Source organism: Balaenoptera musculus, chromosome 6, assembly GCF_009873245.2.
Source record: "Balaenoptera musculus isolate JJ_BM4_2016_0621 chromosome 6, mBalMus1.pri.v3, whole genome shotgun sequence".
NCBI classification, from domain to species: Eukaryota; Metazoa; Chordata; class Mammalia; order Artiodactyla; family Balaenopteridae; genus Balaenoptera; species Balaenoptera musculus.
Window position 1 is genome coordinate 70,251,754 of NC_045790.1, and position 72,089 is coordinate 70,323,842.

General features: G+C 35.4%; 1 pseudogene; it reads left to right on the forward strand.

Annotated features, from left to right (window-relative positions):
• The first annotated feature begins 25,994 nt into the window (after nt 1-25,994).
• On the forward strand, nt 25,995-26,833 carry LOC118896376 (annotated as a pseudogene).
• Nucleotides 26,834-72,089: the final 45,256 nt, after the last annotated feature.

The following is a 72,089-nucleotide window of genomic DNA, read 5'->3' on the forward strand; positions in this document are numbered from 1 at the left end:
TTCATTTGATTTTCAAAAGCTGGGTAGTGAGTTCTAAATGTAGGCCTCTGCCACTTTCTTACCAGAAAAGGGAAGCCCTCTGTAGGTACACTGTAAGACTTTTTAATAAATAAATGAACACTTGAGTGTGTTTAATATGCAAAGCACTGTAAGTATACAACTTGCCTCATACCGGGCAAATGTTCTGTGTAAAAGAATCCATATTCAGATTAGTGAGCTGACTTTCAACGATGATACCTCCCAGAAACATCTCTCTATAAACAAGAATGGTGTGTACTTAATTTTCTCTGGCACTTTTGCTCCCCAAATATTTTTATGTAAATATTTATATATACAAAAGTCTAAAAAAAAGTCTAAACTTATTAGGATCCACCATGATTTTTGAACATAATCTTGTTTATAGTATCCGTACACTTATTCCTCACTGTTAGTAGAAAGGTATTTGGGAAAATCAGAAAAAAGGTGTCATCTTTAAAATATATTTTCTCTGAAAAATAAAAGACAACATAGAGAAAAATTTAGGGAAGAAAGTTCCAAGAAAGGGCCATGTTCTAGTGAAGTTCTAAGAGATAGCAACAGAACATGCTCATGCATTGCCAGTGATAGTGCAATGTATAAACAACATTTTAAGAGGTCACATTGATATGATGTACTAAAAATTTGAAAGTACTTAAGTTTGAATTACCATTTCCACTTTTCCACATCTGCTTTAGAGGAATACAAACATGGACACAGAGACATGAACAAGGCTATTTATTGCCATAATGTTTGCATTAGCAAACAGTAGAATTAAATGTCCATTAGGTGAGGAAGAGATATACAAACTAATGTAGATCCTTGTTATGGAATACTATGGAGCAGTTTACAAAAATGAGGTGATCATTTGAATGTTATTATGGGTAAAACTGAACTATGCTCAAATATCCACCCCAGATGGAACAGACACCTAACAGTGAAAGTTTAAACAATGACGTTTCTAGAAGATAACATGAAAATATATCTTCATGACCTTGAAGTAGGCAAATATTTCTTTAACAAAAATATTATTACTAAAATAGTAAAAAGAAAAATTTTAATCCTTAAAGAAGAACTGAGAGAGTATAAAGAAAATAAAAAAGAATATATATATATATTCATATATATCTAAGAATGACTCATATAGAATATGTGACAACCTCCCAGAAATCACTAAGGAAATGACAGACAGCTGTTTAAAAAAGAGAGAGAGAGAGAGAGAAAAGATTGGAAAAAAGTACTTTACAAAGAGGATTTCCAACAGGCAATATAAAAAGGAAAATGTGATTAATATCATAAGACTCCAGAGAAATTAAAATCAAAGCCATGTAAAATATTACTGCATTCTCACTAGAATGACCACACTTTTTTTTTTTAATGAAAAAATATTTAGTTTAATGAGCCCCTGGAGCTCAAGTCTACTATGACAGAGTATAAATTAGTACAATTGCCTTGGAAACATTTTGGCAGTACCTCCCAAGCTAAAAATATGCTTACCCAATGACCTACCAATTTTACTCCCACGTAAATATTCAAATGAAATGAGTACTTTTATCTACTGAAAACATGTACAGAAATATTCATATTAATTTCATCTATAATAGCCAAAACTGTAAATAGCATAAATACCCATTTAAATGTTCATATAAAGAAATATTACAGCGGAATGAAAAAGCTGTTTCTCACAACAATATGGATAATCTCACAAAATAATGCTGAACAAAACAATTCGGAAACAAAAGTGTACATGTGTTATGAATCCATTTTTAAAAGCAGGAAAAATAAACTATGATGATTAAAGTCAGAATGATAGTTACCTTTGGGGTATATTGACTGAGAGAGACATGATAGGGTTATCTGGGGTGTTAGTAATATTTTAATATTGATCCATCTGATGGGTTGACTTCACATGTATTTTCATTTTATTTTATTTTTTATTTTTATTTTTTCTCAAGTCCATTCTCTACGTCTGCATCTTTATTCCTGTCCTGCCCCTAGGTTCTTCAGAACCTTTTTTTTTTTTTTTTTTTTATAGATTCCATATATATGTGTTAGCATACGGTATTTGTTTTTCTCTTTCTGACTTACTTCACTCTGTATGACAGGCTCTAGGTCCATCCACCTCACTACAAATAACTCAATTTCATTTTAGAAATGAAATTACATTGTCATACTTTTAAAATTATTAACTTTTACATTTGAACTCTATAATTAGAAAAGGAGAATGAGGATGTATCTCTATATATTTACATAGAAATATTTCTAAGACATATTATAAAGTCAAAAAGTAAATTGTAAAACAATATCTATAGTATGAACCCATTTTTATGACCATCTCACCTCAACAAAATAGAAACAAAACTGCATATTTGTATGTGTATGTATAATTTTCAATTGTGTGGTTAAAAACAAATGTATCTCACTCACAGAGTAATTCCAGGAATTCTGAACCATGTCTAGGTCAGAGAATTCTTATTAGGCCAGTTTTTCCTTATATTAGTTTAAATTAAATCGAGATATTTTCTGTGTCAAATTTATTCCAACAGAAATGACCTGGCCAAAGGATTTTGCTTCTTCGAATTAAATTTAGTTTCATAAAGCATTAATTATAACTATATATTTTTTTCATAGTGAAAACTTTGCTTCTCTTTACCTTTGACTTGAAAGACCAGAGAACTGTCATGTCTACTAAATTCTATCTCCATGTCTAATCAGTGCTAATATTACAATCAATTCAAGGACCAACGATCAGTCTTTTCTAGAGTTATAAAGTCTGAGTTTCAGTGAAGAAAAGAGTGAAAATTACCAGTCTTACATCCTTGTTACAATAAATCACCAAGTATTTATTCATCACTAATCTTGTACTTAATCCTTTCTTAGGCAGCCTGAAGAGTAATGAGAAAATATCAGACATGGTTCCTGCTGTAAAGGAGACAATAATTCAATTGAAAAGAGAGAGTTTTGTTAAAGATCTTTTGTAATTTAAACTACCTACAGAAGGGCCATCTGTCAAAATGATAGATTAAATTCTAATCCAGACTAGGAAGCGAGTGACAAATATATACTTATCATTTAAGATACTTATAGAATGATTACACTGATAAATCTATATTGGGACTAACTAAAACACAAAAATGACACAAAATGGATTATGTTACATACTGATGACTCTGAAGAAGTTATTGTGAATAATTAAGAGTAATGAATATGACAACTTGATTTTGTTCAAAATTAAAAATGAGGTTCTCAATCTTTGCCCATAATAAATTCACAATATTTATTTTTGAAAATCTCCAAATATTTATTCATAATAATAAGTTTAACTGAGTAGAAAATACAAGTTACGGTACTGATAATAAAAATAGTAATTTCCAAATGTTGAGATGTCACTTGATGAAGTTCAGACAAGCAGAAAGTAAGACAGCCAAAATTTGAACAGTTTTATCTGAAGCCAAATTCATATCATTTCTCTCACCTCAGAGTTCCTTCTATCCAGTTCTATAAAAGTATAAAAAATTGCTTCTGCATTTAATATAAACTGATGTGAATATATTGCCTATTATGTCACTCAAAGTCCCATGTAATTGACAACATTGAACATGTTACACCAAATAAAAGTATATCTGCACTGTCAAAAGTACATCTCTTTTATAAGATGAGAGTTATGCTTTCTCTTAAATTTCCCTTTTTCCTACCCTCTGTGGACATACATAGCCAAATTTTATGCTAGTAATAGAATATGTTAATATTATCAATGTCATTCTATTTCCCTTTTCCTCCTTTGTGTTTACGTCAATTTACTTGAAGTTGCCTGAAATTCCTATTCAGAAGATTTGAGTTGAGGTTAAATTAAAGTTAGATGTGACAGGCATTGAATAACTTCTATTAGTAAATACAGATGAAGTTTCAACAAATATGAGGCAGAAAGAAGTCTATTTTTTATTAACCTATGTGAATAGAATGTATTTTTGGTTTCTACTAGTGGTGATAAAGGAAAAAATTATACTTGGTTCACAGTCCAAAGAAAAATAGAGCTGAGAGGGCTCTCCAAAGAGGAAGGGTATCCTTCCACATCTAGGCAGTCTTCATTCAGTGTACTCCGCACAGATAGGCATCAAACTTTCTCTCAGTATCTCCATGGAAAAATAGACCCTGCCATCATCTGCTTTCAACTTTTCTGTGTTTCCTCAGTGGTTTTCCCACTGAGATACTCTCCATGAAGCTGTATGATTTCTTCATTTTTACCAATTTTCTCTCCTAGACTTCTGTCTAAGCAGACTGTGTTTTCCAAGATCGGTACTGATTCAGCCTGTTATTTCTGCTTTATGCTTCTGAACACCAAGGGCTATGATATTAGCACATGGTGCATTATTGTCCTAAACACCATTGAGAAGAAAGCAAGACCCCAAAGGGTGAAGGCATTAATGAAAACAATGAGCACTTTAGTAAGAATCCCAGGGTGTTTGAATCCAGTGTCCCAGAATGATATATAACTTTGCCAATTGTAGCAAGCATTTCAGGGATTGATTATCTCTTATAAGTTGTAAATACAGGTACTATTTCCATTCATGCAAAATTATTTAGAAAGCAAAATACGGAACTGTTTTCTACTAATTTAAATGGTAAAAGAAGAAGGCAAAGGACTGAAATTCTTGCCATGCTCAGCCCTAAAACAGAAGATCCTCTGTTTGGGCAACAGTGCTGTGGATATAGCCAAGAGACTGCTTTGGCAGAAAAAAGAATATATCAGCATTACCACTGCCAGTTACATTCCATTGCCTTTAGTTTCCTGGCTGAGTTTAATCTGTGTGTCTGGGGGAGGGGAAAAGGCAAGAGGGAGGCAAATCTGGCAGCCATTTCTCTTCAACTCTACAATGTCCTTTTTAGTATCTAAATAAGAATATGCTCCTATTTCATCATCATTTTGCAGGTCTAACTATTGGGAATATCAACACTGTGATAGTTACCGCAATATTGCTGAACACAGCTGTTACTCTGCTTATAGAAAATCAAGGAAAGAAAAAAATTGATTTAATCAACCTTTGATTACTCTGATGTTTAATTTTTAGTTTAAGTTCTAGCCGTCTATTGCTGTGTAAAGCTAATTTTAAAAAGAACAGAACATAGTTGTATAACAATAATGTATTATCCCACACAATTCTGTGAGTTGAATCAGCGCAACTGAGAAGTTCTTTCTTGGGGTCTACCATGCAGTTGAAGGAAGATGTAGGCTGATCTTGTGGTCATTTTAAGGCCTGACTGAATTGGAAGTCCAAAACATCTCCCTTACATGACTGACAGTTGATGCTGGCTTTTGGCTAGGCTCCTATTTGGGGCTGATCACTGGAGCACCAATATGTGGTCTTTCCATGTGGCCAGGGCTTCTTCCAGCATGGCAGCTGTGTTCTGACAGGGAGTATCCTAAACATGAGCATTCCTAAACCCAGGAACTGGCACAACACCATTTCTGCTGAATCTAATTGTTCAGAGCAGTCACAGAGATCTCCCAGAATCAAGACAAGGGAGAGGGACACAGACCACACCTCTGGATGGGTGGAGCATCAAAGAACCTGTGGCCATCTTTAATCTGCCACATTTTAATTATTACCATATGTGGGGAGTCGCATCTTAATTAAATGGCTAAAATTGTTTGTGAATATCATGAAGGTGTTAAAAAAAATCCACAGTTTAAAATTTGCAGAGTAGTAATCAGCAAAGCACAGTATATTTGTATCTTGCTGGTAGGTGAAGAACATTAACAAAATTAGTATAATTTGATTTGTATTCCAACCCTCTTTACTCGTGAGCTAATTTTTGGAGGACTGACAGGTATTTCAGCATAAGACATTCTCTTACTGGCCCAGCATGAGTGAAGATGTTAGTGTTGTTTGTAGAGGAGGTGAGGGGCCATTAAAGATATAAGGTGTTAGGTCTCTGAATACCCTTCTCCTTTCATGGCATTGAGGGCCGAAGTAAAGCGAGCTTCCAATTAACTCTGATTTCAACAAACCCATGGTTCTTTCATTCGATATTCCCAGTGGCTTATACATTGAAGTCTTCTGTGTTACTATTACCCCTGTTTCCCCCTCTCTTAAAATGACACTTATACCCCATAGGAACCCTCTTTCCAATGTGTCTCCTGTGAAATTCAGATGACTTCTCATCTGTGTCTTAGTCTTTTGCATTCAAAGTGAAATTTTCTTGACCCATCACTCAATGTCCATGGGTTAGGGAAGTCCAAAACATTTCTCATGATCAGGTCAAGCTCTCAAAAGCATTCTCGTGGTCAATTATTCTATAAGCATCGTATCTGTTTCACCCTGCTTTATTTAACACCATCTGGATTAAAGTAGCTCATATCTACTAAAGTAGCTCAATGTCTCTATTAGAGGAACAAGAAAAACACATGTGTACATCTACTAGGCCGAGGAATTAAAACACGCTAATAATTGGGCAGAGTACACTGAAGGTCTTAGTGTATTGGAGCATTAGAGCAAATAATGGAATATCCACAACCAAGTGATGAAGAGACAAGTATAAAATTTTTTCATGTTATCTAGTTCTGGATACACACTTTGGAGGATGAGTGTTCATGAGACCATATATCCTGAGTATAACCTGTGTTTCCTTAAACCTCTCTATATGCAGGAAACAGCACTGGCCATGTTTGTCCTACTTTTATAACCAGTTAAAAGTATATCTTGATCATATGGTTTTCCCTTACGTATTTAAATTTATTTTAAGTCTTCTGAAAGCTTGATCTCTAATTCCTGAAATGTGAACAAGAATAACAACAAAACAAAAAGCAAACAAACAAAAATACCCCAAACAAATCACCACAACAGAATCATTTAAAACCACAGCAACAACAAGCCTGAGTTAAGCATAGTGGGATATAACTATATTTAAGCCAGTTAAGTATTTTACAGAGCAGTTAACAAGATTCTTAGAAAACTGATCAATCTTTTGAAAGGTAAAAATCAAGTAAAACTTACATCTCAAGGTTTGTATTATATTCCTTTCAGTGTCATATTAGTTTAATATTGCTTTTGGGATGAGCTATTGCCGCATTCTGCCTATTTTCTTCTTTCCAACAGGATAATACTGTTCGTATGCCCAATAATGACAAATAGATTTCATCTCATGTGACAACTCTAATCAATTGATACTGGATGCTTGGGGCATTGTTTTGCGAACAGTTCTCAGGCTATGTCTGGACTCAACAGGACTAAAAGTTCTTTATACCATCCAAGGGCATGATGCAGGAAGTTGAGTTACTAAGTGAAAGATATCAGTCATCCCCACATTGCCTGCTAAGAACTATGGACAGGGATTTATCCTTGGTGTTTCAAAAGCCCATCTGTGGGTCTAGTCATTGCTATACTCCTCTTACCTAGCATAAAACGAGCATTCAACAAGATTAACAAATGAATGAATCAATAAAAAGTACTGGATTTTGGTTTTTTAAAAAATATATGTCTGTAATGGACATACAATGGGATACAAATGGGATGGACAAGTAAGGAAAGAGAGAACTAGTAGCCTACATCAACAAATGTGTCTTTCATATACTTCAGTAAACATTAAGAATGTGGCATAAGATTTAATACATACTCCGGATAGCTTGTAAAATTTACCTCCCCTTTACCAAAATATCTGTTTTATTAAGTATCAAATAGTCTGCAGTAGACATTTTCTAGTTAGAAAACCATGAAATTATAATTTTAGAACTGGATGAGATTCTAAAATTTAAACTTAAATTAGATTGAATTGTTAATATTTGAGTACATGACTATCCCCTGGATCCAAACCTTCACCCTCTGCTAGGCTAAGACTGTAGTGTAGGGCAGAACATGTGTTATATACAATTTCCCTTCCCACATATAGCCATAAATCTTTCTCTATAAACACTTGGGGATCATCACCTGATATTATGATATGCTTATGAAATCCTATATTTTACAAATAATTCTAGTTGAATCTTCTTGGTCACCTCAGAAATTACATGAAAAATACTTCTCTAAAGTGTTTTTGAAATTATTTGAATGTTCAGAATATTTTATGCATACATCAAATATCATATTGTTGCTAACAATAACATAAATAAAAGCAACAATAATTTCTCTATTTTTTAACATAGTATAGCATACTATACTTAGATAAACTACAGTTAAATATACAGACATTCCTCAGTATGCGTAGGGGATTGATTTCAGGAACTCCCTACCCCATACCAAAATCTGCAGATGCTCAAGTCCCTTATATAAAAAGGCATAGTACAGTTGGCCCTCCGTATCCACAGGTTCTGCATCCATGGACATGGAAGGCCAACTGTACTGGGGTTTCTGTTTTGGCTTCATCCTTTATATGTGATTTTGGATATGTAGCTTAATGCTTCTAGGTTTTCTTATTGGCAAAGGGACACAATAATTGTAAGTACATCAAGAGAGTATATTATAAATGATTTTTGTTTTTTGTTATTTATTTAATCATGTATGTAAAATGAAACAATTTGTTACAGCATTTCATCATTACTACTTCAAGCATGAGATTAAAAAAAATTGGTTTTCTTGAGATAGATAATTTGCAACAAATAAAAGCAATTTGTGATCAACAACCCCAAATCTTCCACAGTGCATTTAGAGGTCCAGGATACATCTTCACAAGGATGGGAAATTTCTCTCTGATATCTTTCTCCATAGCCATGAGAAAACACAATTTCTGGCTCTGAGGTGACATACTCCTGACTCTTAGAAATGCAGTTCTAAATCTTTATCTTACTTGATTCTTTTGATATTTCTATCCATCTCCTTCTTTTGGAAAGTCTTGAAGCCTTCCCTTGCTGTATCTCTAATAATCTCTCTCTTATTCTTCTAATAATTCCTTCCCAGTTTTACACCTTACCTCTTAAATGTAAGTATTCACCAAAGTTCCAGCATAGTTTAACTTTACTGTCGTCCCTCACTAGAGCTCCGCATATGTGAAGACAATCAACTACCCAACATTTCACCATATCTCTCAGGCACCTCAAGCTCTACTGATATGACAATAATCAAACTTTAAATTAAATGTCCCTTCTGTAGTCGCCTTCCTGTTAAAACCACCAGTCACTGTTGTGCATAACACAAATCTGAGGTCCTGAATTTCTTTCTCTTCTCTCCAATTACTATGATTGTACTTATCAACTCTGCCCTGAACTTTCTACTTCCTTTATCTTTCTTCAGTCACCTTGAATCTCTTCTTGGCACATTTGTCCAAGGGATCTCTCTAGAATGTAGGACTCATTATGTCTCTGCCTCCCTTAAAGTCTTCCCACAACATCCTGCAGACTTCAGAATGAAAGTCATGATTCTTAGCATGACGCAAAACTTTTCATTGTCTATTTCCCCCCTGCCTCTCCAGCAACTTCTTACCTTGTGTCCCTGCACTTGACCATAGTGTGTACCCCTACAAAACGATTTGCTGTTCCTGGAATAGCTGTCTCCCCACCATGCCTTCTGGCTTGTCTTCCTTTTTTGAATTTCTCTTCAATCTTTAGACTGCTTATCAGTTTGCTTGCCAATTCATGGCTTTAAGACTCTACTTCCCTGTTCTCTCTTGCCATATTTTGCCACCTTCATTATTATCAGTATCATATAACAGGTAAAAGTACTAGTACTAGTAGTAACAGTAATCATATACTGTACACTTAATATTCCCATTTTAAAGATGAAAAAACTGAAGCATCGAGTGGTCAAGTACTTTAACCCCAAATCTTATAGCTTCCACTTGGGTCAGGAGTTAAAAACCAAGCAATCTGACTCCAGGGTTCTACTTTTTAACAAAACTATTCTTCTTCCCTATCCTAGAAGCCTAGTCACTGAGTTGCAAGGGTCTATCCACTTGTTTGTCTCCTTCAATGGTCTCTGAATTTCTTGAAGTCAGTGTCACAGTCTTTATCTTCAAACTCTCAATGCATGGCTTTGATCTCTTCATTCTCAGGTTTTTCAAGTAGGGATATGAGGAAAAGAACTTGCCAAATATAAGAAGCCTGATTAAAATTTAACACTAGCATTCAAAAATATTGAGGACTAGGGAAGAAAGGAAGGATAGGTATTGTAAGTTTAAAATGTAATGAAGAATGAACTCATTCAGCTATTATGGAGTAGTTACTAAGGCTACACAATGTGTTAGTTGATCTAGGGGGCAAGATGGAATAAGAAGTATCTTAGTGGAATACTTTTTTCACAGTCACTTCTTATCCATTCTGAACAGTTATTTATGTGGCCTCTGCTACAATATGTATTCTAGGTAAATATCATATCTATGTATTTGCCATTAAGGTTGTAAAATTTCTGTGAATTGGGTGTGATTATTCCTGTTTACAGCTGTTGAATCTAGAGACAGAGGATTTCAGTGACTTATCCAAGTTCACATTCTTACTACACCAAAGCTCACTTCCACAAATATATAATTAAAGAGGAGAGAGAGAGAGAGAAAGACAGGAAGGAAGGAAGGAAGGAAGGAAGGAAGGAAGGAAGGGAGCGAGGGAGGGAGAGAGGCAGGGATTGTATACATTTGTATGTTTGTGTGTGTGACTGAGTATGTGTTAGTATGTGTGTATGTCCACCAGGTACCAACTGAGTCCTCCTATACTCGCTCTTCAGGTTGGGCCAAGGTTGGGGGTAGGGGCTGTGGCTGGTTGGCAGAAGTATGGAGTACTGGAGGAGAGTAGAGAGGGCAGAGTATTCTCTGCCTTCCTTCCAAAGAGATTGGGTCAGATTGGCTCACTCCCTCAAGCAATGTTCACTGTTTTCCTCAAAGCTGCTGACTCTGTTCAGGTCTATCTTCTCCACAGGCCTGGGGGTGGAAGGCTCAGGTCACTGAACACTGACCAGACCTTGTAGTTTCCCAATGCCTGCCCTTTGCAATTAATCTCTTTGTAAATAAAATTTTCTATATTAAGAGTGCCATGTGCTTACTGTGGGACCCAGACTGATGTATTGGGTGTTTGTGTGTTTATCAGTACACAATCATTACAGTTCTTCTACTAATTATTTCTCTACATTCTATAGCATCATGTCATTATAAATTTTATAGTGCAATTACTTGACTACAGTAGAACTCACAAAATAATGACAAAAAGTACAGATCTTCTATTAAGGTCCATAAGGTAATCTGTAATATTTTTGCTGGATACAGCCAATTGCTCACATATAAACAGAATCCTGTCCCTTAACATTAAGCAGATTTCTAGAGGAAAATGTCTTATAGTATTTGCAGCTAGGTTTCCTTTGGCTTTGAAAAGACCAAAGCTATTACTCTAAAGGGAGGCTAAGGGAGCAACAAGTGTTGCACTTTCAATTCCCAGATCAGCAGTGATGATAGCACAGCATTATTTACATCCACTTTCCAATAGATTCTGCTTAGCACTGTCAAGATCAAAGCTGAGCAAAACTCTCCCTTCTCACCACTTTGTCATCCTTACCCTTACAGGCATGAAAATGAAAATTCTTCCCTGTTATGGGGAGATAATGTTGCTATGGTTATAAAGGTAAAGTAGATTTATCACAATAATTGGGAGTATGATTCTCCATTATGGTTAGTGATTGCAGAGACGGTTGACATGAAAACATTAAATTTTATTTATTTTTTCCTCCTTTCCTCACCATTTCTTCAATTTCTTCTTCAACTTCATTGTGTACATACTAACGAAAGTTTATTTCCAGGATGATTAGGCATATCATAATTTGGAAATTTATATATTATATATTGCATATATTATATATACATATACCCTGATAGTGACAACATGATTTTTTACCTCTGTAAGGCTTTGGATGGAGTGCTTGAAGTGTGGAAGAATTTGGAATTAATGTTGAATAGGTCCATGACCTGCTCTTTCTTCAATGATGACGTATTTTAAGGCTTAAGTGATCCTATCACACCAAATTTATGATATACTATTCAAGAAACTTGATCAGAATATAATTTTGTCTCATTATAGTGTAATAATAAGCTTTATAGTACAGTTTCACTGCACTGCTTGTGTTAAAGTGATAAAGAAGGTGAACTATATCTTTTTCTTTCTTTTTTTCTTTTTGCCAAAGTTAGATTTAACGACCTCTCATTTTCCCAGGACAGCCTCATTTATTAGATAACCAAATTCCTTTGGCTCTCTCTTATTTTCCCAATATAATTTAAAATCCATTTTCCCCCTTGATTTGCTAGCTATACATATTATTTTCCTGCCCACAATTCACATTCCATTAAAGAGTTGTGATTCTACAAGACACATTATACTGATACTCTGAACTAAAAACAGTGTTTCCTTGGCATATTTTCACTTGAAAATCTAAGGATATATTGCACACAGTTCAAATAGCTTCTGATTAAAGATAATAACCTCACCTAAGAGTTGAAAAAATTCGTAAGTACATAATAAGAACATAATAGATTTATAAGTAATTTACTAAATTTAAAACACGCATGTCCGGAGTAACCTGTGTTTTTTCTAAATGATGTAGCTTTTCTCCAAATTGATGCTTGTGTGTATTGCAGTTGTGAAGAGAGACTCTGGTACACCCCAATCCTGCTCTCCCTCTGCCCCCTAACATTTCATGCTCTATTTTCAGGGTGTGTAATAGGATTGCACTTATTCTCTACTCCCTAGCCTCAGTGCTAAACAAGGAGTTGGGAGTGGAAAGGAGGTGTGCTTCTTTTGGTTGAGTATTTATTTGTCTCTGTGAGACATTCCAGAGATCTCTGTTTCCATTTGTTACCATGACTAGCTGCATTCAAGACAGTCCCTGATATCCTTGATCCTTGAATGATTATAGTGAGCATATCCTTCTGTTCACCTACAATGGATATATAACTTAATGGGGAAAGTATACATTTGTAGTTTTAAGTCACTAAAATGTAGGATTGTTTGCTACAGCAGAATAATTTACCAATCCTAATTAATACAGAGGCAAAACACAGAAAAAAAAAGTGAAAAACATTCTTGGCAAAGACAGATCCTGATAAGCTAGGGAAGGAGGAAGATATGCCTTTAAGAGGAGTGCTAAAAGCAGGATTTATGAAAGATGCTTCCAGGACACACTTACAAAATAAAGAAGTTGTAACTACACAGCTTTTATATGAAATGATTAGATAAAGGTTTAATTGATGGCTAAGACTCATCCATTGTCCAGATGGATTTTGACAGAGATTGCAGAAGAACATTTATGATGTCTGTGAGTCCTCTTAAAGGCATAGCTAAGAGACTGTAAACCTCAGTATGAAAGGGCCATTTCCTTTAAGAAGAACAGATGCCTGATCTGATTAAGTCCAACAAGTGCAGATTATCAAACCATTAGACAGATTTTAAAAAAGATTAACTGAAATGAATTTATACTTTACATAATTTAAATGCTTTATCTGCCTGATTCTGGATCCATTCAACAAACTAAATTTATATTTTATAATATACTCTATTAATTTCTGAAACTTTTTATCTTACCATTTTGTGACATCTATATCTATGGAATTTTATAAGTATATACTACCATTTCTAGGTTTTCTTTTCTCATCTTATATACTTAATAGTGTATGCAAATTTTTTCTAATAATAACTAAATTATTTTTATGGGGACTTGGTATTATAAGAAGTCATTAATTTTACATCATTAAGCTTGGTAAGCCAAACATTTTAGAGGTGAATATTTTTAAATTTTGTATTAGACAAGTGTGAGTCAGTATATACTATGAGATATTTAGCACTTGATCATGACTATTTAGTTTTAAGTATTTTACACAAATGAACTAATCAGCAGAATGACTTACTACTACCACATAAAAGGAAGAAAAACATAATATCAAAGTATAAACCTTTATTAATAAGCATATTTCAAACTTGTTTCATAAAGATATATTAATAATAAGCTAATACACTATTGGTTTATATTGTTTCCATAAAAATTGAAGATGGGCTCTACAGTTCAAATCCAACCCCTTTCTTCTTAATCAAATGCTAATCTGCATATATGAGACCATTAGATAAGTACCACTCAAGGCCCAGTGAGGAATGGAGTGTTCTCCAACCTCTTATGTCATTTTTCCTTGGCTGAAATAAAAATTATAATTTGAGCAATTTGACCTGCATGTGACTGCTGTGACAAGGAAAGCCCCTTTAGGGCTACCAAACATCCTATTTCCAAAAGACCAGTCCTACTTAGCATGAAATATTCCATATTATACAGGAACCCTAGATAAAACACCAGCACATCTATTCAGCATGAAATTTTTTTTTTCCTTCTCCTACACATGTCATTTGTAATTTGTTTAGTGTAACAAGGTAGATATGGGCATAATATTTGAACATATGAGAATCTTTTTTCTTTCACATTATATTATAGTGATCATTAATATTATACTCAAGATTAGAAAAAATACATATGTATGTACTCCAACAACTTAAATACATTTATGATTCTATTATTCTTTAGTCTAGATGTCATTTTTCCTGATTTCACATGTCAGGGTATGAGATGAGAGGGAAGGTACACAAGGTCTTTTTCAGTACCACCTACATACTGTCAGTGCCAGAAGTAAGACAAAATCTACACAAGGTGGAGAGTTTTACACATATATACAGCAAGGTAAAATAATAATGTGAAAGTTTCTAAGAAAATGAGAACAGACGTTTAAAAACAATTCATGGGGGATCAACTTTGGGAATGGTGAAGTGAGGACCTCAGTCATAGTCCTCCCACAAAAAACAATGAAAATACTAGCAAAAGCCCTAAAATTATTTCAGAACTCTGGAAGTTACCCAAAACTACAGAACAAACTGGAAATCTTCTATCAAACAGCAACTGCCAACCTTAGTAGCACAGCAGGATCTGTGATGCTTTAACTTCCTCTTTCCCTAGCATAGTGACACAGTAATCATAAAATAAACAAACAACCTACCTCCCAAAAAAACAGTTTTCTTTCAGCCAACAGAAAGGACTGACCCACTGAACCATTCTGTAATTCTATTAAATGTAACATCCCCAGAAGCACAGTCAATATTGTGCCCAAATTTGAAGCTCCCTGGAAAATATCCCTTCTGGGGTGTTATGGCTATTTGATTTAATTCAGAGTTCAACAAAGTTCTATGTCAAGGATATTACCAAAGCAATACAGTTTTGCTGGCAATATCACTGGTGTCTAAGACTGTGATTTCAGGCAATCAAACAAGATCTCTGCCAGGAATTTCTGAATGAAATGATCACAGGGAACTTTGAAAAACTCCCACAGGAATCTTAAAGGCAGCATATGTGCACAAGGCTATGTAAATGCCCAGGACAGACTTGGGAAAAATAGAAAGCCCCACACATCTCTAGCAGACGTTGAGGTGTTGAGGCCCTATGTAAGCAGGAAGTGAAAGTTAAAGCTGTATTGTAAACTGCCTGAAGTTTAAATCATACCTTCTCACACAAATTCTTTTGACAGAGAGTGAAAGAAATAAAGGTAAGGTATTTTAGAAAATCTTCTGATCAATCACTGTTTCTGAGAATCTGATTTGGAAAATCTTCTGACCAATCACTGACTAAATTATACTGACCCTGGGCTGAATTTAGGAAGTTAGGCTTAAAATTAAAACAAGAACTTAAAAAAAAATTCTAGTAGATTTCAGTGACTGCACAACACAGGGAATATAAAAATCTACAGATCTAGTCTGAGAAAGTTATTTAAAAAGCAGCAACAACAAAACAATGAAAAACCAACAACATAAATAGCATCAAAAAAAAAAAAAAAAACCTCTGGGGGAATGAGGAAGAATCTGAAACCAAAGTTACATTATATGATCTAAAATAACCAGTTTTCAATGTCAAATACAAGTCATACAAAATAATTGGAAAGTATGCCATATAGAAAAAAGAAAAAGTAAAAGTAGACAATGGAAAATTTTTATGAGAAGGGCTGGATTTTGAAGGTAGTAGTTAAAGGCTTTAAATGAACCACCATAAATATGCTCAAAGAACTAAAAAATATCATATTTTAAAAAGTAAAGAAAGTATAATAACAACCTGTCATCAAATAGAGAATATCAATAAAGTGATAGAAATTATAAAATGAAACCAAAAAGAAATTTGGAGTTAAAAAGTACAATAGCTGAAATCTGAAATACGGATTCTCAACAACATATTTGATCCACCAAAAGAAAGAATCAGTGAACTTTAAAAGATGTCAGTAGAGATTATGCAGTCTGAGGAGCAGAAAGGAAAGAAGTGAGGTGACCTGAACAGGGCCTCAGTGATGTGTGACACTGTCAAACATACTAACACATATAACAACAGACAGAGAAAAAGGAACTGAGGGAATATTTGAAGAAATAATGGCCAAAAACTTCCCAAATTTGATGAAAGGTGTGAATCTACATTTAAGAAGCTCCATGAACTCCAAGTAGCATAAACTCAAAGAGCTTCATACCTAGACTTATCATAGTCAAACTGACAAAATTCAAAGAAAAGCAGAAACTTAGGAAAGCAGCAAGAGAAGAATATACCTTATTATATACAAGAAACTCTCAGTAAGGTTAACACCTGACTTCCCAACCACAGAGGCCAGAAGATAATAGGATAACACATTGAAGTGTAGAAATTAAAAGACTGTCAACCAAGAATTCTATATCCAGCAAAACTATCCTTAATAAATGAAAAAGGAATAAAGAAACTTCTAGATTAGCAAAAACTTAAGAGAATTTGTTGCTAACAGACTTCCATGAAATACCAGGTTGAAATGTAAGGAAACTACATAGTAACTAAAATTCACACAAAGAAATAACAAACACTCATAAAAGGTAACTATATAGGTAAATATAAAAGGAGAGTACAAACATACTTTTGTTTGTAACTTTTGTATTCTCCTATCTGATTAAAAAATGACTACATAAAACAATAATTATAACACTGTATTCATGGGCTTATAATATATTAGGATATAATTTGCATGACAATAATAATACAAAGATGGGGAGAGGGAAGAAAAGTATATTGGGTCAAAGTCTTGTATACTATTGAAATTAAGTTAGTATTGATCTGAACTAGACTATTATAAATTCAGATGCTAATTATAATCTACAGATCAGCCACCGAGAAAATAAATAATTAAAAAACCACACACGTGGAACTTTAAATGATACATAGAAATTTAAATGATATATGAAAAAGTGTCTATTTAATACTAAATTTATAATAATCAAGGAATAGATGAACAAAAGCCATATAGAACATACAGAATACAAATAGCATGATGCCTGACATAAATACTATCATCTCAGTAATTACATTAAATGTAAATGAATTAAACACTCCAATCAAAAGACAGAGATTGATGAAATGAGGGGGAAAAAGGCCAAGATACACTATATTAAAAGACACATTGCTTGAAAGTGAAAAAATGAAAGAAATATACTATCCAAGTAGTAACTGCCATGGTCTAAATGTTTGCGTCCCCCTCAGATTCATAAGGTAAAGTCCTAACTTCCAAAGGTGATGGTATTAGTAGGTGAAGCATTTGGGAGGTGTCTTATTCATGAGAGTGCAACCCTCATGAATGGGATTAGTGCCTTATGAAAGAGGCTCCAGAGAGATCCTTAGCCCCTTTCTCCATGTGAGAATGCAATGAGAAGTCTGCAACCTGGAAGACAGCCCTCACCTGACCATGCTGAAACCCTGAACTCAGACTTCTAGTCTCCAAACTGTGAGAAATAAATTTTCTGTTGTTTATAAGCAACTCAGTCTATGATATTTTGTTACAGCAGCCTGAATAGACTAAGATGGTAAACAAAAGAGAGCTGGAGTGGTTATATTAATTCAGACAAAATACACTTTAAAACAAAACAGTGTTTCTGCAGGTAGAGACTTTTCATAAGGACAAAAGGATTATGACAATTATGTGTCTACCTAGAAACAGCTCTCCAAATTACATTAAGCAAAAACAGACAGAACTGAGGAAGAAATAGACAATAATAATTGGAGATTTGAATACAACACTTTCTATAAAGGATAAAACTAGCAAAAGCTCAACAAGATATAAAAGACTTGAAAAGCACAATAACTAGACCTAATAGACATTTACAGAACACCTTATCCAACAATAGTAGAATGCACATTCTTTTCAAGTGTACATGAAATATTATCCAGCATATAGATCATACGTTATGCCATTAAACAAACGTCAATACATTTAATTGTTTGAAATGATAAAAAGTTGTTTTATTTTTACGTTTTAAAGTATGTTTTATGACTACAAGGAAATTGAATGGAAATCAGCAATTATAAAATTTTTATGAAATAGTGAAAATTCACAAATACGTGGATATTACGCCATACACTATCAAATAAGCAATCAGTCAAGAAGGAAACCACAAGGAAAATAGAAAATACTTTGAGAAGAATGAAAACAAAAACACAATTTTACCAAAGCTGATGAGATGCAGCTAAAGGAGTGTTTTAGATGGAAATTCACAGCTTTTACCACTTATATTTAAAAAAAGAAGAGAAAGGTCTCATATCAATAACCTTCCAATTTAAGAAACTAGAATAATAAGAGCAAACTGAATGGAAAACAAAGAGAAAAAAGTGAATAATAAAGATTAGAACAGAAATCAATAAAATGGAGAATAGAAAACAATAGAGAAAATCAACAAATCTAAAAATTGCCTATTTAAAAAGATAGGCAAAGTTGACAAACCTTCAACTAGACTGCTTAAGAACAGAAGGGAGAAGATACAAATTATTCAAATCACAAATGAGACTGGGGGCATCATGACCAGCCTTACAGAGATTAAAAAACAATTGTAAGACGTACTATGAACAACTATATGCCAACAAATTAGATAACTCAGATGAAAAAAAATTCTAGAAAGACATCTGGTAGATCTGTAATAAGTAAAGAGATTGAATTAGTATTTAAAATATTTCCTAAAAGAAAAACTCAGTACCAGATGGCGTTACCAATGAATTCTACCAAACATTTAAAGGAGAACTAATATTAATTGTTCACAAACTCTTTTAAACTTCTCAAATTATTGTATGAGGTCAGTATGACCCTGACATCCAAACCAGACAAAGACATCACAGAAAAAACAGAAAGACGATAGATGAAAGAAAGAAAGAAAGAAAGAAAGAAAGAAAGAAAGAAAGAAAGAAAGAAAGAAAGAAAGAAAGAAAGAAAGAAAGAAAACTACACATCAATAAAAAGGTGAGCAGTTTTGCAGGATACTAGATCAACATAAAAAAATCAATATATTTCTATACACTAAAAGTAGGCAATCCAAAAACAAAATTAAGAACAGAATTCCATGTAAAATAGCATCAGAAACGATGTAGGAATCAATTTAATCAAAGAAGCGCAAGACTTACACACTGAAAACTACAAGACACTGTTGAAAAATATTTTTAACAATTAAACTAAATGAAAGCCATCCTATGCTCATGGATCAGAAAACTTAATATTATTAAGATGATAATACTCCAGTTGATCTACAGATTCAATAAAAAGCCTTTTAAAATCCCAACTGGTTTATTTTTTATGGAAATAGACATGTTGATCTTAAAATTCATATAGGAATTCAAGGGGCCAAGATAGTCAAAACAATCTTGAAAAAGAACAAAATTGGAAAATTCAGACTTCTTGATTTCAAAACTTAGTTTAAAAACTACAGTAATCAAGACAGCATGGTACTGGCACAAGGACAGACATAGACCAATGGAATAAAATTGAAAGTCCAGGGCTTCCCTGGTGGTGCAGTGGTTGAGAATCTGCCTGCCAATGCAGGGGACACGGGTTCAAGCCCTGGTCTGGGAAGATCCCACGTGCCACGGAGCAACTAGGCCCATGAGCCACAACTACTGAGCCTGTGCGTCTGGAGTCTGTGCTCCGCAACAAGAGAGACCGCGATAGTGAGAGGCCTGCACACCGCAATGAAGAGTGGCCCCCACTTGCCGCAACTAGAGAAAGCCCTCGCACAGAAACGAAGACCCAACACAGCCAAAAATTAATTAATTAATTAATTTTTTAAAAAAAATTGAAAGTCCAGAAATAATCCTTACATTTATCATCAACTGATTTTCAACAATGTCAAGACTATCAAATAGGGAAAGAAAAGTCTTTTCAAAAAATGGTGCAGGGTCAGCTAGATATCTTCATGAAAATGAATGAATTTGATTGACATTTATCTCACACAGTATAAAAAAATTAACTCAAACTGGATTATATACTAAATTTACCACTAAAACTATATTCTTGGAAGAAAACATATGCATAAATCATTATGACCTTGGGATAAGTAATGGTATCTTAAGACACAAAAGCACAAATGACAAGAGGAAAAATAAGTAAACTGGGCTCATCAAAATTAAACACTTTTGGGGGCTTCCCTGGTGGCGCAGTGGTTGAGAATCTGCCTGCCAATGCAGGGGACACGGGTTCAAGCCTGGTCTGGGAAGATCCCACATGCCACGGAGCAACTAGGCCCGTGAGCCACAATTACTGAGCCTGCGCGTCTGGAGCCTGTGCTCCGCAACAAGAGAGGCCGCGATAATGAGAGGCCTGCGCACCGCGATGAAGAGTGGCCCCCACTTGCCACAACTAGAGAAAGCCCTCAGACAGAAACGAAGACCCAACACAGCCATAAATAAATAAATAAATAAAATTAAACACTTTCATGTTTTAAAGGACACCATAAAGAAAGTGAAAATACAAACCATAGAATGGGAGAAAATATCTAACAAGGGACTTGCATCCAAAATGTATAAAGAACTCTTACAAATCAATAATAAAAAGAAAACTACCCCAATTTTAAAATGGGCTAAAGCTTCAAATAGATATTTTTCCAAAGAATATTTTCAGATGGCCTATAAGCACGTGAAAAGTTATTTAACACCATTAGTTAGTAGGGAAATGGAAATTGAAATTACAGTGCAATACTAATTCACATTGACTAGGATGGTTATAATAAAAAACAGACAGTAACAAATGTTAGAGAGGATGTGGAGAAGTTAACACATACACTGTTGGTGTATCATACACTGCTGGTAGGAATGTAAAATGAGGTGATGACTTGGAAAACCTTTCTTCAAAATGTTAAATACAGAAATAACATGTGACCCCAACTGTATTCTCAAGTATGTGACCAAGCAAAATAAAAAATTATTCCACACAATACTTGAGCATGATAGTTCACAGAATTACTTATAATATCTAAGAAATAGAAACAAGACAAATGTCCATCAACTGATAAATGTCTAAACGTTAAGTGGTACATCCACACAATGGAATATATCAATAAAAAATGACAAAGTACTGATACATACTACAACATGGGTGAATCTTGAAAGTATTGTGATAAGTGAAACTAGTAACAAAACATTGTGTATTTTATAATTCCATTTAAATGAAATATCTAGAATAGGCAAATCTATAAAGACAGAAAGTAAACTCATAGTTCACTAGGGTTGGGGTGGTATTGGGAGGAAATGGGTGGTGACTGCTAAGAGATACAGGGTTTTTTTCTGGAATAATGAATATGTTCAAAACTTAGATGTAGTGATGGTTGCCTAAATCTATGACTGTACTAAACCCATGGAACAGTACCCTTTGAATGGCGCATTTTGTGGTATATGAATTGTATTTCAATAAAGATGTTAACAATTCATGGATAAATCTTAAATCTTTAATCTTCCATATTATGGTTGAAATCAATGCACTTAAGCTTGAGTAAATATAATATTAATATAATAACAATAATAATAATAATAAAATAGCCACCCTTTATTGACTGCTTGGTACAACAACCACGTGAGTATCAGGCAGTGATTTTAGTACATTAAGTCTGATTTTTAAGATGCTTAGCAGAATGGATAACATTAGTCAACATATTACAGATGAGCAAATGGAATGTCATATAGATTAAGTCAGGAGGTCACAGCTAATTATCTGATAAATGGTAGAGCCAGGATATAAAATCAGTATAAGGCCCGTGTACTTTCCTTGTTCCATCTGGCCTTGACAAATGCCTACAGCAATATTTCATAAAATGTATTTGCAGGATACTAGTGCCAATAATAGCTCTAGATTTTGTATTTTAAAAGGATTGCATGGTTAAGACTGAGAAACACGGATCCAAAAAAAATTTATAACATATTGTATTGAGAGTCTATAATAAAGACACTAATCTAATTCATTCTGTATAGATGAGCAAACGAGCCCATATTAAGACAAATGATTTTCCTAGCATTTCCTCATCTATGGCAGCACAAAAATTGCCTTTCGAATAGGTGGTTTATTCCACTATATCAGCCTTATATCAAGGGCAATGGCTTAGTTAGATTCGTGGAGTACAATATTATGTTTTTGGACAATTAGCAACATGATAACCACTCTCTTCAAAATGAGTTACTTCACCTCTTACTACATATTTACACGTTATTATGGTGCTGGCTTCACCCTATTCAAACAAAAATGATAAATTTTTTCTTGAATACCTTGTCAGGCATGCATGAATATAGGCAATCTCTAGCATTCTGATTCCATCAGGTAATGAGGAACTTTCATAACAAAGGCTAGAAAAGCCCTGGACTTGAGATCCTCTCTTGCCTACATAGAAAAATGAGGCTGGATATTTAACATGCACTCGTATGCCCAGTGAAATGTGCTAAGTATATGTCACTTATTTTTCCAAAATAAATGAATAAAATGTTTAAAACTTTAACTGTAAATCCAATGAAACACCTACCATTTCTTATTCCAATATTTCCTACTCATCACAGCTATATTAATCGTTGAAGCCCAGTCTGACCAGTAATCAGTCACCTACTCAATAACCATGCATGGTTTTTCTATTGTCTGCAATACAAAATCCAAATCCCTTAGCCTGTCATTTATGATTTTTCCCAACAGATGGCCCCAGGCTTATTCACTATTCACACCTAATTTCCAGAAAACATCACAACTTGCTATTCTTCCAAATGAGACCCATACTTTATAATTGCTGGATCTTTGCTCATATTTTTTCCTATGCTCAAAATTCTTTGTTTTCCCCACTGCTTAGCAAAATTCGAATCACTTTTCATCCCAAAGGCAACTTCCTTGATAAATTTGTTCTTAATTCCCAAATCAGAAATAAGTTGTACTTTTTCTGAATTCTTTGGAAAATTTTTTATAAAACTCATCTAATACATTTACACTCATAATCTTATTTTACTTTGCTAAAATCCAAGAGGAAAGAACTTACACTCAAGCCTCCACTATTATGCTACTGAAGAAACTGATGGTTAGAAAATAGCCCCAGGTGAAGCATATACCAAAGACCAGAAATTGGATTAAAAATAATTTAGCTAAATCCAAAGTGTGAGCTTTGCGATAATGATAGTAGGTGACTTTTTTTTTTTTTCTTTGTCATGCCAATTGTATTTTAGGCCTGTTCTCTTTACTTGTAAAAACAATTCTTTCTTGAAGCTCTTTATTTTCTGGCTCTGGGACCTGATTTTCCTCCCATATCATGTATATTCTTTCTCAGTTTCTTTTTCAAATTTTTTTTACCTCGTCTCAATCCCTAATTCTTGTAATGTCCCAACCTTGGACTCTTGCTCTTCTTTATTTATACTCACTGTGATAGTTTTAAATACTATCTATGTACTTGTGACTCGAAGATTTACATATCCAACTCCAATCTCTCTGTTGAGCTATGGACTAAAATATTCAACCACCTGCTCAGAACCTCCATTTGGATGTCTAATTTAAAGTTAAACTATTCAAAGGAGATCCTCTCTTAGTCTCCCCTATCAAAGTACATTCCTATACCTTCTCTCTTACCATATCACCAAACAGCATACAATCTGTCCAGTAGTTCAAACTGAAAACCAGCAATGAACCTTGATTCCTCTTTCGTTCACATTTACCATCAGTAAGTTCTGCTTGTATCATCACAGTGTCTCACCACTTCTTACCACCTAGATTCTTACTGGGTTTATCGAAGCCACAACAAAATCTTGCCTAGAACTGATCAAGTTTCTGTAAACAGGTCCTCTTCTTTCAATCCTGCTCCAGTACTGAAAAGCTTCCATCTTCCACTCACCACCATTCTCAACCTCTCTAAGCTGACCTGAACAGACTGAATCATCAGGCTCCCTTGTATTCTAGATTGCATTTGGTTTTGGCCAATGGTGAGTGTGTGGGTGGGGCAACAGCAGGAGTTAGGAACAAGACCTTTCCATGCAGAGTGACTTGAGGTTGACCAGTCCCTGAATTTAAGGTCTTAATTTTTATCAGACACTCCTCTTCACACAGCTCTTTCTTTCCCCATTTCACTAACTGCTCCACTCCTCTGTGCTTCTGGGTCCAGTAGTGGTAAAAGCTCCCAAGTATTGGCCCTATTTTATTGCTCTATAGTTTACTAATTTGTTGTCTTTATAAACAGTCCTTTTATTAAGCTTTCCACAAAGTAGCTAAATTAAGTGTGGCATTTGTGTCCAGCAAGAACTCCAGGTGATACACCATCTATGGCTTGTGCTATACATATCAACAATAATTATCTTTAAAAACACAAAAAGTGAAATCATGAAATTATTTCCTCTTGAAGCTCTTCTGAGACTTTCTAGTAAGGTCCAAATCTCTAACCATTGCCCTTAAGGCTTCTATGAGCTGGCTCTGGCCATGACTCCAGGTTCATCTCCCACTCTCCCCACTTTGATTCATTTCATTCCTGCTGTCTTGACTTTCCATTTTATTCCTCAAGCAAAAATATACCATACTGAGCTTATTTCTATCTCAGAGGCATTGCATCTTGCTAGTTCTTCCTGAAATGTTCCTCACACACAGGTGATCATTGCTTGCTTCTTCATTTTATTTAGGTATTACTTAGACAGGCCTTCTTAACTACCCTTTCAAAAACAGTCCCCCATTCATATTTAATATCTAGTTGTTTGCCTGACTTTATTTTTCTCCTAGAATTTATCTCTACCCAAAACTGTATTTTATAGTTATTTGTTTATTTGAATATTGTCTGTTTCATTCACTAGAAGTTTCACAATGTCAAGAATTTTATGTTTCTTAGTTACTGTTATATTCAGAGTAAGAAAACAGTGACCGGAATATACTAGTGCTATGAAAAAAAAGAATGATTTGAGTGAGTGCATGAATGAATGAATAAATGAGGTAGTCAGGTAGGTACTATTACAGTCACCACTTTACAGACAAGGAACTGAGAGTTAGCTAGAAAATTGCAAACCTGAGAATACTGAACTATTTTAATAAAGGTAAGAACTATGTATTAATACACGTTTTATTTCCCTTAAGCCCTGACACAGTGCTTGAACATGGCAATCTCTCAACTGATTTATGTTCACTAATGATGGAGGCTTTTTAAAGAAGAGCAATGTGGCAGCAACATGCAGACTGGCTTCTGGAAGGGAAGCTGGTTAGAAATTTATCTTAGTACTATGCATGTATTTCCATATAGTCTCAGACAACATAAATTGATCATTAAAAAGGTACTTTAATAAAGGCATCTATGATTATTACAGTCAAGTATGAAGGCTTTACGTATGTTTATTTACAATTGTTTACCTAGTTTGTAGATTATCCAGGCTTTGCTTGCTACTTGTCTTTTGGAAGATCTGCTTTTTGGACATTTCATGGTTCATTAATAAATTTATCAAAGAGTTTATGTAGGGAAAAAAAACTATCAGAAATTCACTGCAGTCACTTTAAAATTTTTATTAGTAGCTCTGATACAAGCAAGTAACAGCATTTTAGAAATAAATGTGATATTATGTTATTTATGTAATATTATATTACCCTTGAATTCAGCTTTACAGCTATTTTGCAAACCTATACTGAATATATAATAGTTTATAATGTGATGTGTGGGAATTAAAAAATGTAGATATCAAACCCACTCTGTCTTATTGGTTAAGTAGTTAAGGAACACACATGAAGCAAGTAGATATCCAGTTCAAGACAAGATGCTATGCAAGCCCACAGGATATACTGGATTAAGTGCAAAAAGTCGTGCAGAAGCTGCTTTAGAGGAAGAAAGTTGACAGAGACAGTCTCGCATGGAGAAAGGAAAACCTTACATGAGCATTCAGCCTGCTGAAGATCCGATGATTATGATGATGGCTTTTCAATGAAGCAAACAGCCATAGCCCGTTTCCAGAGAAACCACCGCCTCATCCGTGAAATCCTAAGTGAGAGTGTGGTGCCAGATGTTCGGTCAGTTGTCATAACAGCTAGAATGCAGGTCCTCAAACGACAGGACCAGTCCTTAATGGTTCATCAGTGAAAACTAGAAGCTGAACTTCTTCAGATAGAGGAGTGACATCAAGAAAAGAAGAGGAAATGCCTGGAAAGCACAGATTCATTTAACAATGAACTTAAAAGCTTGTGTGGTTTGAAAGTAGAAGTGGATACGGAAAAAACTGCAGCTGAAATTGCACAGGCTGAGGAACAGGCTCACAAAAAGCAGGAAGAAAGGGAGAAAGAGGCAGCAGCGCAAGCTGAGCGCAGCCAGAGCAGTACTGTTCCTGAGGAGGAGCCAGCAGCTAATAAGACCGAAGAAAAGAAAGAAGACGAGAGCGTCCTGAAGGACACAGAGGAGACACTCCTTGAAGAAACGACAGAAAGCCAACAGAACGGTGAAGAAGGCATGTCTACTCCTGAGGACAAGGAGAGCGGGCAGGAGGGGGTGGACAGTCTGGCAGAGGAAGGGACCAGTGATAGTAACACGGGCTTGGAGAGCAACAGCGCAACCGTGGAGGAGCCACCAACGGATCCCGTACCAGAAGATGGGAGAACAGGATGAATATTGCCTTGTTTTATGTGTTCTAAATACTTTTTTTTAAATGAAAAAATGTTTTTTGAGTTTAAAAAAAAAATTTGCTTAGGTTCTCCAAGATCATCCTAATATGTTTTTCATGAATAATTTTGATTTGTTTTAACCAAATATTTACAACCATAGCATGTGACATTTATGTCTAGAGCAATGGAATTTTGTTGTGCTTTGCATGATTGTGAATTTGGTGATTCTGATACTCGTCTAGTTTCTACATTTTTTTTCCCTGAAAAATGAAGAAATAGCTACTAGTCCTTTTGTTACAATATTGTAAAACTACTTAGACCATGGTAATTCCATGAAATGAAGATACTTTCTAACCATAAAAACTTTAGGATAAAAAATATCATTAGAAAATTAAGGATTTTAGGAACTATGCTCTCAGGTTAAGAATAGACTGGGATTCCCAAATCTAAGTCTAGTGCGCAACATCAGAAAAATAATGAAGAATAGAAAAGCCTTCTTTCTTAAGGGTACATAATGCCTTCATATATTTCTTTTATGTAATTCTATATTCTTATGTTTGTCTCAATGTAAAAGAGCCTCTAAAACAATTTTAAGCATTACTGTTCTTGGTCGGTAAATTGCTACTAATCATTCTACCAAAGGACAGAGTTTCTATTTTGTATAATGTCTATTACATTAAGATGTTAAAAAATACCATTATTGTGAGATATTTAGTGAACACTAAACTTAAAGGAATTCTCTAAGACTAAGTCAAATGAAGAAAGATTAAAGATAAAGACAAATTTGAATTCAATGTCATAATACCAATAAACACAAATTAGGAAATTTAAGTTGATACAGGTTAGAATCTACAATGAAAATATTAATACAGCAAATAGAACAGTGTTTAAAAAAAACTACAGAAAAGAAAATCAGATAGAAACAACTTTTAAATATATTTTTTTATTTTAGGAAAGTTTAGGAGTTGCAGAAATATTAGACTCCTTATATACCTCACACTCAGGTTCTCCATTGTTGAAATTACCATTACATTTCTCACAACTAATGAAGCATTATTATTAACTAAGGTTGATATTTTATTCAAATTTCCTTAGTTTTTGCCTCATGTCCTTTCTCTGCTCCATGACTGCATCCAGGATATCACATTATATTTAGTTTCCTCAGGCTTCTCTAGATTATGAGAGTTTCTTAGACTTTCCTTTTTTATTTGATTACTTTGAGAGTTTTGAGGAGTAGTCATCAAGTATATCATAAAATGTCCTTCAGTTTGGGCTTGTTTTATGTTTTTCTCATGGTTCCACAGTGTTTATGGATTTGGTAAGGAAGACCAAAGATGTAAATTGCCATTCTCATCACATCATATCAAGGGTACATGCTATTAACATGACTTTATTCCTGATATTAATCTTTTTTTCCTGGCAGAGGTAGTGTTTGTTAGGTTTTTTTCCCACTTGAAACTTTTCTTCTTTCTTTCCATGATATACTCATTAGTAGGAAGTTACTACAGTTAACTCTTGAATAATGTGGGGATAAGAGCCGCTGGTCCTTAGCACAGTCGAAAATCTGCCTATAACTTACAGTTGGCCCTCTGTATTTGTGGTTCCTCCATATCAGCAGTTCCTCCTTATCTATGGTTCTGCATCCAAGAATTCAACCAACTTTGGATCATGTAGAACCATAGTATTTACTATTGAAAAAAATCCATGTATAATTGGAATTGTGCAGTTCAAACCCATGTTGATCAGGGTCACACATGAGGGGTGAGACTTTATCCTTCACCTCCTTGGGAAGACAGTAGCTACATAATTTATTTGTAAATCTTCTGCATTGGAGATTTGTCTCTCTTTCTCATGTATCTTTTTGTTTAATCATTTATTTACATCAGTCCAGCAAAAGGATGTTTATTTTATACTTTGGGCTAGAATCCAAATCTACCATATTTATTTTATTGCTCAAATTGGTCCAGTTTAGAACCATTGAGAGTTTTTTCAGTTGGTTCCTGTGACCTTTGACATATCCCCACTGTTTTGTTTTTTTTTTTGAGTACTGTCTTACATTTTGGCATGACAAAACACTCAATGATTCATCTTGTATATTCCGTGCCTCTACATTCCCTTCCTTCAACTGGGAAAAGTTTTCAGAATTGTCTCCTTATGAATCCTTTTTCCCTAGATATTAAGCATTTGTTAAGATTCTGGATGGGTTTCAAGATGGCTATTCTCCCAATTTCCCAGCTAGCACCATCAAGGAATCCTTCTCATGTTCTCACCAGGAGAATTTGGTGGGTTCCTGGAGTAAAGGTATGAATAAGTGTGGGGCCCTCTTATGATTGCAGTCCCCAAGAGTTTCTCACTTTCAAGCTAGCCTGCACTCTGCCTCCAGCAGTTCCTCCAGATTACCATTTAAATGTTCCTACTAGTTTAAGGATTCTCATATTTTGTTCTCCAGGTAAGCAAATCTCTGGAGCTAAGTCTTTCTGGATGTGAATGTTTCTCTAAATTTGGGGGTTTCAGCTTGCCCTGTGATCTTTGTTCAATGATGGGTCAAAATATTATTGATTTTTAATATTTCTGGGTTTTTTATTATAAGGATGAGAGTTAGGAATTGATGCTGAAACCCAATCTCTGGAAATACTTATAACTCATACCATGACTGATCATTGACAAAATGTAGAATTCCTTAAATAATGAAATTAGTAATGTTATACTAATAGTCATGCTTTGAAATATATCTTCTAAAAATTTAGAAGGGCTTCCTTGGTGGTGCAGTGGTTGAGAATCTGCCTGCCAATGCAGGGGACACGGGTTCGAGCCCTGGTCTGGGAAGATCCCACATGCTGCGGAGCAACTGGGCCCGTGAACCACAATTACTGAGCCTGCGCGTCTGGAGCCTGTGCTCCGCAACAAGAGAGGCCGCGATAGTGAGAGGCCCGCGCACCGCGATGAAGAGTGGTCCCCACTTGCCACAACTAGAGAAAGCCCTCGCACAGAAACGAAGACCCAACACAGCCAAAAATAAATAAATAAATTTATAAAAAAGAATTACTATTTAAAAAAATAAAAAAAATTTAGAAAAACATTATTTTCAAATATTTACAAAAGCTGATCATTTACAAATATGAGACCACAAGTAAAACTTTAAACAACTTCAAGGCTAAAAAGATATATATTATATTTATAGTAATATTATTAAACTAGATCTTAATAGTAAAAGGAGAAAATAATAAATTTGTGCAGTACTTTTATAAACATTTTCTTAAATCTTAAATGGAACTATTTGTAAACCTCATCATACCTAGCACTAGTTCTATTTATTTTCATAACTTAATAATTTTCCACAAAATGTCAATATTTGTAGTTATATATGGTTAGAAAAATTATTCTAACAAAAATAGAATATATCTATTTTAATTTTTAAAATAAACATCATTTTAAGCTTTCCAATTAAAAATAACTCATATGTTTTCGACACAATCAAAGCTTCTCATTTACAAATTTAGAATCCAATCCAAGTAGTTACCAATCACTGGATCCTGAAATATTTGCACCCAACATTAAAGACAGAGCATAGTAACAGATGCACATTTAATACAACTATAAGTTTGCCTAATTAGCTAGCCAAGTTTTAAAATGGAAACAGCGTGCAATTCCTTTAAGATCATTGTCATTCCTTGCAACCCTGAAGTGAGAAAATTCAAATTCCTTGTAGGAAGATTGCAGCCGCTATAGAAACCATCAGGATCTGTAGCAAGGTTTCCATCCATTTTTGTCTTTCATCAGTTTCCTCCCTTTCTGTTTTATGGGAGATATATGCTTTAAAAGAGTTAACTAATTGAACTTCATTCTGAAAAGTTAATTCTTTAAAATAGAATTTTTTTTTTTACTTCTATGTTTTTTCATTTTCCATGCTTTTCTGGGGAAAATGGATTTGTATAAATATTTTCAACTAGACTGCTTGGTTTTACTCAGCTTGGGGATTTTATAATTGTTATTTTAATTCTGAGCTTACACCCCGAGGCAGTTTCATGAAGAGCACAATTTTTGAAAATCAACTGAATCAATAGGTTGTATGTTATGGTTTTAAATTTTTTATGATAAATGTTCCTTGCAGCTTCAGGCCTCCCACCTTGAAAGATTTCACATTAGAATATGAGGCAACAGAGTAAAGGTGAAATGACAGTTGGAATGATTCAAAACTTATCAGCTTATAAACAACTGAAATATAAGTTAGGAATAATACATCACTTGTGTCGAATGCGTGTCTAAACATCAGCATTTTGTAGCCTCAAAAATAAATCAATTATTTTAAATAAAGCCTTTCTTTTCAAGAGGAGCTGAAGGGAATAAAAAGAATTTTTCACTCATTTGAGAAGGAAATGAGTCCATGGGGGAACTTTGCATGGGGGCCTGATGGAGTATAAAGAGACAACCAGAGCCCAAAGCAGGCTTCTTAAACTTATTTAAAATATTTCTTTTTGCATTTTTTTTATTTTAAAGCTTTCAAGTTTTAATCATTACCATATGGGATTTAGAAAGAAATTGTTAAGAAATAATTGCTCACAATAATCATAAGTAGTCTGAATTAAATTAGAGCAGAGAGTGAGAGACGATGCGGTGAGTATGAATTTGCTTTTAAAGACAAATGCTTAATGGAAGGGCATGTTTAATATTGTATGTGAAATCATTTGTTACTGGCAAGACATCCTAAGCATTTCAGGTTCAAATGGACAATGTTAGTATTTGGATTCAGTTATCACCCATGGATTTATCATTTTTTTAAATGCTATTAGTCAATTATTAACATATTAGGGAAGATACTTCCTTAAGTATACCATCTTTGTAAAGGAACTTCTAAAAAGTTTTGTGTAAATAATGTTATATTGTTCTCACAGAATATTTGATGCATTTTTTAAAGGAAAGGTAAAAAAACCTTAAGAAACAAACACCACACATACGTTTTCTTGCCCTGTACATTGAAACTACACAGAAATAGTGACATTTCAAAAGCAAAGAGCACATTTAACTCCCATTACAAAAGACATTTCCCTCTAAAAAGAAGTCAGATCTCATGGAGAAAAATAGTGGATTTACAGGACAAGGAAAGTTCAAAGAGAATGTAGAACACCTTCCTGGCCAGAAAGAAAAAAACAAAAAAAGAAAGCTCTCCTTTAAGGAAGAATGCCAGGTAATAAAAACAAGGGGAATAATGAAAACTGACTACCACTCTAGCAAAACAATAGATGCAGACTTGATCAACAATGAGTGTTTTGAAAGCTACTGAGTGAAGGGAAGGATTGAATCAGAAAGTATGCTTTTAAAATGGAGAGGTCTGGCTGTCACTATCTTAGTCAAGTGGTTAAAATTGGCATTGTCAATGGTGAGATGGCCTCACTTGATATGCCTCCCAAGGGCACATCATAATCTTGGTGGTTTGAAGTTGCTTTCACAACTGTCACCTGAGTTTTATTCTGAGGAAGCAGTCAGAAGAATCTGGGTATAGGATGATCTGCAGGGCTATTTGACCACACCATTCTAATAAATAAATACAATGAAGAAATGAGGGAGGTGACTTAAGACACATAGCAGCCAAATGTACTATGTAAACCTTGCTTGGTCCCTGAATTGAAAAAACAACCATCCCCTATAAAGGACATTTTGGGAACAACTGAGGACATTTGAGGATGATCTGTATTTGGTCAATGCTATTAAATTAGTGTTGGTTTTCTTAGGTAGTATTGATATGGTTTTGTAGGAGAATGCCCTTGCTTTAAGAAGAAGCATGCTAAAGTATTTAGATGTGAAGGGTTATACTGCCTCAGCCTACTAGTGTCTTTTGGTGGGGGAGTGTGGGAGAGGGGAGAGAGAGAGAAGAAAGAAAAGGAGGAGGTGGGGTGGGGATGGGAGGAGGAGGAGAAGAAAAGAAAGCAAGAGAGAAAGAAAGAACAAAAGAGGAAAGAAAGAAAAGGAAAGAAGGAAGGAAGAAAAAGGGAAAAGAGAAAAAGAAAGAAAGGAGAAAGAAAGATGGAAAAATAGGAGCAACTGTGACAAGGTTTTTACAAGTGATGAATCTGTATAAGGAGTATGTTTTATTGTGTTATTTATCAACTATTCTGTAGACCTGAACTATCTCAAAATAAAATGAAATAAATGTATAGAAAAGAAAAAAATTGATGTGTATAAATAACTTCTTAGTTTCTTTAATCTTAGAACATACCATAGTAAAAAGCATAATGTGGGCACTACGTTGCTATTATCATTTATAAGTATGATTTCAGATTGTTTGGGCTCATTGAGACCACCACTAGAGTGAAAGATAAAATATGAGAAAATATAAATATAAAAACAATAAAAAATATATTTTATGTCAGGAAGGTAGAGGAGCAGGGGAGACAACTGAAGAGAGGGATATTAATAAATATTTTAACTGAATCAAATAACATATGTGCTTTTTATTTTTTATTTATTTATTTATTTTTGTGCTTTTTAAAAATTTTTATTTATTTATTTTTGGCTGCATTGGATCTTGATTGCTATGTGCGGGCTTTCTCTAGTTGCGGTGAGCGGGGACTACTCTTCGTTGTGGTGCACGAGCTTCTCATTGCGGTGGCTTCTCTTGTTGCGGAGCACGGGCTCTAGGCTCACGGGCTCAGTAGTCGTGGCTTGTGGGCTCTAGAGCACAGGCTCAGTAGTTGTGGTGCACGGGCTTATTTGCTCCACAGTATGTGAGATCTTCCCAGACCAGGGCTCGAACCTGTGTGCCCTGCATTGGCAGGCAGATTCTTAACCACTGTGCCACCAGGGAAGCCCTATGTGTGCTTATTAAGGTACCAAAGAATGTAGATTGTTGAAATTATTGTTACAATAATGAGATTTTAATAATCATTGGCAACTTTATTCAGAAATTTAAGACCAGCAGAAAAAAAAGTTGGGTTTTATTTTAAGAAACATTTCTTGAAAATCTACTATGGGTAAAAAGAGAAATGCATGTTATGAAAGGAACGATGCGCAGCTAATGTTCCTTATATAATATTATTTTCAATATGTGCTTTGGAAATAGAAAACAAATGAATACTCAATATCTTGTGTGCTACTTACTAAAAACAGAAAAGAGTCTGAATAAATAATTTACATTTAGTTAACCTAAAAATGATCAATTGTATTTTAAAGTAGAACTATTAAAAATTGGACATATTTGGTTGGGATATTTTCCAAAGTACAATTTCTTACAAATAATAGTAACTTTTACCAAGATAGACAAGCAATGAACCAAAACAACCAAATCTGGTACTTTGTTAGAAAAGTGTGTATGACACAGAATGACAGCTTAGAGTCAGTCTTTTTTATATTCAGAACCTAGCTCTCTCACTTATTATCTGAATGATCACATGCAATTTACATAAATCTCTAAGTCTTAGCTCCCTCTTCTGTGTAAAGGAATAATACTTGTAAATTTCTTATCATAGTGTTTGTCATATAAGAAGCTCTCCATAAATGTTATATTACTGTTGCTACTACCCTTATTAAAAAGCAATTTTTAATTGTTAGATCCAAAATATAAATAAGAAGAGTTTTAAAGGAGGTGATATAAAGCTAGTCAGCATATGAATCGCTTTACATAATAACCATTAGTAATTGCTTATAAATGTCGCATTGTTTACTTATAAAAATAAACATTTTCTAACATACAGAGGTCTAAAGGCATGAGCAAAACTTTCTCTAGGTTTTTCTGTTTTGACTGCCAAGGAAGAGAAGGGACAAAAGTCAAGAAGTAGAAGTGTGGAATAGGCATGGTCATTTTAACTACAGACAGAAAGCTTACACTGGGCTCCAGCAGAGAGGGGCCTGACCTACTAATGACCACCTTTTAAAGTGACAGAAGAAGAAAACTTCCCAAGGCTCCTTATGTTGAATCAAGACATTTCAGAGTCTTTCACTAGATTGTTATTATTTTTTTATTTTACAATAGTGACCATGCAAAAAGAAAAACAAGCTTTTGTTGGAATGTCTTAAATTTGTGGTTTATAACTCTTAATTTAGTTCAATATTGTATTTTCCTTATATTTAATAATCTTAGAGAACTATATGTCCTCGTATATTTAGATTCTTTCTACTTGTGTAGAAAAACAAGTAGGGATAAATGTAAGTTAAGTTGGACTGATGGATGTTCTTCCATGTCCTCTACAATCAGCAATAATTTGTTTTCTATGACCATACACCCTTTTATTAAGTTTTCAGAATTATGACATAGAAGGGGACAATCTGCTATTACAGTATTGTTTTACATTTGTTGTAAAAATGTTAATTGACTTATACTTTACAATATCCATGACCACATTTTGCTCATTTCCCCTCACTGGATCCAGTGGAACCAATGATGTGATCTGTGGAGCTGTGGTGGGAAGAACAGTGAGCCAGTTTTCCATGGGGTCTCCTCTTTTGGTTCAGATTGATATAGAACCAAATCTAGTACAGAATAATCATATTTATTCAATCCTAAGGCCTTTATTTTTTAACATGTTTATATTTCTGAAATCAGCTAATATATTATGTCAAATAAACTTGCTAGCCATTTTCTTTTCTTTTTTTCCAAAAGCCTCTTTTTAAATAAATGAGACATCATGCAATTGATGTTTTCTGAGTATCAAGAACTATGGCTTGTTTGTTTCTATGATTACTAGTTAAATAATCTTGTCATAGAAGATGCTTTAGAGATGTGGTTGCTTTCTATCTTAGAGAATTTATTGGCTTTCAACTTTTAGTCAGCCATATCCAAAGTACCCTTCTGAATAAGCCCTAGATTGCTTCATACCCTAAGCTGCTGTGGTTGTTGCCTCATGGACCTACTTCCCTGGACGGATAAGTTGATGAGGCTTGATGACTGACTGAAAGCAACTAACTCCATGCCAATCATCAGCCACTGTGGTGATAGGGCATGATCTGCTCCCAAATTCTTTACCAACTGAACCAATCTTAACTTCTCTTTTTTTCCAGTTGAAGGGAGAGCTCTGTGGAAACAATCAGCATATAGCAAAAAAAAAGAAGGCAGTAAGCAAAAGTGATGATGTAAAGAGGAGAGTAGAAAGAGAAATGAGGTAGATAAGGGAAAAGACAGCCAGAAAGAACCAGAGCCTGCCAGGTAGAACAACAGAAGCCTGCTTCTGAGGAGAGAACTACTCCTCTGAATGCTGGGCCGTTAGCCTGCTGTCGGACTACCAGAGTGACACGTGCCCTGAATGACATTCAAATATTCTATGCTTCCTAACTAGGTGATTGTGCAGATATTCTGCATGATGCTCTTGTTTCTCATGAAGCCCTCTGAAAAAAATGCTTCCTTCACTTTATTTATCCCTAAGCTACGCTCCTATTACCTAAGCTGTCTAGTTATGACTACAGAGGAAGAAAAGTTGAGTAAATAGTATTATTAACATACATAACTCAACTGAGTTAAGGTGGGAAATACCAATGGGTGCCCAAGGGTTTTTATTCAATCTTCATTCCCCTAAACAAAGGGTTCTATTATAGTGATATATTCCGGCCAGAGCCCACAACAGGACACTGGTCTGATTCTATTGATGCTTTTTATCCATATCTTTGTTGTCTGTAACTGATATCAGGATTATAAAGTCTTGATTTTCCCTCAGGCTATGTAACCAGATGCCACTGTCTGAGAATTTCAAGTTGAGTTCCTAAACAGAGAAAAATAGGAGATAGGTGCCACTACATTTTAAAGAGAGTTGCTGCATCAATTAGTATAGTGCAGGAAAGAAAAAGTCACTCTAGGAATTTGGAGTAGAAAGAAATTTAAGAGTTTTCACAGACTTCACAACTATCAGAATGGCTGGGAGAACAATATTCAAGAAGGTCTCTGTTTGTTTTCACCAAATTTGGGAGGGCAAGGATTGCAGGGAAAATGCCATCAAAGACTCCATCTGCCTAAAGCACCAAAAGGAGGAGTAGGATGCCTGCAGCTGTCTGAAAACCTCTCATCTGCCACCTGCCAAGACCCACATACCATACCTACCTAGAAGCTCTCATCAGAGAACAATGGTTTTCTCTCTCTTCAGTTTTCCTAAACTCCTGTGAATATCTCTTATTGGCAGAGTCAGACTCACACTGTGCTGACAAAGGATTCTGGGAAATATGCTTCCCAGATTTGTTCCTTCAAACCTAAGGGTGAATGTAACAGAAGGTGGGAGGATACTGACTTGATAGCAAACAATGCTACATAGCAGCTAAGGAGCTTCCAGACTGCAGAGCTTAGTAAGACTTACAGGGCTTCTCAAATGTAGAAAAGATGTTCCTGAGATCACCAATTCATCAGTGGTCTTGAGCCTTTAGGAAAGCTAATTACAGGCTTAGAGAGAAAATGCTTTTTCTCTTCCCTTTCTAGTAGAGGAGAAAGGCAAGTGTTTGACCCCTCCCCACCCTACTACATTCACTCGAAGAGGTGCTTGCAGAGGTGGAGGTAACTGCATAAACATCTCATACCCTGGTTCAATGCTCGCCAAGCAGCTGAATTAGTCAGGCTGTACTGGGTCTGTCATTTGAGCTGAAGAAAGTGAAGTTAGAGAATTCATTAATAAAAAATGGTATGTTTGGCCCTCCTCTTTAACCCTGGACTTTGGGGGCATGTGCCTGCTTCCTACCAGAATTTTGAAGGCAGAATGTTGGTTGGAACAGTGAGCAACAGCAGAGAGATTTGGGAAACCAGTGAGAAGCAACATACGTACACCCACCATTCGTGGGACAAAGATGAGTGAATTTCCCATGGGTTTGAATGAAGGTCATGGAGGTTAGCCAGGCTGTAAGCCATTGTGAAAGAATTCTGCATTGGAGGGTAGCCTGTAGGTAAGGGGATACCAGTAGTACAAAGTAATGAATAGACCCCTGGAAATAGAAGCTAAGGGTGTACCAATACATCAGGCAGAAAGTGCACTGCACATCAGGGATGTGTGACCCATGAGAAAACCTCAGGTGATCATTTAAGACTGTTCCACGTAGAAGAAAAGAAACCAGCAGTCAAATAATATATCATTTTGCCATTTTTCTCCTATTTCTCTTCCTTAACCTCGATATATCAAAGAAAGAAGAGAAAAGCAGAAGAGTGAGAGGGAGAGGCAGAGTGAGGAAGGAAAATAGAGTTAAATACTGGTTTTAAACCCTTCCCTATTATGGGTGTCTTAGCCACATGTCAAAACTAAGCAGAGGGAGAGGGAAAGAGGTTGAACTGAATGTGAAATTCAAAATTAAATTTGAAAATCTTGGGTCTTTAATATTTAAAGTGCATCTAAATTATAAAAATGAAAGTATTCCCACAAATGAAAGGAGCCTGAAAACAATAGGATAGGCTCAAGAAGTAATTAAAGAGAGAGTGAGGGATAATTGAGAGAGCATATTTGAAGGCAGTAGTTGAAGAAAAATAAAAACAGTTTTTGTTTACACCCCACTGTATTCTGTGGCTTCCATATTCCTTTTCTATATACATTGCAAAAATACATACTCTTGTTCTTTAAACATTTCTCTTACTTCCTTCTTTGTAACTTCTAATTCTATATATTTGTATACATTTATTGAGGTAAAATTTACATACAATAAATTTCCCATTGCAGGTGAATTTTAACAATCATATATGATCATGTAACCACCAACATAATGAAGCCACAAACATTTCCAGCACCCTAAAAAATTTCCGTGTGCCTCTTTGCAGCTTAGTGCCTGATCTGACCCTATCACCTAATATCTGATCTTTCTGTCACCTTTTCTAGAAGGTCATACATGTGGAATTATAAAGAATGTAGTGTTTTATGTTTGACTTCACTTAGAAAAACATTTTTCAGATGTATGTAAGTTGTTGAATGTATCAGTACTTTGTACCTTTTTATTGTTGAGGATAAATATATCACAATTTGTTTATCCATTCATCGATTGAGGAACACTTCGGTTTTTTCCAGGGTTGTATTTTTAAGAATAAAGCTGGTGTGAACATTCATATACACATCTTTATGTGGACATATATTTTCATTTCTCTTGGGTGAGACTGCTGGGTCATGCTGCTGGATATGTCCTTGTTTTTGCGTTTAAAGTTAAAAAAAAACAAAAAAAACAAGAGGATATCAAAATGGCCAGTAAACCCATGGGAAAGGTGCTCAACATCCTTAACCAACAGGGTAATACCAATTAAAAACACAATAAAAAAATTAATTCTAATATCTATCACTATTGTTTTTAATCCCTTATAATAGAAATCACTTACTTAATAAACAAATAATTATACAAAATTACCCCCTTATTTATTTTTAACATCTTTATTGGAGTATAATTGCTCCACAATGGTGTGTTAGTTTCTGCTTTATAACAAAGTGAATCAGCTATACATACACAAAATCCCCAGATCTCCTCCCTCTTGCGTCTCCCTCCCATCCTCCCTAACCCACCCCTCTAGGTGGTCACAAAGCACCAAGCTGATCTCCCTGTGCTATACGGCTGCTTCTCACTAGCTATCTATTCTACATTTGGTAGTGTATATATGTCCATGGCTCTCTCTCACTTTGTCCCAGCTTACCCTTCCCCTCCCCATGTCCTCAAGTCCATTCTCTACATCTGTGTCTTTATTCCTGTCCTGCCTCTAGGTTTTTCAGAACCACTTTATTTTATTTTTTTTAGATTCCATGTATATGTGTTAGCATACGGTACTTGTTTCTTTCTGACTGACTTCACTCTGTATGACAGACTCTAGGTCCATCCACCTCACTACAAACAACTCAATTTCTTTTCTTTTAATGGTTGAGTAATATTCCATTGTATATATGTGCCACATCTTCTTTATCCATTCATCTGTTGATGGACACTTAGGTTGCTTCCATGTCCTGGCTATTGTAAACAGAGCTGCAATGAACATAGGGGTACATGACTCTTTTTGAATTGTGGTTTTCTCAGGGTATATGCCCAGTAGTGGGATTGCTGGGTCGTATGGTAGTTTATTTTTAGTTTTTTAAGGAACCTCCATACTGTTCTCCATAGTGGCTGTATCAATTTACATTCCCACCAACAGTGCAAGAGGGTTCCCTTTTCTCCACACCCTCTCCAGAATTTATTGTTTGTAGAATTTTTGATGATGGAAATCTGACTGGTGTGAGGTGATACCTCATTGTAGTTTTGATTTGCATTTCTCTAATAATTAGTGATGCTGAGCATCCTTTCATGTGTTTGTTGGCCATCTGTATACCTTCTTTGGAGAAATCTCTATTTAGGTCTCTTGTCCATTTTTGGATTGGATGGTTTGTTTTTTTGATATTGAGCTACATGAGTTGCTTGTATATTTTGGAGATTAGTCCTTTGTCACTTGCTTCATTTGCAAATATTTTCTCCCATTCTGAGGGTTGTCTTTTCGTCTTATTTATGGTTTCCTTTGCTGTGCAGAAGCTTTTAAATCTCATTAGGTCCCATTTGTTTATTTTTGTTTTTATTTCCATTTCTCTAGGAGGTGGGTCAAAAAGGATCTTGCTGTGATTTATGTCATAGAGTGTTCTGCCTATGTTTTCCTCTAAGAGTTTTACAGTGTCTGGCCTTACATTTAGGTCTTTAATCCATTTTGAGTTAATTTTTGTGTATGGTGTCAGGGAGAGTTCTAATTTCATTCTTTTACATGTAGCTGTCCAGTTTTCCCAGCACCACTTATTGAAGAGGCTGTCTTTTCTCCATTGTATATGCTTGCTTCCTTTATTAAAAATAAGGGGACCATATGTGTGTGGGTTTATCTCTGGGCTTTCTATCCTGCTCCATAGATCTATATTTCTGTTTTTTGTGCCAGTACCATACTGTCTTGATTACTGAAGCTTTGTAGTATAGTCTGAAGTCAGGGAGCCTGATTCCTCCAGCTCTGTTTTTCTTTCTCAAGATTGCTTTGGCAATTCGGGGTCTTTTGTGTTTCCATACAAATGGTGAAATTTTTTGTTCTAGTTCTGTGAAAAATGCCAGTGGTAGTTTGATAGGGATTGCATTGAATCTGTAGATTGCTTTGGGTAGTATAGTCATTTTCACAATGTTGATTCTTCCAATCCAAGAACACGGTATATCTCTCCATCTGTTTGTATCATCTTTAATTTCTTTCATCAGTGTCTTATAGTTTTCTGCATACAGGTCTCCTTAGGTAGGTTTATTCCTAGGTATTTTATTCTTTTTGTTGCAAGGGTAATTGGGACTGTTTCCTTAATTTCTCTTTCAGATTTTTCATCATTAGTGTATAGGAATGCAAGAGATTTCTGTGCATTAATTTTGTATCCTGCTACTTTACCAAATTCATTGATTAGCTTTAATAGTTTTCTGGTAGCGTCTTTAGGATTCTCTATGTATAGTATCATGTCATCTGCAAACAGTGACAGTTGTACTTCTTCTTTTCCGATTTGGATTCCTTTTACTACTTTTTCTTCTCTGATTGCTGTGGCTAAAACTTCCAAAACTATGTTGAATAATAGTGGTGAGAGGGGCAACCTTGCCTTGTTCCTGATCTTAGAGGAAATGGTTTCAGTTTTTCACCACTGAGAACGATGTTGGCTGTGGGTTTGTCATATATGGCCTTTATTATGTTGAGGTAAGTTCCCTCTATGCCTATTTTCTGGAGGGTTTTTATCATAAATGGGTGTTGAATTTTGTGGAAAGCTTTTTCTGCAACTATTGAGATAATCATATAGTTTTTCTCCTTCAATTTGTTAATATGGTTTATCACATTGATTGATTTGTGTATACTGAAGAATCCTTGCATTCCTGGGATAAACCCCACTTGATCATGGTGTATGATCATTTTAATGTGCTGTTGGATTCTTTTTCTTTCTGGTTCAGTCTTGGATGGTTGTGCTTTTCTAACAATTTGTCCATTTCTTCCAGGTTGTCCATTTTATTGGCATATAGTTGCTTGTAGTAATCTCTCATGATCCTTTGTATTTCTGCAGTCTCAGTTACTTCTCCTTTTTCATTTCTAATTCTGTTGATTTGAGTCTTCTCCCTTTTTTTCTTGATGAATCTGGCTAATGGTTTATCAATTCTGTTTACTTTCTCAAATAACCAGCTTATAGTTTTAGTGATCTTTGCTATTGTTTCCTTCATTTCTTTTTCATTTATTTCTGATCTGATCTTTATGATTTCTTTCCTTCTGCTAACTTTGGGGATTTTTTTGTTCTTCTTTCTCTAATTGCTTTATGTGTGAGGTTAGGTTGTTTATTTGAGATGTTTCTTGTTTCTTGATATAGGACTGCATTGCTATAAACTTCCCTCTTAGAACTGTTTTTGCTGCATACCATAGGTTTTGGTCATTGTGTTTTCATGGTCATTTGTTTCTAGGTATTTTTTGATTTCCTCTTTGAATTCTTCAGTGATTTCTTGGTTATTCAGTAGTGTATTGTTTAGCCTCCATGTGTTTTTATTTTTTACAGATTGTTTCCTGTAATTGATATCTAGTCTCATAGCATTGTGGTCAGAAAAGATACTTGATACGATTTCAATTTTCTTAAATTTACCAAGGCTTGATTTGTGACCCAAGATATGATCTACCCTGGAGAATGTTCCATGAGCACTTGAGAAGAAAGTGTATTCTGTTGTTTTTGGATGGAATGTCCTATAAATGTCAATTAAGGCCATCTTGTTTAATGTATCATTTAAAGCTTGTGTTTCCTTATTTATCTGCATTTTGGATGATCTTTCCATTGGTGAAAGTGGGGTGTTAAAGTCCCCTACTATTATTGTGTTACTGTCAATTTTCCCTTTTATGGCTCTTAGCATTTGTATTGAGGTGTATTAAGGTGCTCCTATGTTGGGTGCATAAATATTTACAATTGTTATATCTTCTTCTTGGATTGATCCCTTGATCATTTTGTAGTGTCCTTCTTTGTCTCTTGTGATAGTCTTTATTTGAAAGTCTATTTTATCTGATATGAGAGTTGCTACTCCAGCCTTCTTTTGAATTCCATTTGCATGGAATATCTTTTTCCATCCCCTCACTTTCAGTCTGTATGTGTCCCTAGGTCTGAAGTGGGTCTCTTGTAGACAGCATATATACAGGTCTTGTTTTTATATCCATTCAGCCAGTCTATGTCTTTTGGTTGGAGCATTAAATCTATTTACATTTAAGGTTATTATCGATATGTATGTTCCTATTACCATTTTCTTAATTGTTTTGTATTCGTTTTTCTCGGTCTTTTCCTTCTCTTGTGTTTCCTGCCTAGAGAAGTTTGTTTAGCATTTGTTGTAAAGCTGGTTTGGTGGTGCTGAATTGTCTTAGCTTTTGCTTGTCTGTAAAGGTTTTAATTTCTCCGTCAAATCTGAATGAGATCCTTGCTGGGTAGAGTAATCTTGGTTGTAGGTTTTTCCCTTTCATCACTTTAAATATGCCCTGCCACTTCCTTCTGGCTTGCAGAGTTTCGGGTAAAAGATCAGCTGTTAACCTTACAGGGATTCCCTTGTATGTTATTTGTTGGTTTTCCCTTGCTGCTTTTAATATATTTTCTTTGTATTTAATTTTTGGTAGTTTAATTAATATGTGTCTTGGCGGGTTTCTCCTTGGATTTATCATGTATGGGACTCTCTGTACTTCCTGGACTTGACTGACTATTTCCTTTCACATATTAGGGAAGTTTTCAACTATAATCTCTTCAAATATTTTCTCAGTCCCTTTCTTTTTCTCTTCCTCTTCTGGGACCCCTGTAATTCGAATGTTGGTGCATTTAATGTTGTCCCAGAGGTCTCTGAGACTGTCCATTCTTTTCATTCTTTTTTCTTTATTTTGCTCTGTGGGAGTTATTTCCACTGTTTTATCTTCCAGGTCACTTATCTGTTCTTCTGCCTCGTTTATTCTGCTATGTATTCCTTCTGGAGAATTTTTAATTTCATTTATTGTGTTGTTCATCATTGTTTGTTTGCTCTTTAGTTCTTCCACATCCTTGTTAAATATTTCTTGTATTTTCTCCATTCTATTTCCAAGATTTTGGATCATTTTTACTATCATTTCTCTGAATTGTTTTTCAGGTAGACTGCCTATTTCCTCTTTAGTTATTTGGTCTGGTGGGTTTTTACCTTGCCCTTTCATCTGCTGTGTGTTTCTCTTTCTTCTCATTTTGTCTAACTTACTGTGTTTGGGGTCTCCTTTTCACAGGCTGCAGGTTCGTAGTTCCCATTGTTTTTGGTGTCTGCCCCCTAGTGGGTAAGGTTGGTTCAGTGGATTGTATAGGCTTCCTGGTGGAGGGGACTGGTGCCTGTGTTCTGGTGGATGAGGCTGGATCTTGTCTTTCTGGTGGGCAGGTCTGTGTCTGGTGGTGTGTTTTGGGGTGTCTGTGACCTTAGTATGATTTTAGGCAGCCTCTCTGCTGATGGGTGGCATTGTGTTCCTGTCTTGCTAGTTGTTTGGCATAGGGTGTCCAGCACTGTAGCTTGCTGGTCGTTGAGTGGAGATGGGTCTTAGCGTTGAGATGGAGATCTCTGAGAGAGCTTTCACCGTTTGATATTATGTGGGGCCGGGAGGTCTCTGGTGGACCAATGTTCTGAACTCGGCTCTCCCACCTCAGAGGCACAGGCCTGACACCCGGCCAGAGCACGAAGACCCTGTCAGCCATATGGCTCTCTTTGGGTTTAAGGCATGTGTTTTTATCACTTCCCAGAGTCTCTCTGTGATATTAAGTTTCAGTAGCTTGCTATGGTAGATTTTTCATCTACTTCCATTTTCTATATTACCTCACCACTTCTTTGCCAGTTTTACTCTAATCCTTGTCTCAGAGTGTGTTTCTTGGGAAAGCCAAAATAAGATGGACATACGTGTAAATCAAAATGAGATTCCAAATATGACAAGGATGAAATAAACCATCATGGCAGAAAGAACATTATTCTGAAAAAAGCTTCTTCATGGATACTCCTGAAGTGGGCAATGGATGATGTATAAAACAACATCTATGGTGTCACTGCTCAGGCAATGTCTCTGACTCTTATGTCCATAACAGCTTCTCACTTTTCGAATAACATTTGTCATGCATGATCCCTGTGGAGATGAGCAGCCTTTCCTTTGTTTTCTCCTAACCTGGGGCATTAAGCTCATTGCTTTTCATGATGTTTTGCAATCATTCAAAGATTGTTTCAAATCTCAGCTTTAATTTGACCATGTTGGTAAGAACAGAAAACAACAGAAAATAGCTTTCTTTTGCTATGTAATCCAGGTAAATGAAAAAAGTATCCAGGAATCAAAACCACAGCACATAAAGTGGTACACGCATTCCAGTGTTGGAGGAGGAAGCTGGCGCCCAGGAAAAAGCTCTTCTGAAATGGCCCAGTTCTGCTCAGGGGCGGCGGGAACAGTTCCTCTTCCTATCGGCGTGGCTGCCTCTGGCATGGCATGCACGTGGGCGTGGGCACAGGGGCCGCCTGCCTCCTCCCGGCCCAGCGGGCTAGGCCACACCCACTCCTGGGCCTGGGGGCTGGCAGGAATCCCAGGCCACGGAGCCGGGTGCCAGGCAGGACGCCCTCGGGTTGGGGCAGCTGCGCCTGGCCCTCGGGGGCAGTAGCCTTGACCTCACAGGTCTTGTGGGCTCCAGGGCCAGCGAAGCGCATCCTCTAAAACCCTCAGCTTAATGGGCCTTTTACAGGAAGGTTTGGATCAAAATGACCCGCACCAGCGAGTCTGGCTGGCTGGACGGGCACAGTGCCTCCAGGGGGCCACTTTGCCCCCTGCCACTGCACCCTGCTGGAGGGGCCAACCTGGGGGTGCTGTCAGGGCTCAGAAGGTACTGGAGTGGCCCTCCTGCAGCGCCTCCTATGAGGACTGGTGGTTAGCAAAGGGCAGCGCCTCCACTGATGTGCTGAAGACGCAGGTGCGGGCAGAAGCGAAGCCCCCCTTACCTATCTTGAAGTAATAGTTTGTTCCTTTTTAATTCAGACTTTTCAAAGGATGACAATTACTTAACCTACAGACATAGTGGAGTGGTGCCTTACTGTTGTGACTGCAGTGTCACTTTCATTCTGATGAAGCCCTTTAGCTGATAACAGTAATTTATTACTGATTAAATGACCTCAGTATGCAAAGTTATATGTTTTTAGTGAACTAATCTACATTCATTCATTTTAAAACTCTATATGATAGGAACTGGGCATCATAGAAGTTTGTATGCATCATTAAAACTTGTGGGATTCAGGAAGGCTCTCAAAGGTTAGGACTGGGCATTGTGACTGTGCTGTATGCAGTACGCCCGGGCTGATATGGTACACCCAGACTGAAAAGGGGATATTCCTAGCTTCCTTTGAAGAAAAATATTTTTAATTTCTCACACTAGTTTTGAGTACTCCTACATATATCAACTTAAATGTTCTTAACAAACCTGCAAGATATAGACAGCTAATCCATTTCTAAAGAGGCAAAAGTATGAAGTAGCTGGAATGAAGGAGCTAATGCATCACACATTTCTCCCTCTTGCCTGATTTCCGCATCAACTGAGAATGACAAATGTTCAAACAGGTAAATGAGATCCAAGCAGCACCTTTATTACTGATTATGGCTAATCTGAACATATGGCTTAAGGATTGTTATCCATATGGATTTGCTAATAGTACATCCCTGAAAAAGATGTATCTACCCTCAGAAAAAACATAATCCGTTCCTGCTAAGGGTGGAGCTTTTACTGCTAGGCTTACCAAAAGATCTAGAAGCAGGTCAAAGCTCTGGCTCTCTGAGTTCCCAAAGAGAAAGCAGCAGGAAATTGTCTAAGCTACACTCATCAGATCATTCACACCTTCTCCCTTGGAGAGGTGCAGGTAAGGAGGCCTAAAGCAACAAAGAGAGTTAGTTTCTACACAGAAGCATAAAGCCAGAGGAAAGTGGGTCCCCCATTCCTAATTTCTCTAGCTTTATATCTGTTTTACTTCTTAACTCTATGGTTAACCAAAAGTTTGATCATCACCATGTGGGGAGGAAATCAGCAGCCTATTTGTGCCGTCCTGTATCTATTTCATCAGACTGTTTTTAGAGTCCCAAGCACTGCTTCTGTATGTATACTCTTGGGCCCACTATTAAATAAGTTTGATTTTGCTGCTGGATGGCTTGGAAATAGGTCAAAAGAGCACTTTTATTAAATTAACTACAAGGCCACTCTACCCTCGGCTGAATTTCTATTCCCTAATCTATTTCCCATCTCAAATTAAGTGTATCTATGCTGTTCAACACATTTTGAGAAGTCCAGTTATTTACTATTTTACCAAATACGAGCTGGGAGCCCATGGCAGGCACTGTTACAGCACAAGGTATCAAAGAGTAATAAATAAAACACCATTCCTGCCTTCATGAAATGTGAATGTTGTAGGAGAAAAATAACATACACCTATAAAGATATAAATGTACAATATGTTAGGCTATGATTAGTGGAACAAAAAGAGGGAAGCAGGAGAGAGGGAGAAGGTGGAAAAGTTACTTAATAAAGTATTCAAGGAAGATTTCTTTGTTGAAGTGACATTTGAACAGAGACTTGAAGGAAGAAAGAGAAAAGTACCTTGTGTTTGTCTGGGAAGAGTTCATTCAAGGCATAGGAAACAGAAAGTACAAAGGACCGGAGTGAACGGCTGGAGGGGAGTGGCAAGAAGGAGTTGAGACTGAAGAGATGGAGAGAAGGCATATCACACAGAGCTGTGTAGACCACAGGGAGGGCTCTGGCTGTTACTTAGAGTGAAGCTAGAATGTGAAGCTATTGGAAAGTTCGAGCATATAAAAGTCACAGTGAGACTTACATTTTAAGTGAACCATACTGAATTTGGTGTGGAAGATAGAATGTGATGAGGCAAGTATAGGAATAGTCAAAGGTATGTAAGGGATTTGGTGGCTTGGATCAAGGTAGTCATAGTAAGTGTGATGAAAAGTGGTAAAATTTCTGGATATATTTGAAGATAAGTGAACAGAATATTCTAATATTCTGCTGTGGAGAATGAAAGAAAGAGAAGAATTAAAGTTCTGGCCTAAGCAATGAAGAAAATGGAGCTTCCATTTTCTACAACAGGGCATACTGCAAGAAGAGCAGGTTGGATGACAGAGCTGGTGGGGTGAAAATAAGAAACTTATTTTCAGAGATGTAGTACTTGATATACCTATTAGATAACCAAGTAAATATTTTTAGTAGATAATAAGAGTTTAGCAGAGAAATAGTGGGATTCATCAAAGAGATGGCATTAAAAGGTGTGAGCCCACATGAGAACATATAAGCAATGAATGAAGACAGAAAATAGCAGGACCAATCAAAGACCCCTGGGACACTTTATCATTACGAGGGTACATTGAAAAGGATAATTCAGCCATGGAGCAGAAATACCTCAATCCACATCTGGCTCATATCTCATGCTGCCCAGCTCAGTGAACTGGCTGAGGCTTGAAGGAGCTAACAAATAATACTGATAGATAGAGGAGTCAGACATATTGAAATAAAAGTATCTGAGAGAGTTGGGGAATGCTGCTCAAGTATGTACAAATGATGAACTGCCTAATATTGACCCATAGTTAGCACTGAGAATCCACAGGCTTTGAAAGAAAAGTTTTCACCACTAAACTTACCATGACTTTGAGAATGGGCCAGAGCACATACTCTCTGAAAGCAAATCGATCCCAAAGACGATAAGGTAGAAGCAGATGGATTTTCCCCAAACTCACAAATTAGACAATTTGTTGTCATTCCCTAATGCAGTGCTTCCAAATCACTGGGGAAAGGGGCCGACTTTGTCCTTCAGAAGACATTCAACAATGTTTGGGAACATTTTTGGTTGTCACAGCTGGATGGAGGTGCTACTGGCATCTAGCAGGGAGAGGCTAGGGCTGCTGCTAAACCTCCAATAAATCACAGGACATCCCCCTACCCCTCCACAACAGAAAATTATCTGGCTCAAATGTCAATAGTGCTGTGGCTGAGAAACTGCCCTAAAGCAAATGTTTAGGGAGAATCATGTAGAGTTATTCTTCATAGTTATATTTTTAACTTAAAGAAATATATTATGCTGAGATTTCAGTTTGTTTCTTTTTTTTCCCCACTCAGCATTGTTTTTTTTATTGTGGTAAAATATACATAATATAAAATTTACCCTTTTAACCACTTTTAAGTATACAATTCAGTGGCATTGAGTACATTCACATTGCTATTGTATGATTCCACTTAGATGAGGTATCCATAGTAGCCAAATTCAGAGTCAGCACTGTTTTGAATATATATTTATTACAGGAAATACTACAGGAGTCATTTCACGTAGCGGGGATATAATAAAAAGAGTTAGCTGCAACACTTTTGGAGAGCTAAAAACACACAGAGAGACAAAGCAGAGGGAACCCATATATAAGAGCAATTCATGTATAAGGTAACCCACATGTAAAAAGCTATGAAACTTAGGGCTGGAGCAACAAAAGGGGAAAGAAAACTAGGAGCTTAGAGGAAAGGATTTCACGGAGCTGGTGCTCAGACCTCTTGGGGGCGGGGGGCACCACATAGCCACTGCTGACAAATCTGGGAGGGCTCAGGTACTGAGGATGCTGTAAAAAGCTGGAGGCTAACCCAACTGGGGCTGTTGGAGTAACTATGACAAATATAGGAAAATCAAGAAAACAGGATCAGGGAAAACTTTCCATCCTCCTTTGATCCCTGCCTAATTATTTCTTCTAGCGCCTCCTTTCGGCAGAATCTAAGAAAGAAAGATACCTTTCAGGGAAAAGCAGTTTGTAGCATCCCAGCTCTAGCATCACAGAGAAAACTGTAGAATGAATGTAGAGTTGAAGGATGAGTTATATAACAGCACAATAATTGTAAACCATTGCTGTTAACTGGCACATAATATACAACCCAATGTGCATCCACCATATTTCACCTTTGAATTTACCTATCCACTCTCTCAGATTGCCCCCAACTACCTGCCACCACAAACTATGTTGAGCATTTTACTCTAATATAGAGCTAGCCACTAGATCATAGGGGTTATGAATATATATTTCACTCAGTAGTTCCAGATTAATCTTTCGATTCTTTGAACTTCTCTAAAATCACACCACCCATCGGTAAAGTCGAATCTTTATATTGGTAGTTTTTAATAGAAGTATCTTGATGGTTTTGATTTCTCAGCAGAACCTCTGAAAAAATTAGAACAATTATTTGACTCTACTGAGACCTAAAATCAATTGATGTTACTACTTTTCTGTGTTCAAACTCTCTCCTCCAAATTTCTCACTTGCATCTTTACCTAGAAAATATTCTACGTTCACCATCATGGCCACTTCACTGGATGCACTTACTTTGCTATCCTTGCATTATATTTGTCTACCAGATTACACCCAACACTGTCTACTGCATTTCTGCACCCAGACAATTAACGCAGTGGAGAAAACACACAACCATGTTTCCTAGTCCCGTTTTAAATGTTGATCACTAACTCAAGTGGACTGGCTAACAAAAGACATGTAGAGAAAACTCACAGAACAAAATAAATTAAAAATTGCTAATAAGATACTAAATTGTTCAATCTATTCACAATCAAAGATAAGAAAGTTAAAAATTACAAGATACCATTGTTATCAAATTGGCAAAAGAAGATAATGTTTGATGACACCCAGTTTGGGAAACAAACATTCTCTTATATTTTGATTCATTCATTTGATAACACATATTTACTGAGTTTCCTTCATATACCAGGCACATTTCTAGGCAATGAGAAAACAGCAGGAACCAAGATAGGAGGTGTCTCTGACTCAAGAAGTTAACACTTTAGAAAGGAGAAGGGAAAGAAACACATAACATGTCAGATATTGATAAAAATAAATAAATCTGAGTCAAAGGCTAGGTAGTGGTTAACAGAGCAATGTTTCCTCATAAGGTGGTCAGGGCATACATCTACTGAAACAGAAGCCTAAATGAAATGGGGGAGAAAGTTATATATGAATATGGGGCAGAGTATCCCAGGTAATTAAGACAGAAAGTGCAAATGTCCGGAGGTAGGGGTATTTTTTGCCTATTGACAATAGTGTGGTTATAGTAAAATGGATAATAGGAAGGACAGTATTTATGAGATCAGAGAAATAGGAAAGTGCCAGGTCAGGAAGGAATTGGTAACGAACTTATATTTAATTCAGATTCTTCTGGGATTTATATGTTTGCTCTTAGAAGGAGTATACATTGGTACAAACTTCTTGAAGGGTCATTTAGTAATATTTTTCAAAATTAAAAGGGCACAGACTCTCTGAACCAGCAATTCCAATTATAATTCTTTACACTCAGAAATATTCCCACAAGTGTGAAAGGTTTATGAACAAATATTTTTATTTCAATATGTGGGTAATAAAAAATGGAAATAAACTAAATGTTTATTTGTAGGTAGGTGACCATACAATTTATCATCTGAACTGGGACAATTCTGAGAATGAATGGAAGAGCTGTTAACAATAATGCAAGGACATCACACATAAACCAGAACTGTCCATTGAAAACAGAAATGTTCTCTATCAATGGGAAACTGATTAAAAGAATTACGCTATATCTAAACAGTGGAGTTCTATATAGCTGTACGAAAGAAGATCTATGTAACTACCAACAATTTATCTATCTTCATAGAGACTGCCCATATAAAATTTTGATTGAAAAAGAGACATACAGAGATATAGGGAGACATAGATACACATACAAATAGGCTTGTGCAAGTAACCATTTCCAAAAGGATTAAAATAATTAGTGAGCTCTGGGAAATGGGATATGGGGTGGGGAGGAAGAAGAATTTTAATTTTTTAAACATTATTTTGAATTTTTGGAATTTTTGGCCATAAGCACACAAAATCAAAAGCTAAAGAAGTCTAGTATTTGTATATTCTGGTCTGCATTAAGAAGACCCCATTGAATAGCTCATGAAATGTTATTTCCATTTTCTCATCTCATTATAGCTACTGGCTTTCTTTCCCCTCTGCCAAAAACATGTGTTTTAATTTCACTTCTGCTGTCTCAGGTCAATCAAATAACACTTTAAAAATACAGTAGAAGCTCTTTTAAACAATATCTACTTAAGTGGCCTGAATTATCCAAATTTTCCATTTTCTTAGCACAACTGGATCTTACTGCTGACAGGCAAGTGAGCACGTTTCTAACACACCTGCACATTTCTGCTCCTACAAATTGGGTTGAATGCTTGCTAAAGCTTCAGTTGTGTTGTAACCAACTTAAGTCAGTGTCACTTTCTTAGTAATTATATAATTTTATTAAATAATACCTCAAAAAATACATGATTGTGTGTGCGTATGTATCAATGATACATGCTTTGAAAATTAAGGTAGAAATGAGAACAACAAAAAAAACCCCATATGTCAAACTGGGTAAGGACAAGAACTGTGATGAAACTTCGGGGGAGAATATAAAGAATTGTTAATTTTCCACTTAGACTGCTTCAGACTATTTAAATTTTCTTACTTTAACAAAATCAAATTTGGAAATGATAAACATTGTCTTTATAAGTGTAGTTTAGGTGAGAAAAAGAAAGATTCAGAATAAAAAGCCTTGGCCCTACTTCAAAAGGTCTATTTTTAAATTAAGGTACAGAGTTTAAAGTGGCTATAAACTTATTTATGATTTTCCTTTACAGCTGACTGTTCCAATTAACATTCTCAATCCAAGTTTCCCAATTATTGTTTTTTGGCTCTTTATTTCTCCAACTCAAATATTTCCTTTTCCATTTCTGAAAAATTCCCTAAACTTTCATAACTGCCTTTAATGAATCATTTATCTGCTGATGACTTAGAACAATAGACCAGAACAATAAACTATTTCTAGCCCTAACTTCTCTATTAAGCTTCATAATTTCATTTCTGCATTCTATATCATTCATTCAAAGAATGGCATTCATTTGGTCCTTTAAAAAATATTTACTGAACGCCTACCATATGTGAGGAACTGAGCTACACACTTGGAAAACAAGGAATTAAGTTCTTCAAAGAATTCAGTTTGGTGAAGAAGACTAATTAATGAAAAACAGTTACAATAAAAGGTGGTCATTGCTATAAGATGTGTAAATATGAAATGCTGGAGGAGCAAACAAGTCTATATTTATACAGGCATCTCAAGCAGAACACATCCCAAACTACATCTATTATTCAAGCTTTCTTCCTCCTCAATTTACATACAAGTGAAGGATGCCTCAGTCCACCCCGCTGCCAAGGCAGAAAGCTACACATTCAATCACAAACCATGTTCTATCAGTTCAGTTGCATCACTTAAAGATTACTTGAACTCATTCACCCAGCTCAAAATCCTTATCTGGTCCTCATCATTTATCTCCTTGGATTAATAAAATAGGCTCATCTACCTTCTTCAAATTGAGCTTATTTTTTCCTCCTACTTTATTGATGCATAATTGAGAAATAAAATCTTAAAATATTGAAAGCATACAACATGATGATTTGATATAGGTATACACTGTGAAAGAATTCCCCCCCCCCATCAAGTTAATTGACACATCCATTACCTCACATATATTTACTCTTTTATTTTACTTTATTTTTGATGAGAACATTTACTGTCTATTCTCTCAGGAAATTTAAATTATATAATACAGTGTTATCAGCTATAGTTACCACGTTATGCATTAGATCTTCATACCTTATTCATCTTATAGCTGAAAGTTTGTACCCTTTTACCAACCTCTCCCTATTTCCCCCACCCCCAGGTCCTGGCAACCACTTTTCTACTGTTTCTATGAGTTTGACATTTCTTTTTCAGATTTCACTTGTAAGTGATACAGTATTTGTCTTTCTCTGTCTGGCTTATTTCAGTTAACATAATGCCCTCCAGATTCATCCATGTTGTAAATGACAGAATTTCCTTTTTTAAAGACTAAATAATATTCAATTACATATTATAGTTATATAACATTTTCTTTCTCCATTTATTTGTTGACTTATACTTGGGTTGTATCTATACCTCAGCTATTGTCAATAATGCTGCAATGAACATGGAAGTACAGATATCTCTTCCAGATAATGGTTTTGTATCCTTTGGATATATACTCAGAAGTAGGATTACTGGATCATATGGTAGTTCTACTTTTAATTTCTTGAGGAACCTCCGTACTGTTTTTCATAGTGACTATATGAGTTTATATTTCCACCAACAGTGTACAGGGTTCCCTTTATTCCACCTCCTCTCTAACATTTTTATCTCTTGATTTAGATAACAGACATCCTAAAAGGTGTGAAATTGTGGTTTTGACTTTGATTACCCTAATGATTAGTGATGCTGAGCACTTTTCATGTACCTGTTAGCCATTTGTGTTTTCTTTGGAAAATGTCTATTCAAGACCTCTGCTTATTTTTTAATGGTTTTTTGTTTGTTTTTTTGCCATCGAGTGGCATGAGTTCCTTGTATATTTTAAAAATTAACTCCTTATCTGATATAAAGTTTGCAAATACTTTTTCCCATTCCCTAGGCTGCTTTTTCATTTTGTTGTTGGTTTCCTTTGTTGTGCAGAAGCTTTTTCATTTGATATAGTCTCACTTGTTTATTTTTTTATTTTTATTTTTTGCTTTTGTTGCTTTGCTTTTGATGTCAAAAGCAAATTAAACATTGTGAAGGTGAATGTCAGGGAGCTTACCCCCTATGTTTTCTTCTGGGAGTTTTACAGTTTTAGATTTTATGTTCAAGTCTTTAATCCATTTTGACTTGATATTTGTCTATGATATAATATAGGGCTCCAGTTTTCCCAACACTATTGAAGAGACTATCCTTTTCCCATTGTATATTCTTAGCTCTCTTGTCAAAAATGTATTGACCATGTATACATATGTTTATTTCTGAGCTCTCTATTCTGTTCCATTGATCTATTTGTCTGTTTTGATGCTAATACCATGCTTTTTTTTAATTACTATAGTTTTGTTATATAATTTGAAATGAGGAAGTGTGATGTCTCCAGCTTCGTTGTTTCTCAAGAGTGCTTTGGCTATTCAGGGTCTTTTGTGGTTCCCTACAAATTTTAAGATTTTTTTTCTATTTTTGTGAAAAATGACATTTGAACTTTGATAGGGATTGCATTAAATCTGTAGATAACTTTGGGTAGCCCGGACATTTAAAAAATATTAATTATTCTGAGCTTCTTCTGATACATTCTCCACTCTGGCACCTGGATTGTCTCTCCAAAAGGTAATTGTGGGCATGCCTCACTCCTGTTTTCTCCTTCTACGACTCTCTATTGCCTTCAGGATGAAGATCTACCTCATCTCTGACCATGCTTCTACCTGTATCTTTCTTTCTTATGATTATATTACAGTCTGATTGAGAATTAAACTTTGGAACACTCATAAATTAAGCATACTCTTTAAAGAATGTTCCAAGTAGTTTTTCTCATAACTTCTGCCTCTCAACAAATAGCACTGCAGTTTCAATTTCCTCTGGATCCAATTGCAATGAATACATTGCAATTACAGATTTAGAAACATTGCATGCCTTTCATGGTTATGTAATTGACTGATTATGTGGTCCAATTAGAGCTATCACCAACTTGGATTTCAGCCATTGTTTCACATGGCTCCCTTCCCTGAAATCAGGATAACAGCTCCTGGAGGGCAAATCTTTGCAGAGTATGTTCAGGGTTTCTCTTAGACAGCAGAAGAATTAGTAAGATCCTTCAATAACTGGCATAAACAATTATAAAGTGTTATTTTAATATTGCTTTTAAAAAATTATGAAGTTCATGCAACACCATTTGCTTATTCACCTATAATATATCTTCAGTGCCTACCACTTGAGAGGCACTACTCCTAAGTGGTGAGATTCAAAGATGAATAAAGTGTAAACCCCCTCCTAAGTGGAAGAAATATAAAGATAAGTATACTTTACGTTTTCTAATAGTAAGGAGGTGGATAAATTATCATTTTCTATGCTAACATGTTTAACATGAAAGCTACATATAGTCAAAAAAAATCATTTTAAAATTTATTCATTCAATTAAAATACAGTCATTGAATTTGTATTTTGTATCAGGTACTGTGTGGAACAATGGGAAAAGACGTGAACAAAAAGCATAAATAATACCTTAGTTCTTGCCTTCAAAGAACCAGCAGTCTAGTGGAAGATGATATTATTGAAAATAGTCACTTAATTCAGTGAATAAGTGTAACTACTGAACATGTTAAACACTCTAATGTAGAAACTCATGACGCTGTAAGAACATTTAACAATGGGATTGATTTCATCAAAATTGGCCAGGGAGGGTATCCTTGAGGAAGTGATGATGGAGCTTAGGTCTAATGAGTGGTTAGGAGTTTACTAGGCAGGGAGGAGGGAGAGTGTGCTCCTGGCAAAGAAACCAGCTTGCACTAGGACCCTGTGAAAGGAAGCAACATAAATACTCTAAAGTCCTGACAGGGCAATCTAAAGTAGAGAGGCCAAGGAAAATGTGGGTATGCAGCAGGTTTTAAGGCACTGCTAAAGGGTTTAATGCAGGGATAGGAGCAGTATGGGAGGTGGGTCTGAAGAGAACTGAATGGAGGTGAGTGTGTTATAAACAGATGTGTTCTGTAAAGATAACTGGCTACCCTGGAGATAACTGATTATGAGGGAGAACAGCGACTGTGGGGAGACCTTCAGGAGGCTTTCACAAGGGTCCAGGTATGAGGTGACGATGCTGTGAAACAAGATGGTACTAGTGCCGATGACGAGGAGGTGAAATTATGAAGATAATTAGGATGTCAAATTGTTAGAACTTGTTGGTGGATTAGTGAGGAAAAAGTATTAGATGCCTTGTGTTCTGACTTGGTAACATGAATGAATGGTGTTACCATTCTCTGAGATAGGGAATAGTATATGTAAAAAATCTACTTAATTACCTATCCACCAGATTCCTTTTCTCTTGCTGTTTTTTATATGTCAAATGCCAAATAGGGTCAAATCTGGATTTGCAAATATTAAACTCACCACTAATCTAATTTTATTTCTCTAATTTTTCTTGTAAGAAATGAAACTGATCAACTTTAAAACATCAGAAAGCACTTAACACATCACATTTGCATGATAGGGTAACAGGCAAATAGCTTATCATGGGTTGGCATCTGAGCAAGCCCACAATCCTATCAGCAGTTCACTAGTTTGATATGATCCAAACATAAATACCCAGAAGTTGATGCCAGAGCTTTGACTGTTAAACAAAGGATTCTTAAACTGGATTGACAACTTAGAAACCAACTTATGTCTTAAGCTTTGTATGCCAGGAGTTAAAAGAAAGAGCCAAGGGTTGAATTAATTAATATGTCAGCTCTTATTAATGCAGTTCAAGCCTCTCAAATGATGGAGGTTCTAAGAGATATGTTTTCTTCTAAGGAACCCATATTTGTGTTAAACACAAAATGAGTTACAATGAATGGATCCCCACTCTGCCATTTTAAAAACTCTATAATCAGTTTGGAGGACAGATTTAATTCCTAAATTCAAAGGCAAGGGCATCCTATAAATTGACTATCAGTGTTAAAGATTTTGTAAATGATTATTATATTTTTTGAAAAAAATAAAAAAAATCATAGAAATTTTGATATCAAACTATTCTTTTATATTAAATAGGTTGAATACAATAATTTTTGAGGCTACTTTCTGACTTTGGAAGAAGAATGGATAATACGAGTGTAAAGGGAGGGAAAAGAACTGGATGATGATGGTGTTGATAATAACAATGAACAATAATAGAGAGCTTATTACTAAGTACTGGAATACTGTACGTGGATTAGCGCCTAAGAACTTTTAGGGGCAAAAACTAGTGCTACTATTTTACAGATGAGGAAACTGAGGCACAGAGACATTATACAGTTTGCTGTAGGTGAGGCACCTTGTGGAGTTAAGCAAAGTCCCAACCTAAGTAGTCTAACTTTAGAAGCTGTGATTTGACCCACTATAATCCCTCTTAGTGGTAACTTTATTTCAGAATCATTAAACTTTGGTGTTATTATGTGTTAGAAGTTTTGAATGGAAATGAGGATTGGGACAAAATATTCCTTTCCCTGATGTATTCTACTGTGAAAACCCTGAAAAAAAGTGAACAGGAAACACTATACTAATCAAGCTTGAGGTGGATTTTTCCCCCTCTAGGAAAAAGCTCCCCTATAATTCACTACTACGCAGGGATTCCAGTGGAATTCAGAATGGATATATTTAAATGTAACAATTGAAAATTTAGAGTTGACTTTTTATCTCTGTGGTACACTGCACACTGTGACCTGAAACACAAAAGCATGCTGACAGGAAGAATTTACAAATGACTTTTCCTCTGGAAAAAAGAAAAGAAAACAATGCAAATTGTTGTGGGATCCTAAATGTAACACATATTCCCAAAGGTGGCTTTGGGCTGTTCTTTACACTGCTCACCTGAGCTCATTAATTAGTGTTTCAGTATTTTTTTGTTCTTGGGGAAATGAAGAGGCACCATGGTGTAGTGGAGAAGGTTTGCTTCTAGCCTAACACACGCTCGGCAGCTTAATTCCACCATTAGCAGCTCTAGGACTTGAGCAAGTTATGGAAACTTCTCTATTATATGCTACTCTGATGTGCAAAATGGATGTTTTAATTGTGACTACATCTAAGCATTGTTTTAAAGATTAAATTATATATACATATATATATAAGCTTATATTTAAATAAACATTTTGCATATGTATCTTAAGTCATTAAAATAGAGTCTGACACACAACAAATGTTCAAGAGATGTTCACAATTACTATTATTATCTGACCTTAAAGTACAGATTGTTAGTGTCTACAAATAAATAGCCAGGACATTATTTATTTATTAATAAATCCTAACTTTTGGAGAGAATAAAAATGTGCCTTTTTTATTTCCAAACTTTAAAAGAAATCATTTTTGGCATATAAAAAGAGTTGAGAGTGATTTAGATTTAACTATTTCATTTTTTAATTAAAAATTGCTCACGGGTTATATTGACTGCAAACAGGGTAAAGAGAGATTGCTTTCTAGACAGCAGCCTGGAGGTTATTGCTGAGTGGGTGCCCGTGATCCCAGGCTGTGCACTAAAGCTCTGACTGCTTTGTGTCAAAGCAGAAGAGTAACTGACATTCTAGTAAACACAGGTTGAAAAACGACCTTGATTTTCACTTTGTCCCTGACTCAGCAGGATAGTTGATTCTGATATCCTTTACCTGGTTGAATGAAGACCATAAAACATGATTTTAAAACAAAACCAACAATATCCTCAAGGGTATATGCTGAGCAAAAACCTCATGTGTGTTTTATTACCCTTTTTTAGTGTTCTAATTTCATTTGTTGATATGAACAAATACGAATGTAATTCCTTAGAGGTTGTTTGCCTCCATGCTAAATAAAATGTTTCAGATAGATAGATAGATAGATAGATAGATAGATAGATAGATAGAACAGAAACTGAAAAGTCATTATTGTAATGTACACTATTCCATCCAAACCAAGACACCAAAATTCTGTGACCTTATATTTTAGTGCAAAATAGATGTTATTTGTTTGTGCACTAAATTTAATGATTTAATCATCTGTCTCTTGCCTTCTATCACCAAAATCTAGTACTTCATGACACTTTTCTCATTTGGTTATATGCCATACAACAGAATTCTTAAGAGGTAACATCATAATGGGATTTTTTAGACTGAGATTTACAAGGCTGAAAACCTTAATACTTTTCCTTGCAAACAGCACATTAGCCAACCAAATCTGGCATATATTCTTATATTCTCTGGTCTCTTTGGCATCGTCTTATGTCTTTGTGGCAACTGGGTGCTGCTGATAAGGTCTAAATTTATGGATTTCTTGCTTGGGCAGGCCCTTTGTTGGCACATAAGATCCAGGTAGAAAGTACATTTTACCAATAATGTATACTTTGTCAGGTGGTATTAAACAATACTGTCACCATTGCATATGATGCAAACTGCAAAATAACCTGAAAATCATCATGCTTTTAATATACTTGTAAACTTGAGATTCAGTATAGCTTAAATTCTTCAGTTAATTTTTTGTCATGGTATTACCAACTTTACTTGAGTAATTTATTATTCTTGCCTGAATGGTAAAAATAAAGCATTAAAATAATAAATTTAATATTTTTCATGGACTTTAATAACCAAACATTTAATATAGCCATTTGAGTGGATAGTCATTAGGCAAAGAGTGCTAGCATTCATAGAAACTTCAGACATCATTAAGACCAAGAGAAGCAAATTTAAGAGGTAGAGGGCTCAGATGTAAACAGCAGGTAAATGTGAGACAATAGGCCGTACAAAATGGCAAAGTAGAGAATACGGCAAACAGGAGAGTTCATGCCTCTTTTGAAGGGGCAACCTCTAGTTAATTGTTGCCATACAGAAATGCCAGCTCAGTGTGGCCTGCTCATCCAATTTTTTGATAGAAATTTTGAATCTGTGTGAAATCACTTACATTTTTTAAATTGGCAATTCATTTAAAAATTAAACATTGTGAGTGCTAAACAAAACAAAGCAAAAAATGAAGCTATCTTTAGGTATGATAAAGTTTATAGGTTGCCTGTTATTCAACCTTTTTAGAATAACATGTTAATATTACACTTGAAGGTAACTAATACCCTCCCCCTACAAATTCAGTAACTTGACCAAAGTAATGAAATTACATCATGGTAACCCAGGTTATTCCAAACTACCATATTCTGCTCATATGACTTCATTATACTGACCTTATCATTCCATGATATAATTTACAAGATTATAGTTATAGTCAACCTGAATTAAGTAACTGTGTACGTGTCGCACAACTATGTGTCAGTGAGTTATCTTTATATACATTGTGCTGAGTTCCTGCATATTTCCTAATTTAATTCTCTCAATCAGCATCTTTGTATTAGGAAGGAAAACTGGAAGTCGAATTCTTGTATACTGTGAAACAAAAATGAATAAGGAAGACTGTTAAGAACAAAGTACAGAATTTGATAAGTTTAAAGCCTAGGATTGGCTCTAATATGTTGTTTAGGTGAAAGATTGGTATATTTCTTACTTGAAGCAGTATTTGGTAATTATCATAGTATTAACCTACAGAAAGTTACTGCTTTCTATTTTTCAAACTATCTTTATGTCCATTATCTTATTTGTTTTGATGACTAAGGATAACCAAGCTGAGGTAGTTACAGTATTTCTCTGGCTTCTTCTATAAGAACAGGTTACCCTTTGAAACTCCATTCACATATTCTTGTCTTACTGCCCTTCCTACTTAAGTTTCCATCATTTGTGTGCTTCTCTAGTAAATATTTTATGCTTACTTTTTTCATCACTTAGACAATCCCCCAAATTTTCACTTAATTTTATATCCTGTACTTTCTCAACTCATAAAAATATTAACTCCATTGTTCTTCTATCAACTTATTTTGAAACTAAGGAAAGAAAAGTAGAAAAATACATGGCATTTAAAATAAAACAACAGTACACAATGGCTGATAGGATGGAGGCATTAGGCAATGTAAAATTACATTGCGTTGTTGTCATAGCTATGGTAATATTGGGATATGTTCTTTCTACTCAATCCTGGTATATAAATGTGCTTTGTTTCCTAGAGTATGAATCAAATGCGCACAGAAATACTAACTTGGCAGTTACAACCTCACAGTATGGAACTATATCTCATAATCTACTTTAAAAATCACAATATTTGCTCTATGACATATAACTTACAGATACTGTTGGTAAACACTCATGGAACTGTGACAGAATTGGTCACAATAATGCTTAGGGTCTTCTTGTTATAGAATCACTTGCTATTCATTAAAATATTATGGCTCAAAATGACTACATTTGGTATTCAAAAGTGTCATACGGTCCTCCATAGGTGTTCATGGACACATGAAATAAATTGTACCTTTTCTTTCTCTGATGATAGTTTAATGCAAGTACATTTGCACTAGCAGAGTAACTACCAATCCACCTGGTATATGGGGGCAAATACCATTCTATAGCATCTGGAGTATTAAGATAAAGAACCACCTTATTTCATGAAATGTAATCTGGTGATCTGGATGAGAGAAAGCCTATGGAAACCTTCATGCCCTTATAATTTGATTCATTTCAATTGATATGATCTACTGTTTAAATAGAAAACTGTTTAAAATTTTCAAACACAAGAACAGAAAAGCACAGAATTGAATTGCTTTATGTTTCCAAAAACAGGCAGCTAGATTAGATGTTAACAAACTATTTAAATCTCCTTTGGATTCCACAGGGGAAACCACTAAAACATATTTAGTTTTCTATCATCATCGTTGTGTCTCATTCCCCCAAATGCCAAACTGAAAATTGGCAGCCTTGAACTAATTTGTGGTTTACCAGGCACTCTGACATTATCCCTGTCACACATGATAGGAGACTTGAATACTAGTTTTTGCATCTGTTAGAGATTAAAGACCTCACCTGTAAAATGAGAGTGTGGGATTGATAGTTGCATGGTTCCCACTGCTCTTGCTTGTTCCAGGATAATTTCATCCTCTACCCACAAGAAGTCTTATTTTTTTTTTTTAAGTTATCCTTATTTCTTCCCTGGCTTTAGTTATAAATGTATCTTTCTTCTCCCTTTGACAATAAGCTTCCTTCAGGTCAATGACCAGGTCCTAGGAATATTTATACTGGCTACTCAGGCCTTGGCATGGTAGTTGAATGCAGTATGTCCTTAGTGGCTTGAAGACCGAATGGGATAAAGACACTCTAAAATATTAAATATTAAGAATAATGAGTAGACTAGGGCTTGGTATAACTTTATTTTAATATTTTAACTAAGATGTAAAGCCTAATTATTTCTAAAATGAATAAAGTTGGAGCTTAATTTTCTTCAATATTCTAGGCTTACAAGCATGTTTAGAAGCATTAATCTGTTCTTATTTTCAATCTCTAGTTTGAAATAGGCTGGAAAGTCTCACATACTTAACCCTGAGACATAGTTATTTGTATTGCTTTCCAAAATCAATGTATAAGGATGCACCATCATTGATAGAAATAAAGTCAAGAAATTATACATGAACTGAACTAGAAAACTTAGTGAAGACTCAAGACGATGCCCATTATTTCTGAAGTACATGCTAGTATCCACAGGAATCTTTGGGTTACATTTTACTAAATTCAGTAAGATAGAAATCTAACTTATACCTATTACAAAGGAGCGTAATTCAAATTTATTTGCAACAAGTTTTTAAGGACAATGAAGTAATTACATAGAGTTCATAGCTCTTTGAATGACCTACCAATTCTATTTCTGGCTTTATATTATTGAGAAATTCTCTCACATGTGAACAAAGAGACCTGTATTATATAAGGATGTAACTCGGAATATAATCTTTGAGAATAAACAAGTTAAATTCTCATCATTAGCTAAATATATAAAATTGAGTACATGTAAAATGGAATAGTATACAGCAAATGCAAACAATCAATTCAACCCATATAAAAGAAAAATTTCAAGGTGTAATATCGACTTAAAAAATAATACGTGGGATGACAGACGAAGGTTGAAGCTATTTACGTACTATGAACGCGCAAACACAAAAAACAATAAAATTATAAGTACACACATATAATATACATGTAAAATATGTATGTATATAACACTTATAAATGGATTGGAAGGGTTTAAATTAAACTCACAGTAAGGATTCCTTAGTAAAAGGGAAGGGTATTTGGATTTAGGGTGGCAGTAAAGGGGACTTTAGATATATTTATGTCTATGAACCTATGTATCTATCTATTCAAAAAGACTAGAAACAAGTATACAAATATGATAGTTACTTCTTGGTCATAGGGATATATGTTGGTAATATTTTTCTTTTGTATGTCTGTAGTTCTAAAGAAGTAAAGTTTTCAGAAATTTTAGAGTAATCCTATTACTTCTATGCAAATTTTTTTCTCTGTTAGAATTTTTTTAAAAAAATCACCAACACTGAAAGGAACCAACCACAGGTTAGCCACATCTCGAATCTATGGTCATGAAAACATCTTTGTACTAATCTATGTCCAGATCAGCTTCTCTAATGTGATGTTTTGGCTTAATTTAGGAGAGGTGATAGACTCAGACATGGTAATGCTTTTCCTACAACTCAATAAATCCCTAAAACTTATGAAAGATGAAAGTATATCAGGTCAATAAATGCTGGAGAGGGTTTGGAGAAAAGGGAACCCTCTTGCACTGTTGGTGGGAATGTAAATTGATACAGCCACTATGGAGAATAGTATGGAGGTTCCTTAAAAAACTAAAAATAGAATTATCATATGACCCAGCAATCCCACTACTGGGCATATACTCTGAGAAAACCATAATTCAAAAAGAGTCATGTACCAAAATGTTCATTGCAGCTCTATTTACAATAGCCAGGACATGGAAGCCACCTAAGTGTCCATCAACAGATGAATGGATAAAGAAGATGTGGCACATATACACAATGGAATATTACTCAGCCATAAAAAGCAATGAAATTGAGTTATTTGTAGTGAGGTGGATGGACCTAGAGTCTGTCATACAGAGTGAACTAAGTCAGAAAGAGAAAAACAAATACCGTATGCTAACACATATATATGGAATCTAAGAAATAAAAAAAAAAAAGGTCATGAAGAACCTAGGGGTAAGATGGGAATAAAGATACAGACCTACTAGAGAATGGACTTGAGGATATGGGGAGGGTTAAGGGTAAGCTGTGACAAAGTGAGAGAGTGGCATGGACATATATACACTACCAAACGTAAAATAGATAGCTAGTGGGAAGCAGCTGCATAGCACAGGGAGATCAGCTTGGTGTCTTGTGACCACCTAGAGGGGTGGGATAGGAAGGGCGGGAGGGAGGGAGACGCAAGAGGGAAGAGATATGGGGACATATGTATATGTATAACTGATTCACTTTGTTATAAAGCAGAAACTAACACACCATTGTAAAGCAATTATACTCCAATAAAGATGTTAAAAAAAAAAAAAAAAAGAACACTCTTCCTAAATGGCATAACAGACAATAGGCCTGAGCTCTCATTCAAACTATGCTCTTACCCCCTACTCTAGGAAATGGGACTAATCGCCAATGATCTCTAAAGCAGTCCTCCCAACTTGTATGATTCTACTTTCTTGTAAGACTCAGTAGCATCCATGACAGATCCTATTCCACTCATGTCCAGGTTTAGGGTCTTCCCTATAAAAGTCCCTAGAATTTTGTAGGAAGTAGAAGAGATGATAACTAATATATACTAAGTAACTGTGTTGGACCTAACATTTTATACATGTTGTTTATTCAGTTCTTAAAATATTCCTAAAATGTAGATACTGTTTTCTCCATTAATGAAATAAAGAACTGGGGTTCACGAAGGTCATAGCATGATTAGAAAGAATATAGATCTTATCTAACTCCCAAACCTCTTTGTTATACAGGAAAATGCTTTCAGAGTTCCCATTCAAAAGCTGGTCACCAGAATTCATAGTGTGTTTTGTGTCATAATAGAGTTGTTATCTTCTTACCCCTTATAATTTAGCTGCCTGAGAACAAGGGTGACATATTTAAATATAAAGCAGGTGTTCACTTAAGAGGGCAGTAGAATTAGTACTTTTTAAAAAACATCTTTAGATGATTCTGATAGATACACTCCCATCTCTACCCTGTTGAGAATCTGTGATTTAGAGAGAAAGGTTAGAGGCATGGCTCTTTAAACACATTATCATCATACAGTGACTCAAAAATCAGGTAAATGACAAGGTGACTGAGCAAATGCAAGATCTCCCAGTTCACTGAAAGCTTATAGCTCTTTTGCATACTTTTGCTCACCATTTGCCCAAGCCAAGGGAGCAAATGATGTCGTAAATATTGTTTGCTTGAGTACCAAATTACACCCATACCTATTCCTCCTGTTGAGTGTAACTGAACCTCATTTGATGGGCAAAGTGGGGAAACAGTTCAGTAAACATTCTGGGACTCATCTCTACAATTAACTTCAAAGATAACTCCATGGAGACAGGTAAAATTATGGCAAGAGATTTGGGTCAGCTCAAGTAGTTGGTTTTTAGAGCAGGTAAAGTATTTAAGGAAGCAAAATAAAATCATAATTTAACCAAATCTTTGAAAGAGACTATTTGGGAAGTTTTGAATTTGACATCTACATAAATTTCTTACATATTATAAAATATGTGATGTGATCATTTTGACACAGTATAAAGGAGATATGGTTTTCTTTTTATCAATTTACATATTTATCTAAATAAAAAAGATTAGACCTGTATACTAAACTCTGTTCACCTTTGTTAAACCATGTTGTGAGTTTCCCAGTTCTTTATGATTTAGGTTTCTTTCTTCTTTTTTAATTCTCTTTTTTACTTGAAAATGTGGGCTTACTAAAAGCAGCTATTTGCCAGTGACTAAGCCAGCACTCAAGGCATATTTGTCTTGGCCAGTTCCCAGTCCAATTAAATCAGAATCTCTGGGGGTGGAACCCAGGCAACTGGTCTTTACAAATCACACCAGGTGCAGCCAACTCTAATGTGCAGCCAACATTGAGAACCACTCCTATTTATCACTACACTGACCATTTGAAGCATGCCACCTTGCTAGAGTTTACAGGGCTGCTGTTCTCTCCACAAGCATCTCCAACTATTCAGCTCCACAAGCTGAATTTTTTTTATTGCAAATATAAAGGAGAAGATCAACTAAGACCAACTTTCTGAGAGCACTTAATTATACCTTTTGCATTAAAATAAATTTAGGGAGAGGTGGATGAATCTCAAAGAAGAGATCATATTTACTTTTTATCTGTCTTCTAGTAGCCTATTTTACTAGTGAAATCTTTTAATATATTGTTTAATGAACCAACATTTTACAACTGAAGTCAAGAAATATTTTTTACAAAAGAAGACACTGCAACCTACCATTATTTCATATTTGGTTGTTAGTAGATGCATTGTCTTCCAAATGCACTGTTTTAAATGACTTACCAATACTACATGAAATGTACTATCTATTTACCTTTTCAAAAATGAGTCTCACCTCTTTCCATAAGAAATAAAACTACACATAAAATGTGTTGTCACATGTGCACTGTTCTTAGATTTTCTGTTTATACAGTATTATAACAAACACCTTTGGCAACTTAAATATGATATTAATTTTGCATTATCAATATTATGATTATAATTATAACATTTGTCAATTTTGTAAAAGGTAGATGATTGACACATTAATATTATACACCCAGATGCACATATGTTGTAGGTTCACCCAAAAAAACATAGACCAGTTCACTAGAGTGAAAGCAAAAGAAACAATTTATTAAAGGGTAGATAGAGTCACATTTTTGAGACAGAGAAAGAGGGCTTGGGGAGAACATCATACACATACCAAAACATCAGCAAAGTGGAGAGATTTGAAAAATCATTTTTTGCACACGTATTGCCTCTTTGTGATTTCTATTATTTCTATACTCTTAATTCTTCTATAGTTAAGAATTTTATGTGTCTTAACCATTATCTTGAATTACATTGATGCCAATCTGTGTTGCATTTCTCTTTTCGTTGCCAATGACAAGATTGAAATATTGTTTTTGTTAAGTCAAATTAAATTATAAGTTATTTAAAACAGATGACCAAAACTCAGTGTAATGCTTCCCTATTCTATTCTTCTGAGGTCTGCCTCTGTTTACATGATGCCAAATGTCTAGAGACTCAACAAAATTGTATAATTTATTGTTATTATTATTATTTACACACACATCAACATTAGTATGAGAGGAGCTTCAGTGTTTTTGTTCTCATGATAAATAATACAATACAGGCTCTAAACATTATTTGTAATTTTCTGAGTTCTTAAAATAAAATAGCTAACTAAATACATGAGTTTCATTTAAAAGCTCTTTTTGCTCAAGTACCTTCAATTATAATTTGGCTTGGCTCAACACTCACTGGCAATACATTCAGGGACTGAGAAAAGAGGTTTGTTAAATTTTGAGCATTCTGCTTTATTTTTGTCACCAAATTTCAGTATAAATTTCTGAACTTACATGTAAGGAATTCCACGAGTGACAAAAGCCATAATCACTTCTAACCTGTCCAAGGGTTTCTACAATTATATGTCACAAGTTTACATTTTTTTTCTAACCCAGGGAAGTTTAAGGTCACTTCCTAAATTCCTATATTTGATTTATTTTTCAGAGTTCCTCACCAGTGTGTTGGAAACTCTTTTTAATCTATGGATGCCTTTTTGATATACCTTCACGTTAACTATTTTAATTGCAACTAAGCGAATTCACCTATGAAAATACATTCCTATATAGAGCTCTAAACTGGGGATGGATTATATTAGGGAATCATCCATGGAACATTAATAAATGCAGTACAGTTATTTGGCATCCAAACACTACAGACCTGACATTTATCCTAAAGTGATCACCAACAGCATTTTCTAAAGACATCTCCTTCACCTGACAATGAGTTAAAAATATAATTTATCAGAAGATGGAGACAATATCATTCAGAATCCAAACTTACTAATAGAGGTAAACTGCTCTCTTGCTTTGAAATGCAAACAAAGTGTATTAAAAGTACAATGGGAGGGTATCTTTGATGGGAACAATCTAAAAGACATATAAACATATCAGATAATCAATTCCATTTTCCCATGGCAATTTTTCTTAGAGTCTTCTTTCTGCTTTAAACTAGATTTTAGCTCTCTAAGCCTGGAAATTTCCTCAGATGCTCTGTTTGCTAGGTTCAATCTCTTCCTCTCAATTGCTTTATTTAATTGTTTAACAACAAAAATTAAAAGATGGTTACACATGGACCAACAATGAAAATGTGGCATAAACCAACATTAATGATTAGTCCATCTATTCACCTGAGGTGCAACTGCAAAATATAAGCAAAAAAGGAAATAAAAATCATATTCTCACCGTTATTTGAAACTACATGATTTGTCTCCATTCTTACATAAAACTAGTTCTTCCCCCTGGATCCCTCCTCTCTTGAATACAGACCCTCCCTTGATTCCACATACCCCTCTAGCTACCTCTTTCCACTGAACTCCTTTGTAGCAAAACACTGCCAGATCTTAAACATTGTCTATCCATATCTTACACAAATTCTTACACAGTTGAAAACTCCTTCTTTCTTGACAAATTTTTTTTAACTTAGATTCTGAGATGCTTCTAGTTTTCTTCCTGCCTCCTGTTTCTTCCCTGAAGTCTACATTGCAGGTTCCTGCATCATGTCTGGACCAATGAATATCAAAGTGTCCCAGACAAAGTTTTTTTCTTTTTCCCTCAAAGTAATTATCTCCTTTGTCAATGTATCCAGATCTGTGGTTTCACATAACTATCATTATGCTAAAGCCTCCCAACTGTGTAGTATCTCTAGCCTTAGCCAAACCCTCAATTTCCCACTTCAGTAAAATATGCTTCTGTTCTACCAGATGTTCAGGCCATAAACCTAAGCTATACATTCTTGAATCTTCTCTCTCTTTCTTCCTCATATCCAGTAGCAAATCCCACTTTCAAAAGTAAATACCAATTTTAAACTTTTCTTAACATGTCCACCATGACTTTAGCCCAAATCTCTGTTAGCTCTGTTTCAGATTACTGTCAAGTTCTCATTTATTCCTACTTTTTCTACATTTGCCCCACTGTAGTAGCCACAATCATCCTGTAAGAGATAAACCAGATTATTTCACAACACTGCTCAAAACCGTTTAGTGTTTCTCTACCATATTTAGGTTAAAACACAAGCTCCTTATGATAGGGAGAAAGCATTCCTTGCCTTCCTCAATAACCACTCATTACTCTTACTCTCTCTAACATTTTGCTCCTTGAAAACACCATTCTTGTTTCCACTTCAAGGATTCTAAACTTGTTCTACCTTCTTTCTGAACTTCTCCTTGTTCCAGTATTCATATGATACTCTCCTTCTAAAATCTTACATCTTTGGAGTTTACTATGTAGAACAGAGCAGACCACTGACCCCAGATGCTTTTGAACTATTTACATAAGTGAGAAATAACTTTTATTGTTTTTGAACAATTATACACTTTTTCAGTCTAATTTTACAATTTGACTAATGAAATTGGTATCAAAATTGTCCAAATTTCTGCCTAAGGAGATGAATGCCAAACAAAGTATTCTTAGGTGTCAGATGAAGAAGATAACTATGATTCCAACATAGAGCATGAATACTATTATGAATCCCTCTGTTTGCAAATATGAACCTTCTGCTAAGTCTCATATGTTAAAATCTAGAGCTGTTCCAATTGATTCGTTTGCTTAGGGAGTAAGGGAAGGACTCCAATCTCCTGTTTGGAACTTGGTAAGTAGCCTCCTGGTTGAGTAAAAGTGCAAAGGGGACCTGGAAACCCAACCACTCCAAATACAAACTTTCAATCAATTCTCTGACACTTGTTTCTGTGTATCACACATACCTTCTGAGGCATCTTGACCTTTTAGGTATTTTAGTGGTGAGGTGGTCATATCTGTGTGGACACTTGCTATGGCTTCCTCTTATCTACTAATTCAGTAATCACTCCATCTCCTTTCTGGCTTAAAAAAAAGAACACTGAATCGTTCATCTGTTCATGTCTATGCCAGTATTTCCTTTGTCCTTTTCAGTTGTATCCCTTTTGAGCCTTTACTATCTATCACCGTCATTTAAGTGAGGTCTCAGGAGAGCGAGGAGATCATGGATAATTAGAAGTTACTTTGCTAACTTCAAATATTCCAAAGCATCTTCCATCCTAAAGCAAAGCAAACCCACTTGAAAAAAATAAAACCTCATAGGACATTAAACCCCTCTAGTGATACCATTCAATTTCTCTCCTTTCCTTTAGAGCACTGCTTCTCAACTGGGGGCAGTTTTGTTCCCCAAGGGAATAGCTAGTCCTGCATATTTTTTTGCTGCATATTCTAGCAATGTCTGGAGACATTTTTATTTGTCATGGCTAAAGATGCTACTGGCATTTGGTGAGTAGAGGCCAGGGATACTGCTAAGTATCTTACAATACACAGAACTGCCCCCTACAACAAACAATTATCTGGCCCCAGTGCCACTGGTGCTGAGGGTGAGAAACCCTGCTTTAAAGTCAACCCTATCAAAGAGTACGACACACTTCAACTTCCGTTCAGATCTCAAGCCAGACCAATTTGGATTTTTCTTTCCTCCTCTGCCCTTCTTCAACCAGTTTGGTTTTGCTAGTAGGAACTATTAAGGAGGTGGGAACTGGCAGAGTATCTGGGTTTACCAGCTGGTGCCGAAAAAAAAATCTCAATCTAATTATAAGTATCAACTGGATTGTCACTTCTAACCCACCATATTGCAGTTGTAAGGCACTCCCAATTCTATCAGGATCTCACAGTCCAAAAGGCACCAAGGTAAAATATGCAGGATTGGCTACCATACTTAATGAAAACTTCCCTCCCTAAGTAGGAGGCACTTAAGTTATGAAAGTTCATATTCATATAATTTCATCTAGAGAAATCACAAAGTTCAACTCTCCAGGGTAAGAAGAAATAAGTAGTCTGACATGGTTCACTTTCATGGGGTGAGGGGTGAGAAGACACCCTGATAAAAACACATTTGCTAATCCTACATGTCTATAGCCAAGATATTTTCTTAATATTAGCTGGCTTATCTATCACTTAACCTTCCCTAGTCACTACCCAGTTGTTGTCTCAGAGGCCCCCTCAAATATTGGACCTGATATAACCCGTTATGAACTCAGTTGTATTCCCCTCCCAAATTCATATGTAGAAACACTAATGCCCAATGTGACTGTGTTTGGACACAGAGCCTATCAAGAAGTATTAAGGTTAAGTGAAGACATAAGGGTGGGGCCCTAACCCAAAGGACTGGTAGCCTTAGAAGAAGAGGAAAGATACCAGGGTTTCAGTCACACAGAGAAAACACCACGTGAGGCCACAGTAAGAAGGTGGTTGTCTACAAGTCAAGGAAACAGGCCTGAGGAGAAACCAAACTCACCGACACCTCGATCTTGGACTTGCAGCCTCCAGAACTGTGAGAAATATATTTTTGTTGCTTGAGCCACCCAGTAGTGGTATTTTGTTATGGTAGCCCTGGCAGAGTAAGACAACCTCCTAGATTCACAGTGGCTTGGTTCTTTATATAACATGGTATCCTCTATTAAAAAAATAAAATCCTCCATCATTGCATTATTTGGATATGTATAAAAACAACTTGATATGTCACAGATAATAGGAAAAAACTATATAAAGATTCTATAGAATTTCAATGTCTATTCTGAGTGGAAATGAGAGG